The following is a 72,089-nucleotide window of genomic DNA, read 5'->3' on the forward strand; positions in this document are numbered from 1 at the left end:
GGGTTCTTGATTTTTAAAATTTGTCATTCCTCTTGAGTCTTAAATGTTTTGACCTTCATGGCATGATAAAAATCCCACCTGTTTATCCAAATCTTTACTTGAAAGTGATGATTTAAAATATTTTTTCTTGCAGTTATTTATATTGGTTAGGAGATTTTATCATGTAATTTGATATTATGAGGGGGATTGCTATCAGAATGAAAGGGGTTTTTTAATTGTATGAAGATTTTAATGTTTAAAATAGGTAGATGTTAGTAATTAAAGGAAGTATATTAAATTATTGAACATTGAATGTTATTTTATGTATACTTGTAACACTTGTGTTCCATTAAAATAAACACTTGAAGTATGATTTGCTTGGATATAAACTTGTGGAAAATTAGGGAAATCCTAAGAGGCTTCATATTTATTTAATAAAAGTGAAATTACTTATATGTGTCTCATTTGTAGCTTTTTGACTTATAATAAAGACATTAAAGATATATAATAAAATGTTATTTTTTAAAAAGCATAATTATCTATACTTTAAAAACTGGAACCAGCCTTTAATAAGGATAGATATATGCAAAAGTGTTTTTAAAATTTGCAAGAAAATCACTTGTACCCTTTTTATTCAAACATTGGATTAATTTTTAATTTTATAAATTATCTTAGATAATGCCAGTTTCAATGATATGAATTTAGAGTTGAGGGAATTATAATACAAAAAAATAAAACTAACTAGTGGTTCACTTGTGTTTGGAATGAAACTTTTGACTGAAGATATCTGAAATTTAATCTGAATAGATTAAATTGAAACAAACTCAAGTTGATAACAAGATAATGGACAAAAGTGAAAGCAAAATTCAGCTAAGAAAATGAATTATTATTCATCTATGCATTTAGGCTATAAATTATTGAGTAATATGAAGTACAAGTATGAATATGCCATATTCCAGAAAGTCAAGGACTTAAAATTATAGTAAAGGAGTTTAAATATTGCAGAAATAATTCTGATATAAAATATCACTCAATTGAAGACATATTTATTAAGTCCTAATTTTGTGCCTGGAAATATGCTAGGCATGGTTTCTGTCTTAAGGAACTGAAGCAATGTGTGTTTTCAAAAGAGAATATGTGTTTAAAATAGTGAATATTCATTCTTGTGATACTGAAAAGTTTCCACAGAAGAGTTAGAATTTGAGCCAGAACTAAAAAAGATGTGAAATATGTATGAAGGAGGTAATAAATGGAATTCAAACCAGTCTTTAAGAATACTCCAAGCAAGTTTAAGGGATATGGAAAGAAGTCTAAGTGACATTTGAGAGATAAGTAGCAGTCTAGTTCAGTAGAAGACAGAGTATGCATCAAGGATATGAGTTGAAGAGAAGCAAAGGTTAGGTAGTGATGAGGAGAGAAAGATAAACCTATAAACCTATATCTGGGGAGAGAAAGATAAACCTATAAATCAATGGAATATAGAGTCCTAAAATATGAAATGGAATAAAATGGAGAATGAAATATGAATGGAATGAAATAGAGAGTCTTGAAATATGAAATATGCCACACATGTGGCAATAGATTTTCAGCAAGAGTACTATGGTATTTCATTGGAGGAAGGATGGTCTTTTCAACAAATAGTGCTGGAAAAATGAGTATTTTTATACAAAAATAAGCAGAAGAAGAACGAATCTCTAATCATGTGTACACCACACACAAAATTTAACTCACAATAATGATAGACCTAAAGGTAAGAACTAAGTTATACAATTTGTAGAAAAAGAGAGAGGAAAAAATATCTTGTGACCTTAGATTAAGTAAGCTATCATAGGTAAAACACACAAAGGCAAAACCATTAAAAAAAGAGATTATTGGACTTTATAAAAATTAAGAATGTGTGCTCTGTGAAATACATTGTTAAGGGAAGGAACAGACAAGGCAAAGATTAAAAGAAAATGGTTGCAAATCATATATCCAATTAAAAAGTTGTTTCCAGAATAAAAGACTCTCAAAACCTAAGAAGAAAAAGTGAATTTAAAAATAGGCAAAAAATTTTAATAGACACTGCATCAAAGAAGATAAAGATGAGCCAAGTAAACAACTAAAAATATGCTCGGTATCATTTGTATTCAGGAAAATACAGATTAAAATCACAATAAAATATCACTTCACACTTATTAGAATGTCTAAAATAAGAAGGCTAACCATATCAAGTATCAACCAAGATGTACACCAACTAGAATATTCATACACTGCTTCTGGGAATATAAAATTGGAAAATAGTTGATCAATTTTATAACTTGTTAAGTGTACACTAAATTTTTCCATAACTATATATTTACACTAGAGAAATTAAACTACATGATCATAGAAATTCACATGTAGAAATGTTCATTGGAGCTTTATCTGCATTAACAAAAACAATCCAAATGTACATCAACAGGTGAATGGACAAATAATCATTTTATATACTTATGTAAAATATTTCTTTGCAGTAGAAAGGAATGACCTATTGGTATACACAATGACACGGATGAATATCACAATATTTATGGTACGTAAAAGAAACCACAGAAAAAAGAACACATACTGGACCATCTCATTTCTATATATATAGAAAATGCAAACTAATTAGTAGTGACAGGAAAATGAATCAGTTTTTTTTTTTTCCCTCTAGGGATGGGGGAATGAAAATATAGAGGCAGAGAAAAAGAATTACAAGGGGCATGAGGAAACACTTTTTAGGTGATGCTATATTCCTTAACTTGATTTTGGTGATTTCTTGGATGCATATATGTGTCAAAACTTATCAAATTATACACTTTAAGTATTTGCAGTTGATTGCAATTAAAACTCAAAAATTTGTTTTGAAAAAGATATAATTAATTAAAATATTCCTGAAATATGTTAAATGTTGAATTTACATACTCTGGCATAAAGTATCCAGGAGATATTTTCCAGAAAAGCTCATTGAATCAAACCTAGTAAATTTATGTAAAGAAAAGAAAGAATACTTTAGTTACAGTGTCAGAAAAAGAACAGATATTAGCAACAGTCTCTTGTGAGATAACCATGGAGCAGCATATATATCTTTATTTTTATGTCCAATATATTTTTATATTTTTTAATCCAACTATGATGTCATTCACATTTGGACATTGTATACACTGAATTTTTTATTTATTTTTTTTTGGTTTTGACAACAAACATTTATTTCTCACAGTTCTAGAGGCTGGGGAGGCCAAGATCAAGGGGGCAGAACTTGTCTGGTGAGAGATGTTTCCTGGAGAGGTATTCTCTGGGGGAAGAGCAGAGAAAGCAAGCTATCAGGTATCTTTTTGTAAGGACACTAATTCCATTAATGAGAGCTCCACCCTCCTGACTTAATTACTTCCTGAAGTAAAAACACATAACTTCCAAATAACATCACATTGGGCATTGGGCTTCAACATATTAATTTTCAGGGAACACAAACATTCAGTCCATAGCAGGGTCTTATTTTTTAATGTACCAATGACAGTTTTTGAGTATTGGGCCTTACTCTATTTCCCCACAAGCCCTGTGGTTTTGTTTTTTTGTTGTTGCTTTCATTTCATTTTTGTTTTTTTGTTGTTGCTTTTCATTTCATTTTCATTTCATTTTGTTGTTGCTTTTCATTTTTTTTTCACCTTTAGTGTGGTATAATTGAGAAACGTTCACAACTGTTTTCCGTAGTGGCTGCACCAATTTTTATTACCACCTAGAAGTTCACAAGGATTTCCTTTTCTCCACATTTGAGTTAACACTCATTCTTTTGTCCTTTTGAGTACAGCCATCCTAACAGGTGTGAGGTGATACCCCACTGTGGCTTTGAATTTTTTTTTTTTAACAACTTTATTGAAGTATAATTGCTTTAAAATGGTGTGTTAGTTTCTGCTAAATAACAAAGTGAATCAGCTATACATATACATATATCCCCATATCCCTTCCCTCTTTCATCTCCCTCCCTCCCACCCTCCCTAACCCACCCCTCTAGGTGGTCGCAAAGCACCGAGCTTATTTCCCTGTGCTATGCGGCTGCTTCCCACTAGCTATTTTATATTTTGTAGTATATATAAGTCCATGCCACTCTCTCAATTCTTCCCAGCTTACCCTTCACCTTCCCTGTGTCCTCAAGTCCATTCTCTAGTAGGTCTGAATCTTTATTCTCATCCTGCCCCTAAGTTCTTCATAATCATGTTTTTTTAGATTCCATATATATGTGTTAGCATATGGTATTTATTTTTTGCTTTCTGACTTACTTCACTCTGTATGGCAGACTTTAGGTCCATCCACCTCACAACAAATAACTCAATATTGTTTCTTTTTATGGATGAGTAATATTCCATTGTATATATGAGCTACATCTTCTTTATCTACTCATCTGTTGATGGACACTTAGGTTGCTTCCACATCCTGGTAATTGTAAATAGTGCTGCAGTGAACATTGTGGTACATGTGTCTTTTTGAATTATGGCTTTCTCAGGGTATATGCCCAGTAGTGGGATTGCAGGGTCGTATGGTAGTTCTATTTGTAGTTTTAAGGAACCTCCATACTGTTCTCCATAGTGGCTGTATCAATTTACATTCCCAACAACAGTGCAAGGGGGTTCCCTCTTCTCCACACTCTCTCTAGCAATTATTGCTTGTAGTTTTTTGATCAGGGCCATTCTGATTGGGGTGAGGTGGCACCTCATTGTAGTTTTGATTTGCATTTCTCTAATGATTAATGATGTTGAGCATCCTTTCATGTGTTTATTGGTAATCTGTATATCTTCTTTGGAGAAATGGTTATTTAGGTCTTCAGCCCATTTTTGGATTGGATTGTTTGTTTCTTTGATTGTGTTGCATAAGCTGCTTGTATATTTTGGAGATTAATTCTTGGTCAGTTGCTTCGTTTGCAAATATTTTCTCCCATTCTGTGAGTTGTCTTTTTGTCTTGTTTATGGTTTTCTTTGCTGTGCAAAAGATTTTACGTTTCATTAGGTCCCATTTGTTTATTTTTGTTTTTATTTCCATAGGTCAAGGAGGTGGATCAAAAAGGATTTTGCTGTGATTTATGTCATAGAGGGTTCTGCCTGAGTTTTCCTTGAAGAGTTTTATAGCATCTGGCCTTATATTTAGGTCTTTAATCCATTTTACATTTATTTTTGGTGTGAGGGAGTGTGCTAATTTCATTCTTTTACATGTAGCATCCAGTCTTCCCAGCAGCACTTATTAAAGAGGCTGTCTTTTCTCCATTGTATATTCTTGTCTCCTTTGTCAAAGATAAGGGGACCATATGTGCATGGATTTATCTCTGGGCTTTCTATCCTGTTCTATTTATCTATATTTCTGCTTTTGTGCCAGTATGAGAATGTCTTGATTACTGTAGCTTTGTAGAATGGTCTGATGTCAGGGAGCCTGATTCCTCCAGCTCTGTTATTATTGTCAAGATTGCTTTGGCTGTTTGGGGTCTTTTGTGTCTCCATACAAATTTTAAGGTATTTTGTTCTAGTTCTGTGAAAAATGCCAGTGGTAGATGGATAGCGATTGCATTGAATCTGTAGATTGCTTTATGTAGTATAGTCATTTTCACAATGTTGATTCTTCCAATCCAAGAGCATGGTATACCTCTCCATCTGTTTGTATTGTCTTTAATTTCTTTCATCACTGTCTTATACTTTTCTTCATACTGGTCTTTTGTCTCCTTAGGTAGGTTTATTCCTAGGTATTTTTTTTTCTTTTTGTTGCCATTGTAAATGGGAGTGTTTCCTTAATTTATCTTTCAGATTTCTCATCATTAGTGTATATGGATGCAAGAGATTTCTCTGTATTAATTTCATATCCAGCTACTTTACCAATGCATTGATTAATTCTAGTAGTTTTCTGGTAGAGTCTTTAGAATTCTCTATGTATAGTGACATGTTATCTGCAAACAGTGACAGCTTTATTCTTCTTTTCCAATTTGGATTCCTTTTATTTCTTTTTCTACGCTGACTACTGTGGCTAAAATTTCCAAAACAATGTTGAATAACAGTTGGGAGAGTGGGCAACCTTGTCTAATTACTGATATTAGTGGAAATGGTTTCAGTTTTTCACCATTGAAAACAATGTTTGCTGTGGGTTTGTCATATATGGCCTTTATTATGTTGAGATAAGTTCCTTCTATGCCTATTTTCTGGAGGGTTTTTATCATAAATCGGTGTTGAATTTTGTCAAAAACTTTTTCTGCATCTATTGATGTGATGATATAGTTTTTATTTTTCAGTTTGTTAATATGGTGTATCAAATTGATTGATTTGCATATATTGAAGAATCCTTGCATTCCTGGGATAAAATCCACTTGATCGTGGTGCATGGTCCTTTTAATGTGTTGTTGGATTCTGTTGACTAGTATTTTGTTGAGGACTTTTGCATCTATGTTCGTCAGGGATAGTGGTCTGTAGTTTTCTTTCTTTGTGACATCTTTGTCTGATTTTGTTTTCGGGGTGATGGTGGCCTCATCAAATGAGTTTGGGAGTGTTCTTCCCTGTGCTATGTTTTGGAAGATTTTGATAAGGATAAGTGTTAGTTCTTCTCTAAATGTTTGATAGACTTCACCTGTGAAGTCATCTGTTCCTGGACTTTTGCTTGTTGGATGGCTTTTAATCACAGTTTTAATTTCAGTGCCTGTGATTTATCTGTTTATATTTTCTGTTTCTTCCTGGTTCAGTCTTGGAAAGTTGTGCTCTTCTAAGAATTTGTCCATTTCTTCCAGGTTTTCCATGTTATTCACATATTGTTACTTGTAGTAATCTCTCATGATCCTTTGTATTTCTGCAGTGTCAGTTGTTACTTCTCCTTTTTCATTTCTAATTCTGTTGATTTGAATCTTCTCCCTTTTTTTTTGTGATGAGTTTGACTAGTGGTTTATCAGTTTTGTTTATCTTCTCAAAGACCAGATTTTAGTTTTATTGATCTTTGCCATTGTTTCCTTCATTTCTTTTTCATTTATTTTGGATCTGATCTTTATGATTCATTTCCTTCTGCCAACTTTGGGGTTTTTTCCTTCTTCTTTCTCTAATTGCTTTAGGTGTAAGGTTAGGTTGTTTATTTGAGATGTTTCTTGTATCTTAAGGTAGAATTGTATTGCTATAAACTTCCCTATTTAAACTGCTTTTGCTGCATCCCATAGGTTTTGGGTCATTGTGTTTTCATTGTCATTTGTTTATAGGTATATTTTTGATTTTCCCTTTCATTTCTTCAGTGATCTCTTGGCTATTAAGTAGTGCATTGTTAAACCTCCATGTGTTTGTATTATCACAGATATTTTTTCCTGTAATTTATAACTAGTCTCATAGCATTGTGGTCAGAAAAGACACTTGATACAATTTCAATTTTCTTAAATTTACCAAGGCTTGGGCTTCCCTGGTGGCGCAGTGGTTGAGAGTCCACCTGCTGATGCAGGGGACACGGGTTTGTGCCCTGGTCCAGGAAGATCCCACATGCTGCAGAGCGGCTAGGCCCATAAGCCATGGCCGCTGAGCCAGCATGTCCGGAGCCTGTGCTCTGCAACGAGAGAGGCCACGACAGTGAGAGGCCCACATAACGCAAAAAAAAAAAAAAAAAATTTACCAAGGCTTGATTTGTGGCTCAAGATATGATCTGTCCTGGAGAATGTTCCATGAGCACTTGAGAAGAAAGTGTATTCTGTTGTTATTTGTTGCAATGTCTTATAAATATAAATTAAGTCCATCTTGTTTAATGTATAATTTAAAGCTTGTGTTTCCTTATGTATTTTCATTTTGGATAATCTGTCCATTGGTGAAAGTGGGGTTTTTAATTCTGCTACTATGATTGTGTTACTGTTGATTTCCCCTTTTATGGCCTTTAGCATTTGCCTTATGTATTGAGGTGCTCCTATGTTGGGTGCATAAATATTTACAATTGTTTTATCTTCTTCTTGGGTTGATCCCTTCATCATTCTGTAGTGCCCTTTTTTGTCTCTTGTAATAGTCTTTATTTTAAAGTCTACTTTATCTGATATGAGTATTGCTACTCCAGCTTTCTTTTGATTTCCATTTGCATGGAATATATTTTTCCATCCCCTCACTTTCAGTCTGTATGTGTTGTTAGGTCTGAAGTGAGTCTCTTGTAGACAGCATATATACGGGTCTTGTTTTTGTATCCATTCAGCCAATTTATGTCTTTTGGTTGGAGCATTTAATCCATTTACATTTAAGGTAGTTAGTTATATGTATGTTCCTATTACTATTTTCTTAATTATTTGGGGTTTGTTATTGCCGGTCTTTTCCTCCTCTTGTGTTTCCTGCCTATAGAGGTTCCTTTAGCATTTGTTCTAAAGCTGGTTTGGTGGTGTTGAATTCTCTTAGCTTTTATTTGTCTGTAAAGTTTTTAATTTCTCTATCAAATCTGAATGAGATCCTTGCTGGGTTGAGTAATCTTGGTTGTATGTTTTCCCCTTTCATCACTTTAAATATGTCCTGCCACTCCCTCCTTGCTTGCAATTTCTGCTGAAAGATCAGCTGTTAACATTATGGGGATTCCTTTGTATGTTATTTGTTGTTTTTCCCTTGCTGCTTTTAATATTTTTTATTTAATTTTTGACAGTTTGATTAATATGTGTCTTCACATGTTTCTCCTTGGATTTATCCTGTATTGGGCTCTCTGTGCTTTCTGGACTTGATTAACTACTTCCTTTCCCATATTAAGGGAGTTTTCAACTATAATCTCTTCAAATATTTTCTCAGTCCCTTTATTTTTTTCCTCTCCTTCTTGGACCTCTACAATTCGAATGTTGGTACCTTTAATGTTGTTCCAGAGGTCTCTGCAACTGACCTCAGTTCTTTTCATTCTTTTTTCTTTATTCTGGTCTGCAGTAGTTATTTCTACTATTTTGTGTTCTAGGTCACTTATCCATTCTTCTTCCTTAGTTATTCTGTTATTGATTCCTTCTAGAGAATTTTTAATTTCATTTATTGTGTTGTTCATCATTGTTTGTTTGCTCTTCAGTTCTTCTAGGTCCTTGTTAAACTACTCTTGTATTTTCTCTATTCTATTTCCAAGATTTTGCATCATCTTTACTATCATTACTCTGAATTATTTTTCAGGTAGACTGCCTATTTCCTCTTCTTTTGTTTTGTCTGCTTGGTTTTTACTGTGCTCCTTCATCTGCTGTGTGTTTCTCTTTCTTCTCATTCTGTTTATCTTACTGTGTTTTGGGGTCTGCTTTTCACAAGCTGCCAGTTTATAGTTCTTGTTGTTTTTTGGTGCCTGAGGTCTTCTGCCAGTGTTCAGTAGTGTTTTGTAGGAGTTGTTCCACATGTGGATGCATTTCTAATGTATTTGTGGGGAGGAAGGTGATCTCCATGTCTTACTCTTCTGCCATCTTGAAGATCCTCCCCTACACAGATATTTTTATAACTCAAGGAATATCTTCTCATGAATTTCTCTTTAGGAAAATGATCAGATGTATTAATTTAAGAGGTGATTTAATGTCATCTCAAAAACCATTTAGGAGCATTAATACAACTAAATGTACAAGTAAAACTTAATCAAACAATGGAAATTAAGTTATTAATCAGAATTGTAAGTGTTGTATACCTTATCCATGTAGAAATTATGTAACTAACAAGAAATGCAAAGTTTATATGAAGAGAAGATAAGAAATCAGATAAATTCTCTGTCTATTCTGCTCCAGGTTAAGCCTTTGATTATATTTAAAGTAATTTTGGGGTAAGTGCATTTTTACAACAAACTGAAAACTAAGATTTTTTTTTCAAATTTAAATATACACAGATAGATGAGGGAAGAGAGGAGGGAAAAAACAGGATACCTACTAATTTAATTGTGGCTCACTGCTTAATAATAAGATATATTTTTAAAAAAACCACCAGACTAAGGGTTTTATAGAAAGTTAAAATAAAAATAATGGTGAGCAATACAACAAAAATGTAAGTATTTTTAAATATCATAAAATTCACATATACACACAAACAAAAGAAAATGAATCCCATAGTAAAACATACTTAAAAATATCATAAACAAATATAATAGAAAATAGTGTTAATTCATACTGAAAAGAAAATAGATGTCAGAGAAAAATCCTAAATGTATGCTGTATTCAAGAGACAGACCTAAAATAAGAGATGTATTAAGATTAACAATTTAAGGGAGAGACAAACATATGGCAAGTAAATTCAAATTAAAAGAAAGCAGGTGTTGCTAATATGACCTCAGATATTTTAGAATTTACATCCAAAGTATTAAATAAAACAGAGAAGAACCTTTATAATGCTAAAAGTTATACCTCATAATGAAGACATAAATTTTAGGAATATCTGCACACAAACATAAAAATACAGAGACAAATTCTTTTTTAAAGAAATTATAAACCATGAGAAAAAGAGAGACAGAAATACTCAGACAACAAAAAATTTACTTCTAAAATAAAATTAAAAATACAATAAACTATTTGGCCTAATCAAGTAAAAGGAGTGAGAGACCATGGTTAACTCTCCCATCGTTGGCCGTCACTAAAGCTTTACATAAACCTAATACGTGCTGTGTCTGTGCTTATGTTTTTCATTCTAGTCATCTAACAGTCTTTATGCCTCAAACACTTGAGGGTGCAAGGGGAAGGACAGGACTTTTCCCCAAATATAAATATTGTCATGGCTAACCCTGCCACTAATTGCCATTTCATATAGCTGTTCGGCATAGACTCCCAGACAATCTTGCCAAGAGTGAGCTCAGTGACTCCACAACCCTGAAACTTGAGCTGGACATACAGGCCAAAGCAAAGCTTATGCCATATCATATTGCTGTTGAATGATGGTCCCTATTCATATCAAGAAGGAGTGATACACCCCAAATACAAATGCAAGACTTCACAGCCATGAGTCAGGTTCCCTTTCTAGAGTCTGAAATACAACACATTTAGATTCTTTTGTGATGCCTTACAGTGAATGGTGGATCTGTAGACTTGCTACTGTTTCACTATTTATCAGTTTTCCTTTATGAACACTGTTCCAGTGTTTGGTGTATATGCTGCTTGCATAATTTCTTTACAATACAGAGTGAATGTTCAATAATGAAAAAATATATATATGGTAGAAGTAATGTCATACACAAAAAGAGTTTGACACAAACTTTGATCAAGTCTATGCAAATTAATATGAAATATGGGTTAAGTTGCTTAAATACTTTCTAAAAAGTAAAATTCTCAAAAATGATGACTAGAGAGAAAATTTAGAGTAATTTCTTTTTTGTTGGAATTAAGAAAAGTGTCAAGTGTCAAACCGTTTCTACATCTCTTTGACACTAGTTGACAATAATGTGGTTACAAGGTAATCCCACCTAAGCTTTTTAAAAGACAAATGATGACAGTTATCTGTAAGAAAAAGAAAAGAAAAGAAAAATGAAAACAATACAAGAACTTGCTAATATATTAATCAACAAAAGAATTCTACAATCAAATTCTTAAGTACTGTAGCAAACATCCTACATATTAACAAACATAAATTAGTAGCACATTGAAAGAATTAGACATCAGGATTGATTAGGTTTTAAGGTATACAAGCATGTTCCTGTATTAGAAAAGCTACCAATACAGGCCATTATTTTAATCTTTATTTTTTTATTTTTTTTATTTTTTTTTAAACATCTTTATTGGAGCATAATTGCTTTACAATGGTATGTTAGTTTCAGCTTCACAACAAAATGAATCAGTTATATATATACATATGTTCCCATATCTCTTCCCGCTTGCGTCACCCTCCCTCCCACCCTCCCTATCCCACCACTCCAGGCGGTCACACAGCACCGAGCTGATCTCCCTGTGCTATGCGGCTGCTTCCCACTAGCTATCTACCTTACGTTTCCATTATTTTAAAATCATCGAACAAAAGTGATATGATTATCTCTGAATATACTAAAACATATTTTAAAAAACATTATAGCTCTTGGTTTTAAATATCAGCAATAGCACAAGTAAATGGTTATGTCTTTAAAATGATCAGATCTACTCCTGCCTGGTGTCACTTCTGCCAACAGAACAAGACTGAGTGTTTTTCAGAAGCAAAGGACAGTTGTATTCTTTGAGCAAAGAATGGAATGTGAGCTCATGCTCTAAAGTACATGCTCTTCCCAGCAAGCCGTTGGCTGGGGGACTTTATAGGGTTCTTGTCAGCAGAGAAGTAGAGCAGAGTCCTTGAGGGTTGGGTACAGTTGTGTTGCATCCAGCACATCAGCACATCAGATCAAAGTGTCAGGTGCAGCATGTCTGCACACAGCCCAGCAACACCATCCTGAATTGAGGTGTTGTGTTCAGCACTTCTCCACATGGTTCGCGAAGTTAGGGTGTTCAACACAGCACTTCTGTGCTGGGAACTCTAATCCAACATGTTAGGTGCAAGACCTCTGCCTATGGGCCCCTAAAGTCAATTGAAACTAGTTTAAGTACCAAAGAAGAGGTTAGACCTTATCTTATCACCTAGATTCCATTTTATTTTTCCCAGGGACCCTGGTGGGCTTCTCAAGTGACATATTTATGTCACCAAAACACAGCATTATGTTTAATGTGGAAATGTCTCTTTAGTATATTGATATATAAAGAGTTCCTAGAAAATTATAAATTAGAAAGAGCAGCATACCAAAGAAAAGGAGCTAAAGAATAAAGAATTCACAGAATGGAATGAGTAGATGGTGATAACCCATGCAAGTTATAGAGATAACTCCAGCTCACAAATAGATAAATTATATGTGATTAGCCACAGTGAAATGGGATAAAATAATGAATATGTAATATTTAAAATTATATTTATTCATCATCACCCATTTTAACACTTCCTCCTCCTAAGCCTGGTATAGTTTTCCTAAGCCTTTATTGCCTTCTAAAATATTATATAATTTAAGATTTATAATATTTCAAGTCTGCTTTCTCAGAATGTATGGTCTATGATGACAAAGTTTTTTTTGTTTTTTTTGTTGTTGTTGTTTTTAATAGATCCTTATTGGAGTATAAGTGCTTCACAATACTGTGTTAATTGCCTGCTTTGCTTACTAATATGATGCAATTGTTCAAAAAAATGTTTGCAAATTTAACTGATTAATAATTAGGATGCAAACAAAAATTTCATGATGACAAGGGAGTCTATTTTCGTTAAGGTAAATGAAACTCTAGTGGGTTACATCGATGTGAATTCTTTTACAAAGTTACTTCACAAAAAAATTATGATCTATTCTATAAGATGCAAATAGATGACCTAACAATAATAACTTTACCTTTAAATTTTCTTACATGAGTCTCTGAAAAGGCATTTTGAAAATAAAACATATTAATTGCATATTGTTAAGTAGACAAGTGTTAGTCACAAGTTCTCTCTTGTGCAAGTTGAATTACCACACACGGAGAGAAAATTAAGGCATCATTCTTGCTGGTTTGAAACCGTCACATATTTATATTATATTTCTCTACCCCTTCACCTCTAATTAGTTTAAATAGCTGCACTTTTCATCTTCAAACATAACTTTGTTTCTCTTTTTAAAATTTCTATTACTAGAATTATTAATACGTTTTATTGTTTCACACTTTGATTCATATAATTTTATATCCACTCTCTTTTCAGTTTTCTCTTTATTAAATAGCAAATGTTTATGTGCTAACAAAAAATAGCACTTTGTCTTGGAACTGTGGTATCCACATATTAAAAAAATAATCTTTTTCTAAATGAGATTCACAGAGAAATAGTCATATTTTATTTTCTACATTAATGCCTATAGAAAAGGTGTGTTTTCTTCAGATGTGGTAGTATACTCAACTTTAGATAATGTTATTCATAAGAAAATTGTAGTAGTTTTATTTTTCTGCCATCCTAAAAATATTTTATAAAAAAGAGATTTACCTTTAAGAAATTTTTCCATATATCGTTACTCAAAAACAATTGCATACCACTATTTTTCCCTATGCCACTTCATATTTCAGCTAATACATAGTGTCTTTTAATTTTAAAAAAGCTACAATTTGTGTGTGTTCCAAATTAATAAATGTTTTCAATTGTATTAAGAAAGAAATATTTTAATATTTTTGATAAAAGGTAAAATGTTTATAGGAATGCAAACAAGGCATTGATGTATTAGATATTACTTTATGTTTATTTAGCTAAATAGGAAGTAGTCATCATGGTAAAAGCCATTAAAATTAAATTTTATTTTGATTTTGCATAGTGATAATCAGGAAATTAAGAGAGATGATAAGATGAGGTTAATTTTTAAATTACTATTTTGGATAAATCAAAAGACTCATAACGTTAATAGCATTTGAGAAGCAGATAACATAAATATAATTGTGGTTGTAGAGATTGATGGGTATATTTTAATTAATCCACATAAGTTCTTTATTTTATATTTCTGTGTAAGTCTCAACAGAGGATAACAACAGCATTTTACAAAATGTTAGTGAAAATCCACTCAGCAGATAACAGATGAAACCATTAATATTTTAAAATTAAAACTTAGAACAATCACTCTCTACCAAAACCTTTCTATGACAGAGAAGAAACAGGAAATATGATTTATGCATTAGAAAGGCAAATGTAAATCAAATACTGACTTTCTGACATAGTATGCTGCTCAAACTTGACTTTATAATTTAAATAAAATCAATTGTTTGGAGGATATTTTTTAAACCATTATGTGTCAACTCATCCTCAGTATATTTAAATTTTGCATATCCAATGTTATTGGATATGCAAAATCCAATAAGAGTTTACCTGATTATTTGGTTATGGAATAAGCAAATTTGGTATTATCCATTGTCTTTTTTACCCACTTCTGTCAAATACTTTATTGTATTTAATTAATTGTTTTACAGAAGGTATCTGCTTTTTAAGAAATACTAACATAAACATACTGGGGAGATTTGAAACAAATATGAAGTCGAAATTAATAATGATCCAGAATTACTCCAATACCATAGAAATTCAAATTCAGATCACTTTGTTCCATCCTGACAAATAACCAGTTTAGGGATGGTCTCTGAATGAATGGTTTTATGAACCATAAACTCTTAAGTGTGACATTTTACATTAATTCATAAGCACACAAATAATACAAGCTTTTCAAAGTATATGATCATCATCATCATTACTATCATCTAGATATGTTAGCATCAACTGAGGTTTGGAAATTAAAATGTAACATGAATGGGACACTATTTTTATAACAAAGAATTACATTCACCTCTGTCTCAAATGTTGCAATTTTAAAGAAAGAGAAAACTTGTGCTTAGCTATTAGACTTAAACTAAAATATCCAAACCATAACACTAGTCTACTATGTGCTTTAAAGTTAATGTATTAAATACAATTCAGGCTAAGAGATTCCAAGATATATTAACATAAATAAGACAGAAATTTCTTTCTCTGTCTTTTAATTATTCAAATGAGCTGATGGTTCAGACTGGTGGTTTGTTTTAGCTCCACTATATTTTTCAAAGGCCCAGGATTCTTTCCACCCCCTCTTTCCTCCTTCCCTCTCTCCCTCCTTTTTATTTCCTCCTTCCCTAATTCCATCCTTCCTTTCTTCCTTCCTTTATTCTTTCCTTGTTTTCCTTCACCACTCACTCTTTAAAAACTAGGATATTTTTCTCACTTGACTACCAAAGCAAGGCCAGCTACAAGATTTTGTTCCTGCTTACAACAAGAAAGATAGAACCATTTCTTCTTAGCTAGTGATGTTTACATTGTACATATCATTTCTGCTTATCTTTCATCAGTAATAACTGTTTAATATGAACATATTTAGATATTAAGAGGACTTGGAAATTTATTTTCCATCAAATAAGCATGTGCCTAGTTAACACTATACAACTATGGAAGAAAGACAAAATGTATTTTGGAGGCAGTGGCAGTTCACCACATTTAATTAAAAAAGAAAATATATTATTATTTTTTCTTTTATTTTAAGGATATATTATGATGATGGTAACAAACTTTAGTTGATTAAATTTAATTTTAATAACTCATAAATTCTGAACTTATTTATCAGTGTTTTGTCTATAGAGGATAAATATGTGAAATATGTATATTTATATTTATCAAAGTAGTGTGTATGTATTAGATAATACAGAAAACATCAAAGAGATTGCTGTTTAAATATTTCAAAACTAATGTCTGCTTAACTGGTGGAAATTCGTTTCTTCTCACAACATTAGATTTTTCAGCTATAATCATTTATTATAAATGTCAAATTTTCATGAACACTGGCTTACATATTCATTCATTTTTCTACATTTAGTAAAAAAGGTGGTATTTTACATTTTATGTGTAATGTTGCCCTCATATGAATAAAATACTTCACATTGTAATTCTGTTTTATTCCCTCAATGTAATTAATATACCATTATACCAGTGATATATATATGTGTGTGTATATATATATATATACACACACATATGTATATATATATAATAAAGTGATTAATAACCCTATTTAAAAAATCATTCAATAAGAATTCTGCTTCCAGAAATTTTGAACAAACTTTTTCTGGAACTACTTACCTGATGAGACCATCTACCAGAATTGAATAATATGTAGAAAACATCTATTTGAATCCATCAAATGCTATCAACTCAACAAGAATTATAGAGCCAAAAGCCCTGGAAAGAAGGAAAACCCATTCCAAATGTCAGCATCACATTTGGCAATGCCTTTTCTCCTAAGTCATTGCAAAATCTGTGGTTATGAGGATGCAACATGGAGCAAAAAACAGTAACAGAAAGGCTGAAAGGAACAGTAGAACTTTCAGGCATATCATAATGTTGGATGACAAAAACTGAATTTCAGGGGCCAGGAAGGGAAAAAGCTTAAGTAGTCACCTCAGGATCTCAGTTTGGACTGTATCATAGAGGTTAGAGTAGATGACAAATAAAACAGGTCCCCCATTGACCACAGTCTAGTTTAAAATATGCTTAAAATATGCTCAAATTATGCTGAATTCAATTGGAGTAAACTATTCTGTTCCTTTTCTAACTTTTATTTAGAAGTCTTTCTTGAGGAATAGAGCATCATACAGAGCTTCAAATTATTCCTTCATACTTCTTCATATTCAATATCTCACAGTAAATCAGAAGTAATAAGGATATTAAAAAGATAACTAAAACCAACATAAAAACAGAGACTGTAAAAACAAACTCAGGAGGTACTGATATTGCCATTATCAAATGTCAGTACATTATAAAACTTAGTTATACTTTGCTTAGTATGTTTAAAAATAAAAAAAAAAATTTGGTAAGAATAAGAATTTAAAAATAAAGCCTCATGACAATTCTAGAAATGAAATTTGAAAACTGAAATTAAGTACTTTGTCTTTAGTTTCAAAAGCAAACTAGAAACAGCTCAAGAGAAAGTTAGTGAGCTGGGAATAGGTTAGTAAAAACTAGTTAATTGAGTCATAGAACAGTTAAAGGACAGAAAATGTAGGAAATTATGTAAGAGATAATTTTTCAAAAGTGAAGGAGCCAATCTATTTGTATCTAGAGTCCCAGTATGAGAGAATAGAGATAATGAAATAAAACCAAAATTTTAAAGGTTAATGGATAGGCATTTCCAAAATTGTTAAAATAATTTATAACAGAAATTCAGGATAATCATAAAGACTACCCATAAGGATTTCTTACTAAAACTTAAAAATCAAAGTTATAGAGAACATTTTAAAATCAGTCAGAGGGAGGAAATTTGGGGTTATAAAACAGAAATCTCCAATAGAATTTAGAGTACCTAAAATATCTTAAAAGAACTGAAAGATCATATATATATATATATATATATATATTTATTTATTTATATACATATATATTTTTATATATGTATATAAATATATAAATTTAGAATTTTATATCCTATAGTAGTATATTTAATAATGAAAGTGAGAGAAGTATATTTCTTGGTAAGTATAGGAGCTTGTGGTAGGTCCATGCTCCTACTGCAACAATTAGCAAACAAGATTTATTTTTAAAGTTATATTTTTTAAAGACAGTGAAAGAATGAAGATTACATAAACTAAAATTATAGAAAAGATGAGTCTTTTCTAGGCCAGCAAATAATCATTAGGTATTTCTTTCCTGGGAGAACTTTCTAATTCTGGGCATAGAAAAAATATTCAGGATTTTCCCAGTCAGAGAGATTTTACTGATAGATGGAGATATCAGTGGAGCTTTTGACAGTCACAGGGGCAGGCATGATAGATGAGAAACTAGAGAATGCTAAAGCACATGGGCATTTTTCCCACAGAATTTATGCTGACATACAGGATTATGTATAAACCTGGGGAAACTGAGCTAGAAAGCTTGAAGAATTATAGTAAATATTCTGCAGTCTCTTGATACATAAGAAAGTAAAAGAGAAGAAAAAACCTGACTCCACGTTGGAACTATTCCTTTAGCTCTAACCTTTGTGCTCTGTTACCTGTGCTTAGTCATGCTGGTTCTGCAACTTTGCCTCCTCAAACACAAAAAAAGAATGTTGCCTATAGCCTGAAATATACATAGTAGCCTTTTTCAAGGCTATGCCTCCCAGGCTTGACCTTTAAGGGCGTAACCCTTTTCATTTCTATAGAGATAAAATGTTGCAGAACAGAAAATAACATTTGTCTTGAATGTTTACAGGAACATCATGACCAGGACTTCATGGACAGCTGCAAGAACAAAAGGTTATTAAATCCCCTCTAGAGTCTGGCTGGCACCTAGAAGTGTAACCACTAGCAACTCCCCTTCCCCTTTTAGTATAAAAGAAGCCTGAATTTTAACTCGGGTAAGATGGTTCTTTGGGACACTGGTTTGACATCTTCAGATCTGATGTCTTTCTATATAAAGTTGGTATTCCTTGACCAAAACCTTGTCCCTCCATTTATTGGTCTGAACTATGGGCAAGCAGTAGGAGCTTGGACTCAGTATCACTATTAGAGGAAGGGGATCTCTTCACACCTTGTTTCCTCCTTAGACATTTGCAAATTTTTGAACTTCACACAATGGGAGGTTAAAGTTTAAACTTAAAATCTCTGATGTGTAAATGTATGCTCCTGAACTATTTGGTACTGATCTGTAAGGCACACAGTCTTGGAAGGTAAATGCTAAGGAAGAGACAAATAAGAGATGAACTGAATCTTACTAAAATTGCAACCTGACCCCAATCTAGCTCAGTCACCACATTGATTAATTTAGTTACCCAAGTAAGACCACAGTTGGAGATTTTTGTGCAAGTGAGTAAGTGCTTTTCCTTTCTAATGAGGAAGTGCTTTTGGTAGAAATCTATACCAGAATGCACAAAGGATGATAGAGTAGAAGAGGTAAAAAGATAGTTTTAGGAGAGTCTGCTCTCAGCCTGTTGCCAAAGAGAGCTCTATAACATAAATTGTATCACAATGATTATCCCAAATACAAGAGGCTTACCTGTAGTATCATCGAAGAAATTTGCCAATTTTCTCATGCTAAGCTATTATGACCTGGGAAAGGTGATCATAATGTCTGGGACATTGCTGGAAGAACATCTACAGTTCATAATGTTTCAGGTAATTACATTGAAAACACCAAATACCTGGTAAGAAATCAACTAAATATTTGCAGAACATCTACAAAAAAAATGCAGAAATGAATAAATAATTATTATATAAATATAAAAAATAGAAATTTAAACATGTTCAAACAAACAGCAAAAGTAAGAATGTGTCAGCAGCAAACCCACTAGTTATTTATCTTTAGTTAGAAGAAAAATATTCTCAAATGGAAATATGGAGATACAGAAGAAATAAGAATGTAATAACAATAATAAATTTGGGTAAATTTAAATAAATATAAGATGTAATAAAAGGATATTAATAATTTCCTATGACATGAACATTTACATATGCTCAAAATATGTGACAAATTATTAGAAAATCATGAGGACAGTAACTATAGATAACATTCAAATGTGTTACATGAAGAGTGGAAAATGTTCTAATTTATATTGAGCTTTAAGGTCAAGGATAAAAGAAGAAATTTTTAGGAATCCCACTAAGATAATCAAAAACTATAAGAGTATTGTGGTTATAGAGGGTGAAAAAGGAATAATAAAATATATCATATATTAAATAAACAGTAAGATACTAGATTTTAAGCCAAAATATACCAACAATTACATTAAATGTAAATGGGATAAATATTCTAATTAAAAACAGATGGTCACATTGGATTTAAACACTAATGTTTATAAGGAATGACTGCTTTATATATAAGGATATAGAAAGTGCAGATAAATCTGTCAAAGAGGTCCTGTTAAACGTAGAAACGTTGGAGCAATTTTTCACTGAGAGGTACAGTAGTTTGTTTTCTATGTCATAGTAAGTCAGTCTCTTAATGAGAAGACAAAAATTTCAATTTGAGTGACAGCAGTAATGGATTCTTTTTTTTTTCATCTTTATTGGAGTATAATTGCTTTACAATGGTGTGTTAGTTTCTGCTTTATAACAAAGTGAATCAGTTATACATATAAATATGTTCCCATATCTCTTCCCTCTTGGTCTCCCTCCCTCCAACCCTCCCTAACCCAACCCTCCAGGCAGTCACAAAACACCAAGCTGATCTACCTGTGTTTTGTGGCTGCTTCCCACTAGCTATCCACCTAACATTTCATAGGGTATATATGTCAATGTCTCTCTATCGCTTTGTCACGGCTTACCCTTACCCCTCCCCATATCCTCAACTCCATTCTCTAGTAGGTCTCTGTCTTTATTCCTGTCTTACCCCTAGGTTTTTCATGACATTTATTTTTCTTAAATTCCATATATATGTGTTAGCATATGGTATTTATCTTTCTCTTTCGGACTTACTTCACTCTGTATGACAGACTCTAGGTCTATCCACCTCATTAAAAATAGATCAATTTTGTTTCTTTTTATAGCTGAAAAATATTCCATTGTATGTATGTGCCACATCTTCTGTATCCATTCATCTGATGATGAACACTTAGGTTGTTTCCATCTCCGGGTTATTGTAAATAGAGCTGCAAAGAATATTTTGGTACATGACTCTTTTTGAATTACGGTTTTCTCAGGGTATATGCCCAGTACTGGAATTGCTAGGTCATATGGTAGTTCTATTTGTACTTTTTTAAGGAACCTCCATACAGTTCTCCATAGTGGCTAAACCAATTCACATTCCCACCAGCAGTGCAAGAGTGTTCCCTTTTCTCCACACCCTCTCCAGCATTTATTGTTTCTAGATATTTTGATGATGGCCAATCTGACTGGTGTGAGATGATATCTCATTGTAGTTTTGATTTGCATTTCTCTAATGATTAATGATGTTGAGCATTCTTTCATGTGTTTGTTGGCAGTCTGTATATGTACTTTGGAGAAATGTCTATTTAGGTCTTCTGACATTTTTGGATTGAGTTGTTGTTTTTTTTTGTTATTGAGCTGCATGAGCTTCTTGTAAATTTTGGAGATTAATCCTTTGTCAGTTGCTTCATTGCAAGTATTTTCTCCCATTCTGAGTGTTTTCTTTTGGTCTTGTTTATGGTTTCCTTTGCTGTGCAAAAGCTTTGAAGTTTCATTAGGTCCCATTTGTTTATTTTTGTTTTTATTTCCATTTCTGTAGGAGGTGGGTCAAAAACGATCTTGCTGTGATTTATGCCATAGAGTGCTCTGCCTATGTTTTCCTCTAAGAGTTTGATAGTTTCTGGCCTTACATTTAGGTCTTTCATCCATTTTGAGCTTATTTTTGTGTATGGTGTTAGGGAGTGGTATAATCTCATACTTTTACACCTACCTTTCCAGGTTTCCCAGCACCACTTATTGAAGAGGTTGTCCTTTCTCCACTGTACATTCCTGACTCCTTTATCAAAGGTAAGTTGACCATATGTGCGTGGGTTTATCTCTGGGCTTTCTATCCTGTTCCACTGATCTACCTTTCTGTTTTTGTGGCAGTACCACACTGTCTTGATTACTGTAGCTTTGTAGCATAGTCTGAAGTCAGGGAGCCTGACTCCTCCAGCTCCGTTTTTCGTTCTCAAGATTGCTTTGGCTATTCGGGGTCTTTTGTGTTTCCATACAAATTGTGAAATTTTTTGTTCAAGTTCTGTGAAAAATGCCAGTGGTAGTTTGATAGGGATTGCATTGAATCTGTAGATTGCTTTGGGTAGTAGAGTCATTTTCACAATGTAGATTCTTCCAATCCAAGAACATGGTATATCTCTCCATCTATTTGTATCATCTTTAATTTCTTTCATCAGTGTCTTATAACTTTCTGCATACAGGTGTTTTTTCTCCTTAGGTAGGTTTATTCCTAGATATTTTATTCTTTTTGTTGCAATGGGAAAAGGGAGTGTTTTCTTGATTTCACTTTCAGATTTTTCATCATTAGTGTATAGGAATGCCAGAGATTTCTGTGCATTAATTTTGTATCCTGCTACTTTACCAAATACACTGATTAGCTCTACTAGTTTTCTGGTAGCATTTTTAGGATTCTCTATGTATAGTATCATGTCATCAGCAAACAGTGACAGCTTTACTGCTTCTTTTCCATTTTGGATTCCTTTTATTTCCTTTTCTTCTCTGAATGCTGTGGCTAAAACTTCCAAAAGTTTGTTGAATAAGAGTGCTGTTGTCTTCTTCCTGTTCTTAGTGGAAATGTTTTCAGTATTTCACCATTAAAGACAATGTTGGCTGTGGGTTTTTCATATATGGCCTTTATTATGTTGAGGAAAGTTCCCTCTTTGCCTACTTTCTGCAGGGTTGTTATCATAAATGCATGTTGAATTTTGTCAAAACTTTGTCTGCATCTATTGAGATGATCATATGGTTTTTCTCCTTCAATTAGTTAATATGGTTTATCACATTGATAGATTTGCACATATTGAAGAATCCTTGCATTCCTGGAATAAACCCCAATTTATCATGGTGTATGCTCCTTTTAATGTGCTGTTGGATTCTGTTTGCTAATATTTTGTTGAGGATTTTTGAATCTATGTTCATCAGTGATATGGGGCTGTAGTTTTCTTTCTTTGTGACATCCTTGTCTGGTTTTGGGTGATGGTGGCCTCGTAGAATGAGATTGGGAGTGTTCTTCCCTCTGCTATATTTTGGAAGAGTTTGAGAAAGATAGGTGTTAGCTTTTCTCTAAATGTTTGATAGAATTCGCCTGTGAAGCCATCTGGTCCTGGGTTTCTGTTTGTTGGAAGATTTTCAATCACAGTTTCAATTTCAGTGCTTGTGATTGGTCTGTTCATATTTTCTATTTCTTCCTGATTCAGTCTCAGGAGGTTGTGCATTTCTAAGAAATTGACCATTTCTTCCAGGTTGTACATTTTTATTGGCATAGAGTTGCTTGTAGTAATCTCTCATGATCTTTTGTATTTCTGCAGTGTCAGTTGTTACTTGTCCTTTTTCATTTCTAATTCTATTGATTTGAGTTTTCGCCCTATTTTTCTTGACTCTGGCTAATGGTTTATCAATTTTGTTTATCTTCTCAAAGAACCAGCGTTTAGTTTAATTGATCTTTGCTACTATTTCCTTCATTTTTTTTCATTTATTTCTGATCTGATTTTTATGATTTCTTTCCTTCTGCTAACTTTGAAGGTTTTTTTGTTCTTCCCTCTCTAATTGCTTTAGGTGCAAGGTTAGGTTGTTTATTTGAGATGTTTCCTGTTTCTTAAGGTAAGATTGTATTGCTATAAACTTCCCTCTTAGAACTGCTTTTGCTGCATCTCATAGGTTTTGGGTCATCGTGTCTCCATTGTCATTTGTTTCTAGGTATTTTGTGATTTCTTCTTTGATTTCTTCAGTGATCACTTTGTTATTAAGTAGTGTATTATTTAGCCTCCATGTATTTGTATTTTTTACAGATCTTTTCCTGTAATTGATATCTAGTCTCATAGCATTGTGGTTGGAAAAAGATACTTGATACAATTTCAATTTCTTAAATTTACAAAAGCTTGATTTGTGACCCAAGATATGATCTATCCAGGAGAATGTTCCATAAGCACTTGAAAAGAAAGTGTATTCTGTTGTTTTTGGATGGAATGTCCTATAAATGTCAATTAAGTCCATCTTGTTTAATGCATCATTTAAAGCTTCTGTTTCCTTATTTATTTTCATTTTTGGATGATCTGTCCATTGGTGAAAGTGAGGTGCTAAAGTACCCTAATATGAATGTGTTGCTGTCGATTTCCCCTTTTATGACTGTTAGTATTTGCCTTATGTTTTGAGGTGTTCCTATGTTGGGTACATAAATATTTACAATTGTTATATCTTCTTCTTGGATCGATCCCTTGATCATTATGTAGTGTCCTTCTTTGTCTCTTCTAATAGTCTTTATTTTAAAGTCTATTTTGTCTGATATGAGAATTGCTACTCCAGCTTTATTTTGGTTTCCATTTGCATGGAATATCATTTTCCATCCCCTTACTTTCAGTCTGTATGTGTCTCTAGGTCTGAAGTGTGTCTCTTGTAGACAGCATATATACGGGTCTTGTTTTTGTATCCATTCAGCCAATCTGTGTCTTTTGGTGGGAGCATTTAGTCCATTTACATGTAAGGTAATTATCAATGTTTATGTTCCCAGTCCCATTTTCCTAATTGTTTTTTGTTCGTTATTGTAGGTCTTTTCCTCCTCTTGTGTTTCTTGTCTAGAGAAGTTCCTTTAGCATTTGTTGTAAAGCTGGTTTTGTGGTGCTGAACTCTCAGCTATTGCTTGTCTGTAAGGTTTTTAATTTCTCCATCAAATCTGAATGAGATCCTTGCTGGGTAGAGTAATCTTTTTTGCAGGTGTTTCTCCTTCATCACATTAAATATGTCCTGCCAGTGTCTTCTGGCTTGCGGAGTTTCTGCTGAAAGATCAGCTGTTAACGTTATGGTTATTCCCTTGTGTGTTATTTTTCCCTTGTTGCTTTTACCATGTTTTCTTTATATTTAACTTTTGATAGTTTGATTAATATATGTCTTTGCCTGTTTCTCCTTTGATTTATCCTGATTGGGACTGTCTGCTTCCTGGACTTAACTATTTCCTTTCGCATATTAGGGAAGTTTTCAACTATAATCTCTTCAAATATTTTCTCAGTTCCTTTCTTTTTCTCTTCTTCTTCTGGAACCCCTATAATTCGAATATTGGTGCATTTAATGTTGTCCCAGAGGTCTCTGAGACTGTCCTCAGTTATTTTCATTCTCTTTTTCTTTATTCTGCTCTGCAGTAGTTATTTCCACTATTTTATCTTCCATGTCACTTATCCATTCTTCTGTCTCAGTTATTCTGCTATTGATCCCATCTAGAGTATTTTTCATTTCATTTATTGTGTTGTTCATCATTGTTTGTTTCATCTTTAGTTTTTCTGGGTCCTTGTTAAATGTTTCTTGCATTTTGTCTATTGTATTTCTAAGATTTTCGATCATCTTTACTATCATTATTCTGAATTCTTTTTCAGGTAGACTGCCTATTTCCTCTTCATTTGTTAGGCTGGTGGGTTTTTATCTTGCTCCTTCATCAGCTGTGTTTTTTTCTGTCTTCTCATTTTGCTTATCTTACGTGTTTGGGGTTTCCTTTTTGTAGGTTGCAGTTTCATAGTTCCCGCTGTTTTTGGTGTCTTTCCTCAGTGGCTAAGATTGGTTCAGTGGGTTGTGTATGCTTCCTGGTGGAGGGGACTAGTGCCTGTGTTCTGGTGGATGAGGCTGGATCTTGTCTCTCTGGTGGGCTGGTCCACATCTGGTGGTTTTTTGGGGGTGTCTGTGGACTTATTATGATTTTAGGCAACCTGTCTGCTAATGGGTGAGGTTGTGTTCCTGTTTTGCTAGTTGTTTGGCATGGGGGACCACCACTGTAGATTGTTGGTCGTTGAGGGAAGCTTGGTGCTGGTGTTGAGATGGAGATCTCTGGGAGATTTTTGCTGTTTGATATTATGTGCAGCTGGTAGGTCTCTTGTGGACCAGTGTCCTGAAGTTGGCTCTCCCACCTCAGAGACACAGCACTGACTCCTGTCTGCAGCACCAAGAGCCTTTCATCCACACGGCTCAGAATAAAAGTGAGAAAAAGTAGAAAGAAAGGATTAATAGAAGTAGAAAGAAAGAAGGAAAGAAAGAAAGAAGGAAAGAAAGAAAGAAAGAAAGAAAGAAAGAAAGAAAGAAAGAAAGAAAGAAAGAAAGAAAGAAAGAAAGAAAGAAAGAAAGAAAGAAAGAAAGAAAAAGAAAGAAAAAAAGGAGGGAGGGAGGGAGGGAGGAAGGATGGAAGGAAGGAAGGGAAAAAAGGAAGAAAGAAAGAAGATAAAGTTAAATAAAATAAAGTAATATAAAATATAATAAATTATTAAAATAAAAAATAATTATTAAGAAAAAAAGAGAAACAAAATCAGACAGAGAGAACCCTAGGACAAATGGTGGAAGCAAAGCTATACAGAAAATATCTCACACAAAAGCTTACACATACACACTCACAAAAAGAGGAAAAGGGGAAAAAATCATAAATCTTGCTCTCAAAGTCCACCTCCTCAATTTGGGATGATTCGTTGTCTATTCATGTATTCCACAGATGCAGGTACATCAAATTGATTGTGGAGCTTTAATCCACTGCTTCTGAGGCTGCTGGGAGAGATTTCCCTTTCTCTTCTTTGTTTGCACAGTTTCCAGGGACTCAGCTTTGGATTTGGCCCTGCCTCTGCGTGTAGGTCACCGGAGGGTGTCTGTTTTTCACTCAGACAGGACGGGGTTAAAGGATCAGCTGCTTCGGGGAATCTGGCTCACTGAGGCCTGGGGGGAAGGAGGGGCACAGAGTGTGGGGTGAGCCTGCAGCGGCAGAGGCCGGTGTGATGTTGCACCAGCCTGAGGCACACTCTGCGTTCTCCCGGGGAAGTTGTCCCTGGATCCCGGGACCCTTGCAGTGGCGGGCTGCACAGGCTCCCTGGAAGGGGGATGTGTATAGTGACCTGTGCTCGCACACAGGCTTCTTGGTGGTGGCAGCAACAGTGTTATCATCTCATGCCCGTGTCTGTGGTCCGCGCTTTTATCTGCAGCTCCCACCTGTCTCTGTAGCTCCTTTAAGCAGCACCCTTAATCCTCTCTCCTTGCACACCAGGAAACAAAGAGGGAACAAAATGTCTCTTGCCTCTTCGGTAGGTCCAGACTTTTCCCCGGACTCCCTCCTGGCTAGCTATGGTGCACTCACCCTCTGCAGGCTGTGTTCATGCTGCCAATCCCAGTCCTCTCCCTGTGCTCCTACCGAAGCCCGAACCTCAGCTCCCAGCCCTGCCTGCCCCGGCGGGTGAGCAGACAAGCCTCTCGGGCTGGTGAGTGTTGGTCAGCACCGATCCTCTGTGTGGTAATCTCCCCACTTTGCCCTCTGCACCCCTGTTGCTGTCCTCTCCTCCGCAGCTCCGAAGTTCCCCCTCCACCACCCACGGTCTCTGCCCGCAAAGGGGCTTCCTAGTGTGTGGAAACATTTCCTCCTTCACAGCTCCCTCTCACTCGTGCAGGTCCCATCCTTATCCTTTTGTCTCTGTTTATTCTTTTTTCTTTTGCCGTACCCAGGTACGTGGGGAGTTTCTTGCCTTTTGGGATGTCTGAGGTCTTCTGCCAGCGTTCAGCAGGTGTTCTGTAGGAGTTGTTCCATGTGTAGATGTATTTCTGGTGTATCTGTGGGGAGGAAGGTGATCTCCGTGTTTTACTCTTCTGCTATCTTCCCCTCGTCTCCTAATTTTCCATTTCAGACTTTTAATAATTGAAAGAGGGTGTCCCCAGCTCAGAAATCAATCTACCGTGGCTGTGCAGCAGTGTGAGCGTCCTCAACATGGTAATCTGCTAGTGTCGGAGGGTCTCCTGCAGAGGCAAGGGTGGCTCTGTCTCACCGTGAGGACAGGGACACTGGCAGCAGAAGTTCCTGGAAGTATTCCTTGGCCTGAGCCCTCCCAGAGTCCACCATTAGCCCCACACCAGTAATGGATTCTTAATCTGTCCTTTCACTGAATTTAACTGTGGAAAGTGCTTCTTTACATAGAATTACATGAATTGGATCTTTTTCCAAATAATATTAATGATAATGCATTGAGTGTTTTCTCTGATGAATGAAGAAAATCATCAAGTATCATGCTATCTGCACTACAGTTTGGCTTTCTAAGAAATTCTGGTATTTTATCTCCACATTAAAAAAAATAACAGCAATATAATTCTGGCTCTAAATAATAGAATCAGGCTTTTTGAGGCCAGATTTAATTTTTAAATTGAAATCAATTTTATTCTAACTAATATGTTTCAACAAATCACTTGAAAACAGAAAATGATATCTATTGGCTTTCTCACATTTTGGAGAAAATAAGAACCATATCTAATCTAGATGCTATTTGGAAAACTGCTCAAAGTATCAAGGAAACAAACAAACAAAAAAAAACCCACAAAAGTTTAATGTTATGATCACTTTCTATATACTATTACTAATAGTACACCCCCTAATGGTAAAAGCTGGGACAAAATTATCTACTTTATGCCAAATTAGATTAAAACTCTTTGTATTCAATCAATATGATTTGAAAGACTGGAGAAAATGGAAGGAAAGAATGGTCGCTTATGGCCACATTTCTTTTTTTTTCCAAAATGCTATGCATAAAAACAAAACCAGTAGAATTTATAATAGTTAAAACCTAGTGATATTTTAGTGAATGAATTTTAAACTATGAGTGTCTAATTCCAAAACCCATGTTTTCTTCCATCTACCACCATTTCCTTTCCACATCCCCCAATATGGACTCTCTATTTTTAATTTGTAGGAGGGCAACATAAATCAATTTGATTCATTAGAATATGTCTCCATTCTCAAGAGGCAAAAGAATTTTAGATACATTGTAAACCATGTTGTACAAGGAAAAGCAAAATATACAACTGAGACATGTATTTAAGTCTCACAGGTGCCATTTATAAGTTCTTAATCAATTTTCAAGACTGATTTCCTCATCTCCATAATGGGTAAAATAATTTCTCCACCAGAGGATTCTTGTGAAAATTAAACAGTGCAAGGCATCTATAAAGAACTTAGCCCAGAATAGATAAGTATATGGTAAGCATTACCTCCCTTATTGCTTCCCTTATAGTTATTTTTTTGCTTCTCTTTTTACCCAAACACAGCTTTCTTGCATAAGTTCTTTACTTACTTAAAGTATTTTCTTGACTTTTATTTGAAATTTGAATTACCTATGCTTATTTTAGCATTATTTCTTGTCTAGCTTTATGGTCACATGGGTACCTGTGACCCAGTATTTTTACCCTGATTCTCTTGGGACTAACCAGTGTGAAGCTAAACCTGAATGCAAATTCTTGAATGCAAGGTCATGATATAATCTTGATATTAATTTTATTCCTTAAATCTACACTTTACCAATGTTATTCATCAAATTAAAAACAAAAACAAAAACGAACCCATGGATATTTAACAGGATATGTCTGATTTCCAAATTCTTTATTAAAACAAAGTGGACAGGGCTTCCCTTGTGGCACAGTGGTTGAGAGTCTGCCTGCCGATGCAGGGGATACGGGTTCATTCCCCGGTCTGGGAAGATCCCACATGCCGCGGAGCAGCTGGGCCCGTGAGCCATGGCCGCTGAGCCTGCGCATCCAGAGCCTGTGCTCCGACTGCAACGGGAGAGGCCATAACAGTAAGAGGCCTGCGTACCGCAAAAAAAAACAAAAACAAAAACAAAGTGGACAGTGATGACAATGAAGGGAGATAATAATTGTACACCTTTTTCAGGTTTTGGGGAATGCCATTAAGGGATTTTTTGTTTCTATAGGCTACAAAATAGATGGAAGGTGGACAATATAAAAAAAAACTTGAAGTCTACATTTCACTGTTTATGTTATGATAAAATAATCATGTTGAACTCAATCTATCATTTCCATTCTAGTGTTTAATGAAAAATACAAATCCTCTGGCCTTTAGCGTTTTAATCATACCCATATTCCTTGAGTTCAATTATCTATTTTTCTCTGAAAGTGGATAACAATAATGGAATACCATTTAAAAAAAAAAAACTGGAAAAGTAGAACATTGTGAACTTTAAATGTTTTTAAGTTCAAGATTGAGTCAGAAAACAATAGATGCCTGATGAATTGCATTTCTAATGTTTCTTTTAAATTACTCATATTATTAAGTTATGTCTGCTTAGTACTTTGGAAAAGAGAGATTTTTGTCCTACAAAAATCTTAAGTTTTCGAAAACAAAATTACATTCATCTACATAATCATCTCTCTAGGTCTTTAGCAATTACTTTTATCTGAGGTACACATTATGTCTCTGTAAAAAAAGTATTCATTTTTTTTAATTCAAAACTTCCTTGATCGCAAATGCTAGAGTTTGTTTATGATGGTTCAGTACTTGGAGCTGACATATCACTTTCAATATGATTGTCCTTCTGAGTAATACTTTCCTACTTCCTAAATAGCTAGAACTTTTTTAAAATTTTAGAGCAATAAAACAATATGTGCTGAGACTACTGGTTACAAAGCAGCTTTTGAATTCCACATGTGACACATTTATGTATTTGTTGTTATTAGTCTTTTAAATTCTACTAGATGAGACATAGTAGCCTTTAGGTAAAATAACATTTGAATAAGCTAGCTTGTTAAATAGAAGAAAAGTATATATTATTACTTGTATGGCAAAAGGAATAATATGATTAAAATAGTGAAATGATGCAATTTTGAAATAATCCTTGATGAAATAATTTGTGCTAGTTAGAGATATTACATTTGATAGATATTGTGACAAAATAAGAAATAATAAATATGAAAATTTACAATGCAGAAATATTCTGGGATATGTAAGTTAGACAGTCACTGATTCAGATGATCATTTGTTGTGGTGTATTTTTATTTGGAAAAGGTGGATAGTTTTCCTTGTAGAACAATTGAAAAAGCAACTCTACTGATTCTGTTTAAACAATTGAACTGCTAGTTGAAGCAAATATTTGAGCATTTCTTCATGTGCTTTTTGACCATTGGTATGTCTTCTTTGGAGAAATGTCTACTTAGATCTTCTTCCCATTTTTTGATTTTTTTTTGATATTGAGCTGCATGAACTGTTTGTATATTTTGGAGATTAATCCCTTGTTGTTTGCATCGTTTGCCACAGCTAACATCATATTCAAAAACGAAAAGCTGAAAGCCTTTCCTCTAAGATCGGGAATAACACAAGGATGTCCACTTTTATTCAACATAGTTTTGGAAGTCTTAGCCACGGAAATCAGAGAAGAAAAAGAAATAAAGGGAATCCAAGCTGGAAAAGAGGATGTAAAGCTGTCACTGTTTTCAGATGACATGATACTATACATAGAAAATCCTAAATGTGCTACCAGAAAAGTACTAGGTCTCATCAATTAATTCTATAATGTTGCAGGATACAAAATTAATACACAGAAGTCTGTGGCATTTCTATACACTAACAATGAATGATCAGAAACAGAAATTAAGAAAACAATAATTTACCATCACATAAAAAAAGAATAAAATACCTAAGAATAAACCTACCTGAGGAAGCAAAAGACCTGTACCCCAAAACCTCAAAATGCTGGTGAAAGAAATTGAAGATGACACAAACAGATGGAGAAATATACCATGTTCTGGGATTGGAAGAATCAATATTGTCAAAATGACTATACTACCCAAGGCAATATACAGATTCAATGCAACCCCTATGAAATAACAATGGCATTTTAACAGTATGGAAGTGGCACAAAAACAGACATATAGATCAATGGAACAGGATAGAAAGTCCAGAAGTAAACCCAAGCACCTTTGGTTAATTAATCTATGACCAAGGAAGCAAGAATATACAATGGAGAAAAGACAGTCTCTTCAATAAGTGGTGCTGGGGAAACTGGACAGCTACATTTTAGGACATTCTCTAACACTGTACACAAAGATAAACTCAAAATGGATTAAAAATGTAAATATAACACTGGATACTATAAACGTCTTAGAGGAAAACATAGGTAGAACAGTCTGGGTTAATCACAGCAGTATCTTTTTGGATCCACGTTCTAGAGTAATAGAAATAAAAAAAATAAACAAATGGGACCTGATTAAACTTAAAAGATTTTGCACAATGAAGGAAACCATAAACAACAAAAAAGTACAGCCCACAGAGTGGGAGAAAGCATTTGCAAATAATACAACCTTCATTTAAAGTTTCTGTTTCATTCCTGTCATCAAAACTGTGGTGTGCTTCTAATTTATCCACTGCCAAAGTTGCTGTATCACAGTAAAGGTTTTCATTCCACGCTTAAACTGCCACAAGAGGCAGGGATTTAGCATTGGATCAACCAATCTTACCTTTTAAATCTCAAAGAAATATGTAGAAACATCAACAACTTAACATTTTTTTTTTGTTTTCTGCAGATTTTGTGAAATCTCTCTAGAGCTATTATTGCTTTACCAAATACTTAAAATAAATAAATGTATTAGTATATTTCTTTTCATCACCTATCCAGATAAATTGGTAACCAGAAACAGAACTATAACAAATAACATATCTTATTATGTGAGAGTCTTTACTTTTTCATTGGGATCATAAATCACAATTTTCTTCAGAGGAAGTTATTAACTGGCAGCAGAGTGAAGTCTCACTATCAGTTACAGACCATAAAGTAATATTTTTAACCTACCTTGATGTACTCTAATATAAATATATCAATTTACTCATTTATTAATTATTCATTTGATTGTTATTTATTGAAATCTACATTCAACAAGTTTTTGTTTTCTGAATACAATGGCAATATAAACATTACTTTGTATGCAACAAAAACAGTTCTAAAAACCTTAAGTAAAAATATACCTAAAAAGGCAAATAATGCCTTGTATAATTAGTTGCAATAGAGGCACTCAGATCTCTTTGATGTGTCTTTTATCCATACCATTTTTTGTATTTTTGTTCAATTTCCTTAAACCCATTTTCTCTATATGAGAAGTTATTCAGCTAGCAGTTGCAGGAGATTTTCATGTTTAAGTATCACTATAAGTAGAAGTTAAATTTGCAAATTGCAGAATGGACTCCGACTAGTTTAGCAGTAAATATAAATATCAAGAACAGTTCAGTTAATCTCCATAAGAGCCCTTCAGTTGAGCTTTGAAGCAGCCAGGTAGTGGCCAATCAAGGTGCCATTTCCTCCACTGCTGGTCATAGATACCAAAGCTTGCAAAGCTGATGTAAAGAATGAAGATCAGTATTTCTGCCCTACCTACCACTGCTCTGCTACACTAAGGGCTAGAAAATAGCTTCTCTCTGACAGAAGCATCCTCAAAGTGTTTGTTTCTGATTTACATCTCCTACGGATGAGTCTGGATGACAAACCCCTAAACATATTTCTGTGACCTAATGCAAGGAAGGCTGGGGAAGTGAATTCCTAACTACAGCTTTTGGGAAAATATTTTTATTAGGCAAGAAATTATCCTAACACAAGATTCTAAACAAAGCATAAACTACATATTTATGGCCCTTCAAATGGTGAATGCTGATTATATCACCTATGCAATCAATCTATCTCTGTGGCAAGAGAGTATTTGTGATTGACAGTCCTCAACACAACATGGTTTGTTCTAGTAGAAATTCTCCAAATGGCAAGATGCTATTGTTACATAAATATCAGATATATAGATGTGAATATTTGCCAACTGAGGAAAAAAATGTGTATACACACTCACACACATATACATATATGATATACAAGTTTATTATTTTGTTCTTTCTTATTATCTATGTATAGATAATTATTAAATTATGTATTTTTTCTGGTGTAAGATGAGCTATATTTAGGACAAGTAAGTTAAGAAAAAGGAAAACAGAGAGCTCTAAATTCCCTGTCATTATTAAATATTATTTAAAACAGAGTTCTTGGCTTTTGAAGTTTACAGTAATGAAAAACTTATAATCACCACATTCAGGGAGCTTTCACTTAATTTTTTTTTTTTTTGGCTGCAGTTCACGGCATGCAGAATTTCCCTGACCATGGGTTGAACCCACACCCCCTATGGTGGAAAAGCAGAGCCTAACCACTGGACAACCAGGGAAGTCCTACTTAACTCTTCTTGATAATATTTGCTGTCAAGAGAAAACATAGCTATTTTGGCAGTGTAAGTAATATCTGTCAATGACAATATTACAGAATTTCTTTATAAAAAATTTTACCAAAATATGAAAAATGTTCTCCTTTTTCTGTACTGATAATTATTGCATATTCAAAATATCCTTTGTTGACATAAATTCTGCAAAATAAGAGCCACCTTGACCACTGAGATTCCACTGTTTTAAATGACTTTAAGAAATTCTAATGAAGGTAGGATCCTGCTTTAAGTAAGGCTTAGAAGACTCACTAAGTTTTGCAAAGATGTTGATTGAAGGACTAATGAACTCCTTAGCATCAAAGTTCCTCAATTAGAGTCTTTCTGAACACTTCATGAGGATGTTGTAGACGTAAAGCAGATATCAGTTGGTGAGATTCAGATCGTTTCCGAATCTTAGACTGACAAAATTTAACTACCTCATAGAGATGATATGAAAGCTCTTTGAAAAATGGCATGATAATTTACAAATTTAGATGCATTTGGTTATTGTTATTGTGATGCACAGCTGTAGACTAATAGTTTTATTGTGGCCTTAGAGACTTCTGTGCAAGTTCCAAGATATATATTTGTTTTTCATCAGTAGTTATTGTCCTTTACTACACTATATAGAAATAGTAACATCTTGACAATAGTAAAGCCAGCAGCGTAAATTTGGCTTTTGTCTTCTGAACCTAGAACCTTTAATTACAAAGAAATTCTGAAACTTCAACCATGAATTAAAGTTCAACTATGAATACTTCAACTATGCAAAGTTTTAACATTAAAATTTTACTTTCCAGATCTACTGACATTACAAAATTAAGCTACTATCCCTTAAAGAAGTATTTTTAGTAGTTCATGGGTACTTCCTTTATTACTTGGATAAACAAGTATTAAAGAACTAAAGTTTAATAATTACATAAAATCCTGCTGGACTGAACACTAAAAATCTCTGATTGAAAGCTCAATGTGATTAGAATAGATTTTTTTTTTAATTCTCCACTAATTTTTAGAGATTTAAAGTAATAATAACAGGGTCTTCCCTGGTGGTCCAGTGGTTAAGAATTGGTTTTGCAATGCAGGGGATGCCGGCTCGATCCCTTGTCAGGGAACTAAGATCCCACATGCCACGGTGCAACTAGGCCTGTGCACCACAACTACTGAGCCCATGTGCCACAACTAGAGAGGCTGCATGCCACAAATACAGAGCCCATGCACAACAACTACTGAGCTTGCATGGTCTGGAGCCTGTGAACAACAACTAGAGAGAGGCCTGCACACCACAGCAAAGAGTCTGTGTGCCAAAACTAAGACCTGACACAGCCAAAAAATGAATAAATAGAAATAAAAAAAAAAGAAAACTAAAATTGTAAAAAATAAAGATAATAATAACAACAATCAAAAAAATTTCCATACATACCATCATTTTAACCATTGTCAGAGATCTTTGTTTTCAGGTAGATGCAGGCTTTTAACTGGTATTGTAATATTTCTGAAAAAATATCTTCAACACTTTTTTACTGCAGGCTTGCTGGTAATGAATTCTCTCAATTTGTGTTTTTCTGGAACAGTCTTTATTTCTTATTCATTTTTGAAATATATTTTCCTATGGGTTAGCCTTGTGAGTGTATGTATGTCTGTGTTTCATTTTGTGTATTTCAATATTATGTCTCATATTTTTTAAATGAGAAATATGCTATATTTCTTATCTGTTTTTCTCTGTGGAACATTCCGTTTTTATTGACTGCAGCAAAGCTATTCATTTTACATGGATTTTTAGCTGCTTGAATATAATACATCTTCATGTGCTTTGGGGGGATATTTATTCTATCTGGTATCTCTGAGCTTCTTGAATTGTATTTTGAGGATTTTCATCACTATTGGAAAATCAGAACTGTTATTTCTTCCCATATGTCTTCTGCCTTCTTTTTAAATTTCCTTTTCTTTCTTTTGTTTTGTTTCTTTTTTGTTTTCTGTTTTTAGGCAGTTTTTTTACATCTTTATTGGAGTATAATTGCTTTACAATGGTGTGTTAGTTTCTGCTTTATAACAGAGTGAATCAGCTATACATATACATATATCCCCATATCTCCTCCCTCTTGCATCTCCCTCCCTCCCACCCTCCATATCCCACCTCTCTAGGTGGTCACAAAACACTAAGCTGATCTTCCCGTGCTATGTGGCTGCTTCCCATTAGCTATCTGTTTTACGTTTGGTAGTGTACATATTTCAAAGCCATTCTCTCACTTCATCCCAGGTTACCCTTCTCCCTCCCAGTGTCCTTAGGTCCATTCTCTACATCTGCATCTTTATTCCTGTCCTGCCCCTAGGTTTCTCAGAACCATATATATATTTCGATTCCATATATATGTGTTAAGATACAGTATTTGTTTTTCTCTTTCTGACTTACTTCACTCTGTATGACACACTCTATGTCCATCCACCTCACTACAAACAATTCAATTTCGTTTCTTTTTCTGCCTCAGTAATATTTCATTGTATATATGTGCCACATCTTCTTTATCCATTCATCTCTCAATGGACACTTAGTTTGCTTCCATGTCATGGCTATTGTAAATACAGTTGCAATGAGCATTGAGGTACATGACTCTTTTTGAGTTGTGGTCTTCTCAGGGTATATGTCCAGTAGTGGGATTGTTGGGTCATATGGTAGTTCTATTTTTAGTTTTTTAAGGAACCTCCATACTGTTCTCCATAGTGGTTGTATCAATTTAAATTCCCACCAAGAGTTCAAGAGGGTTCCCTTTTCTCCACACCCTCTCCAGCATTTATTGTTTGTAGATTTTTTGATGATGGCCATTCTGACTGGTGTGAGATGATATCTCATTGTAGTTTTTATTTGCATTTCTCTAATGATTAATGATGTTGAGCATTCTTTCATGTATTTGTGGGCAATCTTTGGAGAAATGTCAATTAAGGTCTTCTGCCCATTTTTGGATTGTGTTTTTGTTTTTATGATATTGCATTGCATGAGCTGCTTGTAAATTTTGGAGATTAATCCTTTGTCAGTTGCTTCATTTGCAAATATTTCCCCCCATTCTGAGTGTTGTCTTTTGGTCTTGTTTATGGTTTCCTTTGCTGTGCAAAAGCTTTTAAGTTTCATTAGGTCCCATTTGTTTATTTTTATTTCCATTTCTGTAGGAGGTGGGTCAAAAAGGCTCTTGCTGTGATTTATGTCATAGAGTGTTCTGCCCATGTTTTCCTCTAAGAATTTCATAATGTCTGGCTTTGCATTTAGGTCTTTAATACATTTTGAGGTTTTTTTGTGTGTATGGTGTTAGGGAGTGTTCTAATTTCATTCTTTTACATGTAGCTGTCCACTTTTTCCAGTGCCACTTATTGAAGAGGCTGTCTTTCCCCATTGTATATTCTTGCCTCCTTTATCAAAGATAAGGTGACCATAAGTGTGTGGGTTTATCTCTGGGCTTTCTAGCCTGTTCCATTGATATATATTTCTGTTTTTGTGCCAGTAGCATACTGTCTGGATTGCTGTAGCTTTGCAGTATAGTCTGAAGTCCAGGAGCCTGATTCTTCCAGCTTATTTTTTCTTTCTCAAGATTGCTTTGGCTATTGTGGGTCTTTTGTGTTTCCATTAAAATTGTGAAATATTTTGTACTAGTTCTGTGAAAAATGCCAGTGGTAGTTTGATAGGGATTGCATTGACTCTGTAGATTGCTTTCGGTAATAGAGTCATTTTCACAATGTTGATTCTTCTAATCCAAGAACATGGTATATCTCTCCATCTGTTTGTATCAGCTTTAATTTGTTCATCAGTGCATAGGTCCATTTGTTCATCCGTCCATAGGTCCAGTGCATACAGGTCTTTTGTCTCATTAGGGAGGTTTATTCCTAGGTATTTTAAAATTTTGGCTGCAATGGTAAATGGGACTGTTTCCATAATTTCACTTTCAGATATTTCATCAGTAGTGTATAGGGATGCCAGAGATTTCTGTGCATTAATTTTGTATCCTGCTACTTTACCACATTCATTGTTTAGCTCTAGTAGTTTTCTGGTAGCATCTTAGGATTCTCTATGTATAGTATGATGTCATCTGCAAACAGTGACAACTTTACTTCTTCTTTTCTGATTTAGATTCCTTTTATTTCTTTTTCTTCTCTGATTGCTGTCACTAAAACTTCCAAAACAATGTTCAATAATAGTGGTGAGAGTGCGCAGTCTTGTCTTGTTCCTGATCTTAGTTGAAATGGTTTCAGTTTCTCACAATTGAGGATGATGTTGGCTGTGAGTTTGTCACATATGGCCTTTATTATATCGAGGTAAGTTCCCTCTATGCCTGGAGAGGTTTTATTATAAGTGGGTGTTGAATTTTGTCAAAAGCTTTTTCTGCATCTATTGAGATGATCATGTTTTTTATTCTTCAATTTGTTAATATGGTGCATCACATTGATTGATTTGCATATATTGAAGAATCCTTGCATTCCTGGGATAAACCCCACTTGATCATGGTGTCTGATCCTTTTAATGTGCTGTTGGATTCTGTTTGCTAGTATTTTGTTGAGGATGTTTGCATCTATGTTCATCAGTGATATTGTCCTGTAGTTTTCTTTCTTTGTGACATCTTTGTTTGGTTTTGGTATCAGGGTGATGGTGGCCTCATAGAATGAGTTTGGGAGTGTTCCTCCCTCTCCTATATTTCAAAGAGTTTGAGAAAAAGTTAGCAGAAGGAAAGAAATCATAAATATCAGATCAGAAATAAATGAAAAATAAATGAAGAAAACAATAGCAAAGATCAATAAAGGTAAAAGATGGTTCTTTGAGAAGATAAACAAAATTTATAAACCATAGCCAGACTCATCAAGAAAAAAAAGGGAGAACACCCAAATCAGTAGAATTAGAAATGAAAAAGAAGTAATAACTGAAACTGCAGAAATACAAAGGATCATGGGAGATTACCTCAAGCAACTCTATGCCAATAAAATGGACAACCTGGAAGAAATGGACAATTTCCTAGAAAAGCACAACCTTCAAAGACTGAAGCAGGAAGAAATAGAAAATATAAACAGACCAATCACAAGAACTTAAATTGAAACTGTGATTAAAAATCTTCCAACAAACAAAAATCCAGGACCAGACGGCTCCACAATTGAATTCTATCAAAAATTTAGAGAACAGCTAACATCTATCTTTTTTTTTTAATTAATAAATCTTTATTGGAGTATAATTGCTTCTCAATAATGTGTTTTCTGTTGCACAACAAAGTGAATCAGCCATATGCGTACACATGTCCCCATATCCTCTCCATCAGCCAACTATTTTACATTCAGTAGTGTATATATGTCAATGCTACTCTCACTTCCCCCCAGCTGATGACCTTATGGGGATTCCCTCATATGTTATTTTTTGTTTTTCCCTTGCTGCTTTTAATATGTTTTCTTTGAATTTAACTTTTGTTAGTTTGATTAATATATATCTTGGTGTGTTTTTCCTAGGGTTTATTCTGTATAAGAGTCTCTGTGCTTCCTGGGCTTGGATGACTATTTCCTTTCCCATGTTAGGGTAGTTTTTAAGTATAATCTCTTCAAATATTTTTCAGATCCTTTCCTTTTCTCTTCTTCTTCTGGGACACCTACAGTTCAAATGGTGGTGTGTTTAGTGTTGTCTCAGAGGTCTCTGTGATTGTCTTCAATTCTTTTCATTCTTTATTCTGCTCTTTGGCAGTTATTTCCACCATTTTGTCTTCCAGCTTAATTATTCGTTCTGCCTCAGTTATTCCATTATTGATTCCTTCTAGTGTATTTTTCATTTCAGTTATTGTGTTGTTCATCTCTGTTCTTTAGTTCTTCTAGATCTTTGTTAAATATTTCTTGTATTTTCTCAATCCATGCCTCCATCATATTTCTGAGATTCCAGATCATCTTTACTATCATTACTCTGCATTCTTTTTCAGGTAGATTGCCTATTTCCTCTTCATTTATTTGGTCTTGTAGGTTTTTATCTTGCTCCTTCATCTGTGACGTATATTTTTGCCGTTTCTTTTCTTTTTTTTAAATGGGTGAGTTTGTGTCCCTGTCTTACTGGTTGTTTGTCCTGAGGCTTCCAACACTGGAGTTTTTAGGCTATTGCGAAGAGCTGGGTCTTGGTGCTGAGATGAGTAACTGTGTGAGACCTCACTCTGATGAATATTCCCTGGGCTCTGAGGTTCTCTGTTAGTCCAGTGGTTCACATTTGGAGCTCCCACTGCAGGAACTTTGGCCTGACCCCAGGCTCATGAACCAACATTCTGCAAGCCATGCGGGGTGGCCAAAAAAAAAAAAAAAGTACAATAACAATGTAAAAAATAAAATTAGACTAGGAAACTAACAGACATGTTAGAAAGAATATACAAATAAAAATATAGATGAATCAACAGCCAGAAAGTACGTCAGTACCACAATAATTAAAAAGAGGAGGAAGGAAAATAAAAGAAAAAAGAAATGGAAAAGGCCTTGGCTGTGGAGGCCAGGGCCTAAGCAAGGGCGAGGTTTGGGAAGTCATGGTCACAGAGTGAATGCTCAGGACCCACAGGGCTGAAAAAGTCCCTGGGGGATGTGGGGGTTGGGGCTTAGGCTCAAGGAACAGAAGGGGCCCAGTCATGCCCCTACCACTGGTCTCAGAGAGCAGGGAACTTCACCTGGGAGCACAGCAGGCTTCCTGAGCTCAAGTGTGTGGGGCAAACACCCTCTACTCCTCTCACGCTCCTCCTGGGTGACCCCTCCTGCCTGTCTATCCTGATCTCCATGGCCTGCCTCCTATGCCCCCAGGACCCACATGGCCTGAATATGGCTTTGGAGGGGAATACCTACTTGGGAGCTCAGCAGGCTCCCCGGCCCAAGTGGGTGAGACAATCACACTCCGCTCCTCTACCACTCTTCCCAGAGAGTCACTCCCACCTACCTCTCCTGAGCTCCCTTGCCTCAGGGGCGCTGATCCTGTCTGGCCTCCACTCTCCTCCCCCACCAGTCCCCCTATGTCTTACCAGTTCACTTTGGGGTTCCTCCCATCTCCTTTGGCATCAGAGTCCCACAGCAGCGGTCGGCAGGTGCCCTAATTGTGGGAAGACACTAACTTCATGGTTTCCCACACTGCCATCGTGACTCCACCTCGTTTTTGTGGGGTTTTTTTAATTTCTTATTTTTATTTGATCTTTTCTTCTTCCCTGTTTATGTTCTCCTCTTGGGATTCCAGTTTCATATATGATAGACCATTTGACATCTTTATATCATTACCTGTTGGAATCTGCTCTCTCTCTCTCTCTTTTTGTTTTTTATCTCTCATTCCTTTTTTTGTTCCAATTTGAGTAATTTTTATTGTTCTATCATTAAGTTCACTTAGTTTTTCCACACTGTGTCAAGTCTACTGAGGAACTCCTTCAAAGACTTCTTTATCTCTGTTACCAAGTTTTGTTTGTTTTGATTTTAGGATATGTCCTTTGAACCCTTTCATATAGTTTCTTTTTGTTTTATTTCTCTGGATTTAATTTCTCTGTTACTTTCTGAAACATGCAGGTGTTTCTTTCTTTTTCTTTTTTTTTCACACACACACACACACACACACACACACACACACACTGTATTTTATTTTTACAAGAGATAAATACACTGACACCAAGCATAGTAAATGGATGATCACAACAAAGAAACAATGATTGCAATTACCAAACACAAAACACACTCATACTATGTCATAATATTGACATTCAGTCCAGTAATCCTCCATTGTAACAGCTCCTTTACTTTGCAGTGAAAATTGATTTGTATACTTTTTGCCTCTGAGTCCTTGTAGGATTTTTTTTTTCAAACAGAAAGTCACAAACATTATAAACATCCTCATCAGTTGATTCAGCCCCATGTAATTAATTTTTTTTTCATCTTGATCTTTTGTTAGCACTTTTATGAATTCATCAGTTTTCCATTAGAGTTCTGAAAATGCTTATTCATTCAGTTCAGCAGTATAGTCAGTTACCAGAAACCTGTACTTGTCAGTCTTTTCCATGAATTCCTTGAAGATTAAACTCTTTTATAGGAATATTTTTGGAAGCATCAGAGTACACCCAGAACTGTCTGTAAATGACAAAAGACTTAAAAAAGACCATGGTTAATGATTTGATGAAAGTTCATAATAATGCAATTGACAAGGAAATTTAGTTATTTCTGAGATATACATTTTAAAGTAATAACTAGAATTATGACTTAAAACATTATACCAGAACATGTAAGATTTTAAGGAATTTCATGTAATGTCTGAAACATTTAAATTAACGTACAAATAACCCAAAGAAAATTTAGTATTAGTTGTTTTTGTTTTGTTTGTTTGTATTTTATACTGAAGGTTCTTATTAGTCATCAATTTTATACACATCAGTGTATACAATCCCAATTGCCCAATTCAGCACACCACCAATCCCAATTGCCCAATTGCCCAATTCAGCACACCACCTTCCCCACCTCATCGCATATAGTTTCAATCCCAATTGCCCAATTCAGCACACCACCTTCCCCACCTCATCACATATAGTTTCTTTCTTCTGAAGTTCCCCACCTGTTTTGTTAGGTGTAAACTTTTCCCACTAGATTCTATACACATGTGTTAGCCCACTTTCAGCCTTTAGAAAATTGTCAAACACATTAACTGGCTTCTTCTTACCTGTTTGTAGGGAGACTTCCATTTTCTTCTCGGCCAAGGATGAGCCAGTGTTCATGCCCCCTCTTGCCTTGGATTTGTTACCGAAAATTTGGTCTCTCTGTACACTAGTGCCAAATCAAATCCTGGAGACAGAGTTTTGGGTGAAGTAGAAAAGGATAGCTTTATTGCTTTGCCAGGCAAAGGGGAACACACCAGGCTTCTGCCTCAAAAACTATGTGTCTTAACCCCAGAGGATTTGATGAATGGTTTTATAACAGTCATTCAAACGTGGGGTCTCTGACAAGATTAGGGTGTGAGCAGGGCTTGCACTCCCTTAATCTCAGGTGTTTGTCTCCTAATCTTGATGAGCTTCTCTAGTCCCATAATCTTACCTCTGGTGGTTTCTTGGCTGCTCCTCCCTTGATTAGCAGCTCTTCATATCACCCTTTGAACTCAGGGAATGTCATGGAGGCTGGAGTCTTGCCCAAAAGAAATGGGGGACAGAAGGGCTTCTGTTCACAGGACAGAAGTTTCAGATTTCCTTAGATTTCAAGGTAGTTTGTTGTCTCCTGAACACCCTAGTGAACTCAAGAAAAATCATGAGTTTTTAAATTATCAAACTTATTCTTAGGTTGTTAGAAAAATCTCTTTACAGCTTTCTATTTCCTGGAGTGAAGCCAGAAGTCTCTTTCCCTAAATATTTTAATATGCCTTCTAGTTTATAAAGCCTAAGATTAAACATTGTCTCTATCCTCTCAAATATTACAGGGACCTAAATATATTGGCTTCTGACATTTACATTTGCTCATGAGAAGTCTGTTTTATTTTTATCTTTTTTAGCTGTTTCCTTTTAAAATTTCTACTTTCTTTGGTGTTCTACTGTTTTACTATGATGTTAGGTTTCAGTTTTGACTGTTATGCTGTATACATGGGAATCAAATGTGGGGTTTTAATCTATATCTTTCATTAAATCACAACTTATTATTATTCTTTTGACAGTTGACTAGATGTTTTCTAGTGTTCTTTCAATGCTGTGGATACTTTTTTAGGTTCAAAATTCCAGGTTAATAACTTTATATACATAAAGGGGGGCTATAAAAAGTTTCATGTTTTTATTAATCCAAAAGCCAAAGGTTCTATCTCTCTTGGACATCAAAAATTCCAACATGCAGCTCTGAGGGCTAATTGTGATTTTAGCTAAAAATTATTACTGCTTTACACTTAATATTTTTATTTCAGTTTTTGATTTGGGAGAATTCAGGTTTGTCTTAGTCAACTGTATATTAAAAGTGATTTAACCTTAATTTTATATTTTTCTCTGATTTTTTAAACAGGAGAGGTTGTTGGTCTTTTCAGTTAAGTAAATTTTCCAAACAGTAATCCTTTTTGATAAATTATTAATGTATGCAATTATGACTTTGATTTCTACTTTTCCCAGAAGTTACCTTTGAGAATATATGTGTTTGTGTTTTCTATATTTACATATTTTTACATGTTTGGTTCTTAATAGTATTTTTTTAGTTGTACATATTTATTTCATCTTTCAATTTATTTCCAGAAAATTTGTGGGTTTTACTATTTTTGCTTTGAGTTTTTATTGGAGATGTAAGTATAGAAAGTGTTTGGAGTTATCTTTAGTTACCCAAAAGAAATGTGTTTTCTTTAGGGATTCAGTTATAATAATGCAATTTATTAAGATAATGGGCCCTGCTTTTGAGGTCCCTGGATTGAATTCTTGTCTCACAACTTTGTGCTGTATGAAGATTTGCTTAGCTCTCTTATGCCTCAGTTTAGGGGTATTAACTTTGAATTAATTTTTATTGCTGCCATAACAAATTATCACAAATTTAATTTAGTGACTTAACCAACACAAACATATTACCTTATAATTCTGTAGGTCAGAAGTTGGACATGAATATAGTTGGCTAAAATTAAGGTACTGGTAGGGCTGCCTTCCTTTCTGGAGGCTTGTGAGGATTCATTTCCTTGTCCATTTGGTTTATTGGAAGAATTTAGTTCCAGTTGTAGGACTGAGGCCTCTCTTTCTTACTGGTTGTAAATTCAAGGCTATTCCCAGTTTGTAGATGTACCTACATTGCTTGGTTCATGACCCTCTTCTTCCGTCTTCAAAGCCAGCAAGGGCAAGTCTCTTCCTTCTAATGCCATATCTCTTTAATTATTCTTCCATTTTTTCTGACTGCAGCCAAGAAAGGTTTCTGCTTTTATGTATTCATGTGATTAGATGATAACTACCCTAATAATCTAGGATAATCTCACTATTTCAAGATCTGTACCAAAAATCACATCTGCAAAACTCCTTTGCCATGTAAGGCAAGTTAGTCCAGTTTCTAGGAATTAAGATGTGAGTATCTTTAGAGTACCATTGTTCTGCCTACTACAATCACTTTGTATGCTGATTCTCAGTTTTTAAAATTTTTTTTTCAGAAACTTAGGTACATATTGGCTCTTCAGTTCTGTCTCCCAGTTCCTTAAGCTCATTTTCATTCTCTTTAATTCTATATCTTTTGGCAACACTCCTGCTACCACAAGGTGCTCTTGGAGTCCTGAAGAACTTGGCATATGGTCTTCACCAACTCACCAACTCCTGCACAGAAACTATCATAATATTCTTCATTTAAATGGTCCATTTTTATTCCAAAGGATTCACCTCAAGTACCACCTCATCCAAAAGGTCTTCAAACATGCTGATATATGTGTCATGGTCACATGTATTGTACCTTGTTTAATTAATTGGTTTTCTATAATTATTTAGCCATCCTAGAGTAATATAAGTTTTGAAAACCAGAACCACTGTCCTAAATATCTCAATGTTTACAAGCATGTCAACACCATCACAGGCACTGAATGATAGCTTGATGATTGAATGAATGAATGCATTGGACAAATCAATAAATAAATCATCACACTCAGTGAATTTAATGGGACTCTAGAGTAAAAATAATGATAATTAAAATATGGCCAAAGTATTCTTAGCTTAGGTTGATTTTTAATTACTTTGTTCCAAAGTTTGGACCTTTCCAAAAAAAGCATCTGTTATACGACATGATGATTTTACTTAATAAATGAGTTTTCAGGAAATAATCTGATGAATTTTCATTAATACCCAATAGAACTCTAAAATCATATTAAATGTGATTGTAAATTCTGTGTTTTGTTTGTTTGTTTTTTAATAAACCTTCAGTAACAAATTAGGGAATAAACCATAAAAAGAGAGCTTCAGGGCTTCCCTGGTGGCGCAATGGTTGAGTCCGCCTGCCGATGCAGGGGACACGGGTTTGTGCTCCGGTCCGTGAGGATCCCGCCTGCCGTGGAGCGGCTGGGCCCGTGAGCCATGGCCGCTGAGCCTGCATCCGGAGCCTGTGTTCCGCAACGGGAGAGGCCACAACAGTGAGAGGCCCGCATATCGCAAAAAAATTAAATTAAATTAAATTTAAAAAAAAAGAGAGAGAGCTTCAAAATGAAGAGAATCATAGAAAAGATAAATTTTTAGTTAGGAAAAAAAACAGGTTGGGTTATTTATACATATATGTTAAATACATCACTAATACTCATCCTTAATTTATAAATTCACACCTTTCAAAATGATAACCGTATAAATGACAACTGCATGCAGACAGAACTTTGGACTAGATATTCTTTCATTCTATCATCACTCTGCCAGTATATAGCTGAATGGTTGAATCAAGTTACATAGTCTAACTTAGTTATTTCATCCATACATTAAGAGGCTTCTCCTAGTTAACAGCTATATTCTCTGTAATAGTAGAATTCTTTAATTTCTGCAAGGAGTGATTTTTTTTAATATATCATATTTTATTAAAATGGCACTTTGATGTATTAAATGAGGAACAAGAGTATGATTTATCTTTAAAGTAATGTGTCAAACCATGACATTTCTAATGAATAAAAAGGAAACACTGTTCTGTCATATCCTGTTGCTTGAAATTATATATGACTATATAAATAATAAGGATAAATATATATATATATAATTTATCTAGACCATACTTTTATATCCAAATGATTAAAACATCCCAATTTTATGAAATTACAGCTAGCAAAAAAATATAAAATATGGTGATCATTCACTTTAGGAGATAAAGACATTTTTAACCCTCAAAGTTTAGCATGCATTTAAATATTTTATAGAAAAGTCAATAATTAGGAAATTTGTCTAACCATTAATTAAGGAAATTTTAATTTGCAGACATGTCTTACTGCTATTTTTAATATTGCACAAACACATTTCTGTTATGTATTATTTTCAGTAACCAAAGTTATAATAATCTATGTTTACTTGATTTTAATTTTTAAGAGTTACTTTGAATGACTTTATTTTCTAATATGAGCTTTTATGGGATGATTTGAAACTTATATTTAATAACCCTTCATTTTGCACTTACTCACAGAAGTATTAACTCTTTCTTGATATGATATTCTATTTGTTTCTTTCTATTCTAGAAATTCTGAAAACTCTGGGCCTTATCTACTGAAATAAGGCCTAATCAGTTAAGCCTTATTGATCCTACCTCTTACCCTAATCTTGGGGGCATCTCTCCCATAGTTTCTCTACATTTTTTTAAATTTTCAATTTGGAAAGGTTTTTCTCCTTTTTATGCAGGGCAAGAATTATACCAAATATTTGAAAAAAGACAAATGAGACAGAGTTCATCTCTTTTCTTCCAAAAGTAATAGACACTAAGGTCGGAAATGGTGCAAACGCTAAATAGGAAAAATCCCACTATACTGAAATCTGCAGGGCACTTTGCATTATTTTAGAGTTCTTAAAAATATTACCTAAGTGTCCAGCAATGTGTTGATTTCAACTGATATATTTATTGCACTGGATTAAATAAAGTATTCAGGTTTGGATTTTGTTTGCATTAAAAGAGATGATTTCAGTGACAGTTTTTCTTTAATGGTGTTTGCTCTTGGTAAAGGTTTTAAGTGGATTAAGGTAGTTAAAGGTCTTGGTGGAAGTGGTATGACCCTAGACTCTCAAATCAGAATGCCTGGGTTTGAATCCAGACTTTGAAACAAGAACAATCGCACCTCACTTAGCTTGGTGTGAGGATTAAATTAGTTCAGAAATTAAGCACTTAAGAACGGTGCCTAGCATAGAAGATATTGTTTTTTGTTGTTAATATTCTTTTTATTTATTTATTTATTTATTTTTGGCTGTGGTGGGTCTTCGTTGCTGTGTGCGGGCTTTCTCTAGTTGTGGTGAGTGGGGGGCTACTCTTTGTTGTGGTATGCAGACTTCTCATTGTGGTGGCTTCTCTTGTTGTGGAGCATGGGCTCTAGGTGTGTGGGCTTCAGTAGTTGTGGCACGTGGGCTCAGTAGTTGTGGCTCATGGGCTCTAGAGCTCAGGCTCAGTAGCTGTGGCGCATGGGCTTAGCTGCTCCGTGGCATGTGGAATCTTCCCAGACCAGGGCTCAAACCTGTGGCCCCTGCATAGGCAGGTGGATTCTTAACCACTGCACCGCCAGGGAAGTCCATTGTTAATGTTCTTAAACATACCAGTGACATGTTAAAAATGTCTCACCACTGTCCTAAAATGTTTATATAAGTATATCTAAGCACACTACTCAAACTCAGAAATAAACATTCTGTCACTTATTTTCATAGAACATATAAATGGTGGTAGGTGATACTCCACTTAGTGAGGGGAAGAAAGGAAAGACTGTTGATTAAACTAGGAAAGAGGGGCTGAAAAGAGGGGCTTATAAATATGGAAAAACTGTATACTGGGGGAGGGCAAGAAAAGCATGAAGATGTGAATTACAAAAGTTAAACTTCCAATTACTGATTTAGAAAAGATGAAGACTGTCACAAAGCAATGTTCACTCTTTGTTGTAAGATAACTCTTCATAGAACTTTTATGTTTAAAATTTTCTTCACAGATTTGTATTTTGTCATTTTCTCAATATTCCTTTCTTTTTTCTTTTGAGTAGTTGGTGCAGTCAAAAATAAAGATCAAAAAATCAACTATGATGGCAACGCAGAGTAATAATTGCCAAAATATTTACTCTTAAACCAATCATGTTGACTTAAGTATCTCTACTTTAAGAATAAAATACTATTATATGGTAAAAATGAAGGTACATTTTTCCATAATTACTTTAAACAATATATTTTCTTGAAATGCTCTTACCTCTCTGAATTGTACTCAAATTGTGCTCATTTGACCACTGAGAAATTTGAATGTAGAAAGAAGCATTACTCTTTTTTCCCATACCTTAAGGTGGATTTGCTGTGATAAATAAATGAATAAAAACTGTAACATCAAAATCCACTCCATGGAAAGTAATGTCATTAGATCATTTTCACAGTTCTTTTTACTGTGCTAAATGAGCTGAAACTTTTTGAACAGAAAAGTATGTTCAAAAATAATAAGGCAGAACTAGGAAGCTTCATCCACTGCTTGTTGCCTCTACAGTGAGATGTCTTCACTGTGTTTTTTCGTGTCATTATCAGATAGTTGGATTTGCTCTCACTTCAGCATCAGAAGGAGCCAGTTGGAACTAATTTGCCATATCAGTTTTATGGACTTAACTGCCTTGTTCAGTATAATGTACCAAGATGGAAACTCCCTCAGTTTTACCTATTCTTTCTATTTGAATTTTGTACAATATTTGAATTACTTCATTGTTGATTTTTTTTAAAGAGCATGTAATAAGAATAGTCTAAAGTTCTACATGAGCAGTTGGCATACGTTTCAACTTCACAACTGTTGAAGAATAAACTCTGGGTATCTGAAGCATCATGTTTAAGTTTTGTCTCCATGATACCAATATAGTAATAGATTTGCCAATTCAACCAAAGGATCATCAAGTTTTGTTTTGTTTTGGTTTTAAGTATTTACTTGCTTTGCTAAGTTAGGTAAAATAGAAGAATGCTTTCATTGCCTCTGTAATATTGTCTTGATTTTAATATAAGACTAAAAATATGTATTAATTATGTTTTCTCTGGAATTGAACAGTCAGCAACCAACCTTAAAGTACATGATCATACTGAAATGCTTGAAACTACCATACCTTACTGTAGAGAACATGTTGTGATCGTGCAGTACACTAAATGCATGTTTGAATGCATTGAATTACTTGATTCTCCCATAATCACTGTAAGGCAGTACAGCAAGAATTATCTCCACTACAGAAAACTGAGGCTCAGACTTGTTGTGACTTGACTTTACAGTGCATCAGAATAATCTAGAGAATAAAAATAAAAATACAAATGCCTGTCCAATCCTAAGATCAACTGAATGAGAATCTCTGTAGAAAAGTCCTGGGTTTGTACCTTTAAATTATCTCCCTAATCAATTTTCCAGTAAGATTGCCAACCACTCTTTATATTGTGTGGCTCTAGACTAAGCATTCTGCAATAAAGCGATGGGGACACTAGGGGGGGGCAACTGTGAACTTCGTAGTGCATGAGTAAAGGGAATCACGCTCAACTTTTAGGAAGGATACTTCAATTAGACATCAGCACTTGAGGACACAGTCCACTCTGCTTGCATCCCTGGCAAATATCCTTTAACAATTTTTCCTTTACTGGGACTTTTGAAAAAGTAGAAAGGGAATGAGGAGGGGAAAGGGTCACTTCTGGGAAGTGGCACCAATATCCCCAAATCTCTCTCTCTCTCTCTCTCTTTTTCTTTTTTGGTTTAGTGAAAAAGTGTAGAACCTCTGAAACACTTTACTTAAACAATACAAAACCTGTCACAGTCAGAAAAGAGTGTCAAAGAATGACGGTATCCCTGGACCTGGTAGCCCTTAAATACTGAAAATGTGAGTGAAGGTGGAAACTTCTTCCCCTCCAGCCTTAAGCACACGGTTTCTTTTTATCTCTTATGGTGTATTCTGTTTTGTTTGGAGACAGAGATCATTTAGGTAATCTCTAAAGAAACTTTGAGAAATACGATTCAATAGTCTGAGGTAATATTCAGTATTTCCAGATTGATTCAAGTCTGGATAAAATGTCAGACTTTTAAAAGAATTGTGTACATTCATTTTGATGAAATATAATATAAAAAACACAAAATACACTAATCTCAGATGTCCTAGAGATGACATGTCCTTTTTTCCTGCTTATTTTTCTAGCCTTTATGCCTTGGAATTATAACTCAAAGCTTTATTGTAAAATCTCCATCACCACGTTCCAATGCTTGAGAGATTGCATTTTGTATAAAGATTCCATTTTGGGGGTCTAACTTTGATTTCACATAAATGAGCACAGAGCATTACCTCTGCAATTGGAGATTTACAAGATAGGAGGTAATGCATGCCTGGCTATCTGAATTCAAAATCTAAAACAGCCAGATAATAGCCATCTTAATCACCTCACTTTGGCTCACAGCATTTTCTTTTTCCTTTTACATGAAACTTTTATATTTTTCCATCAAAGATTTAAGTGGATATTTGAATATTGTCTTTCAACTATGCCTTAGGCTAGGGAAGATTGTCTTATTTCAGATAGGAAGTGGAAAACCTAGATCCATTTGATGCAAGTATGTTCAGAGTCAATGTAGTTAGACTTTATGTTTTCATAAATAATCTGTTCTGACTTAGAGTTCACTATCACAAGATATTTCACAAGCATAAATAAATTTGCAACAATAGAGTTTTGGCATGGAGAGTTTCTCTGAATACATAACATAAAGATTCATGAGTAGTGAGGGCATACTTTTTTAAGAAAATACAGAAAGATAATATTATTGCTACTTTTTAAGTAGTTCATGGAAGAAGCCAGAGACTTGTGATCTCCAGAAGTACAGGAATTTTATCTGTTAATTGTTGTACCCTTAGCATATAAGAGATAATAAATATTGATGAAAAAGTAATTGATTGAATGATTGTGCTCTTGGGGATATTATATAGTTCATCTCCAAATGAATTTTTTATCTATTTTGAAGCATTATGAGTGCTAAATGAGTTAGAATATACCTGGGAACACACCATTCAAAATGTGCTATTATGTATATTATTATGAATATTAGTAGCAGTTCTATTAGAGAATAGCAGAATAAGCTAGTTACTGTTTGAATGCACCTGTACTTTCAAGATGAATCAAAAAACTATTTTTATACAGGACATTAACCTTAGTAAAATAAGTGTAAATCCCTGATATTTAAAAAAGATAGCTAGTTTTCCAAATTGCTAATTATACTTTGTGACATCAATCTGATAAAAAACTTTATAAGAATGTGAAGTATATTGTTCTATTTCATAGGCAGATAACCTTCAATATGGAATTGAAATCTTACTTTTGACTAGATGTAGGGTATTTTCATCTTTTCTGCATTGTCATTCTGTAGATGGGCAAGAAGAACATTTTGCATTCTGAGAATGTGGAGTACCATCTCCTATTTTACCCTGAAAGACCAAGCTAAACCTACCTCATACTATGGATGTTGGATTTTTTTTCTTATATATTTTTGATACTGAGAATGAATATCTCAGTGGGCATTTAAAGGTGCATATTATAGATAAATGTAAAATTATCCATATAAAGGCAAATATTTTGGATACAAGATAACAAATGCATTTAATTTGGATGTACTAAAAATGTTATGTTAATAGCCACAGTTTAACATTTAAATTTAGCCTACTTTTCAGGTGTATCCGAAAGACTGCACTGAGTGAATATTTCCCTTGGTGTGGAATGATTCCAGCTGGTAAAAACAGTCAATATAATATGTTAAGTTTAAGTTCTCCCAGGCACCTAAGAGGGACTCATGATTGGTTTACAGCAGGGATCCCCAACCCCCAGGCTGCAGACTGCAACCAGTCCATGGCCCTTTAGGTACTGGGCCGCACAGCAGGAGGTGGGCGGCAGTCAAGGGAACGAAGTTTTATCTGCCTCTCCCCATCCTTCCTATCACTAGCATTACTAGCTGAAGCACCCCTTGCCCCCCACCCTCGTCCGTGAAAAAATTGTCTTCCACGAAACTGGTCCGTGGTGTCAAAAAGGTTGGGGACAACTTGTTGAGGGGCAATAAACAGCCCCCAAGGACTTTCTTTTTTGAACTATGTTATTTGCTTTTTTAAAAAATTTTCTTCTGCTTTGCTATAAATTTGTAATTGCAGGCTAAAGAGTTACTGTTTTATAAGGTTTCTTTATTTAAGTTTAAGATTTAGGAATCCTGAGAGAGATTAGTAAGTCTTACTTATATGGACACAATGTCACCTGAGTTTAGCCAAAGTTTTTCAGATACAAGAAATCACTGCAAACTCAGTGTCAGTTTATGTTAACAGTGTTGAATCTACCCAAATGTGAGGTATCAGAGTTTTTTATTTGCATTAAAATTTTTTGCGTTTATATGTATTCCCTTAACAATTGGATAAACCATCATTATAGAAAAAAGATGGATGCACCCTGGAATCCATTGCTATAAATTTGAGATAGGAATAAGTTCATTTGTGGCAAGCAATTCCTTAATATCTTATAATTTATACAGCCTAAAATCAGCAATGAAAGAGAATTAGAAGTTAGCAAACATAATATTTGGACTTTTTTCTAATTAATGGATTAGTTACACAAATACTTACCTCTTGCTTAGTAAAGCTAGGACTTCATGCTAGGATATGGTAAAGTAGAGGTATAAATTAGAGGTATACTGAATAAGTATTTGGACCAAAAGCTAAATGCTCAAAGGATAAAAATCAGTATTTATCTGAAGTTCAAACTCATCATCATAGAGAGATATTTGCACAAATTTGAAATTTTATTTGAAACATATTTTAAAATAATTAAAACTTTGGTAGAAATATCTAAATTATTGACATTATAGTGCAAGAATAAGAATGACTTATAATGTTAAATGTTAGATTGATCCTTCCTTTACTGTAGATTATTATTATGGTACTGTACATTTTCAGTTCTAAATAGATGCTCACAATCCTGTGATCTGTTAAGGAGCAAGATATTTTTTGATACCTCTGAAAGAAAAAAAAACAAGAAAGAACTTTATTTTTTTTTCTTATAAGACTGATGACCTAAATGGAATTAAATAGCTAAATATGAATTGTAGTCTCAGAAGGGGACAAGATGGCAGAGTAGAAAGATCCTGGGCTAACATCCTCCCATGACACACTGAAACTACCACTGCACATAGAGTAACTATCTCTGAGAATGTCCTGAGATAACAAAAAATATTTTCTACAACTAAATATTAAAAGAAAATGCCACATTGAATTGGGTAGGAAGGACAGAGATATGGTCTGGCCAAACCACTTCTGGCCAGACTTTCTCTGAGTAATGATGTGCTGGCAAACACCAGGTTTTGGTTTTGCTGTTGTTGTTGTTTTGTTTTCGTTTTTTGGCTTACCTTCTACCTACCTGACCTACCTGACCGAGCATCATTTCTGCTTCACCCCAACTAACTAATTAGCACCACTTACTACACCTTGGGTTCTTCTGTGGGGCTGCCCTAGTTAGTGCATCTCTAAAGCATATTCATACCCTACTATAACTGGTAGGCAGCCTCAGCTGGCACCAGGCCACACTAGAGTGGCTCCTGCCACTTGGCATGGAAAAGGCTTTCTATAAGTCTTCAAATGATTGTGCTGTTTGAGGCACTTTGACTAAGAAAGCAAACTCATATATGTAATATGTATGGTTTTCTTCAGATGGAATGGTCAAATATAATTGCCTTGCCACAACATAACAAGGTGGTATTCTCAAGTAATTGTGCTGAAGGCTCAGTGTTGATCTATGCTTCTGGAAAATTGCAGGCACAGTGGTAGCGGTAAGTAGAGAATCTCTGGAGAGGTAGCCCATGCAGCTGGGTATCTGCATAGCCTTCATCTTTGTTACCATAGATTCTCTATTCATGAGACTACACAAACGCTGAGCTTGCTTAGATATAGATCAAATAATATTCACATAACCACCTAGTTGTTGAGTGGCAACGTTCTGATGGGTTATCTCCAGTACAAATTCACATGAGACACAAAATTTCTAATTATTTGAGTCCATAAATCCATCTACATACCTTGTACCCAGATCTCTTTGTCATTTAACTTCTAATTTTTACTGTCAGGACCCAGAAAAACTTGCCCAGGCATTTGCCATTTCCAGAGAATTAGTGAATATCTCATACTTGCAGTAAATCCTTCCTCCATATGGAGTAGATAACTAAGGGTGTGGCTTGTAGTTCTGCTCACCAGGAGGATTACTCCTTGGGAGAAGAGTTGTAATGCACTTGGAATTAATTTCTGGTTCATGTCTCAGTAGGCTTTTCTTCCTTGATGAAATAAGTTCTAAATCTATTATAGTGCTTTTTTTTTGGAGTTTCTGAGGCTCTAGCAATAGCTGGAAAATGTTGTTTCTTCAGTAATCTGGATTCCTAGCTCCTAAGATCATGAATTACTAATAACTACTTATTTAGAGATCTGAGTCTCAGCTTTATATGATCAATTTCTCCACACTGCTTAGTACTATTATTCCCAACATTGTACCTTTGTACCCTCAGGTATAAGTGTGTTATCTACTTCCATGCTTTCTACTTTTGTATAACCTCAGTGTTTTCTTTTTGCCTGTTCAATCTTCTTAATACTTGTTTAACATGTTTCAAAGTTCTTTCTATAAAGTTTTTCTCTGTAGGAAATACTGGTCTGATTTATCTTCTGACAGGGGCTGACCAGTAAACTAATTAACTCCAGGAGTAAGCTCAGGAAACAGGCAATCAATAAGGAATTTGAAATGGATTTAAATATCTTGCTAATGGGAAATGGGATTCTAGCAATCCTCAGCATGTGGGAACATCACCATTAATCAAATTATCACCTGTAGTTGACTGTGATTAAGTGCTTATAAGCAAATGCCCTCAGGGACCAAGTTGCTGCTCACTCAACTGCTATGGAAATAATGATAATTACAAGGATTATGAGAAGGGAAAGCTTTTTTTAAGTACCCTGGAGTGCTTACATAATGAAAATGACAAGCTCAGGTTTTTAACTTCTCAGCTCAAATCGTGACATGAAACTAGAGACCTCCTCAGGTGGCCTTAAAAGCATCTCTTATTTACTATAGGTCCAGGTCAAGGATGGTGAAAATTCGATGCAAAATATAATCACATTGTTTGTACAATTACGATGTCATTTGAGTTAACAATCTCACAACATTTATCATGTGAGATTTAGGACATTTTTGTGAAAAAGTGAGGCCCTCATAATTGGAATGGGGATATTCTTATGATCTCAGATAAAGATGGAGCAGTGCTTGTACTTTCCCATTTGGTAATACTGAGACCTAAATCTGGCATAGGTCTTGGAGGCAATGAGAGTGTTGGAGGGGATATGTCTTGTGAAAAAAGAAACTTACTCCATGACTTTTTTCCTTTGGAAAAGATGAAAAGGTTTTTTTGCTTATTCTGACATTTCAGGATATTTTCAAACTAGTTTAACCAATGTTCTTTCTCCCTGCAGACCCCTGCTTTCAAATGAGAAAATCTATAAAAAATTTATATGAAGTGCATTTTATAAGGTTGTTAGGCTTATAATCAGATGCTGAGGCTGATTATCAGCATAAGGTTTTTTGTCCCTGCTGGGAAGAAGACTTATTTGAAAGATTTATGAAAAAGCAAAGTGTCACATAAAGTACAGAATTATAAACATGTCCCATGCTACTAAGGTGGTCACTGCTTCATGAGATATGAAAAGACATGACCCATTGCTTGATCATATAAGATGCCTCTTGTACAGAAAGGCCATGTCTCAGAATTCTCTACTGAAGAAAGAAAAGGAAAATAATTAATTTTCCAGTTCTCTCTTCTCTGTTATTTCCACTGATCATAATTTGTTTCAGAGAGAGCCAATTTCTTCCACACTTACAGATTGCATTTCCCTTTAGGAAGTTGCTAGGGAAGCCAGATTTGACACATTTTAACATATTGCTACATCTAAATATAAAACATATGGGAGGAGCTAAAGTTTCTTGGGTCTGTTTGGATCAACCCCAGGCACAATGGGTATTACGAAAATCATGCAAGAGCTATATCAGTGGAACCTGTAGCAGACTTTCTTGCTAGATGTGGCTTCAATAACTCTAGTGACTGCAATGAAAAAGGTGGTAACCGGTGACTGGGAAGACAGGTAAGGTTGAGAGAATCTATGTAATGCATACAATGCATCAGATAAAAAGATTTATGAGATTTTTTATATAAAATGAAATAAATATATTTCTAAAAAAATTGTCATACTCTTATGGCTTATTCAGGAGTATACATTTACCATGACTGTAAAACTGTTGAATGTGTGGTACCAGATTTATGACATTATTACTAATATCTACCTAAAAGTAAAAATTTAAATGTGGAATTCACATTTGAGATTACTCTGTGAGTTATTAGGGAAAGCCATTGAGTTTTCATATGACGGGCGAGGTAAATGCTGTTCTACATAAAATTATTTCAATGATAAATTCTAAAATATTACAAAGTGGACCAAATTATGTAATTAGGATTTAATCCAGCCTGACAAATGCATAATTTTATAAGCAATTGTGGCCTAACTTCATAAAAAGTAAAATGTTATCGATAGCAGATTTTCATGGGATGATTCTGAACAACTAAATTACAAAGTCCACTGAAAAATAATCTACTAGAGATATAATTGCTGTGGTTCCATCACTCAAATAAATACCAGAGAAGCAAATTAAAGTTATATGATAAAAGAACTTTGGGATTGATTTGATAGTATAGTCATAATGACTAGAGAGAAATAATTTGAGTAGTGATCCAATAGCATTATTAACATGTTCTAGAAAATGTGGACCTAAGAAGCAGGAAAAAAATCAGAAAAGGACAGTATTCAGGGTTAGTATTCAGTATGTGAATTCTCTAAATTTTCCACTAATCTGTTTCTGATAATGAGTGACTTAGAAAACTTGTAGAGATATTAACAATAAAAGAGTTCACAAGATTGTTATGACAGAAATTTATTCTTTAGGAGGGAAGAGAGAAAAACAAACTGAATTTCTGTGGACTATGGAAAATTTTCAACAAACCATAAAGTGACCTGTTACTGAGTATAACTTTTAAAATTAAGCTAGTCATTCACAGACATAATTCTAATAAATGTTTCACTCATTAAAGAATACAGTAGAACCCCAAATTACAATTCTCATTAATCCTATTTCAAAAAAAAAAGAGATTTAATAAGTATTTTCAAACAAGCAGGTGTTAAAGTAATCAAATAGGACACCAATCCAAGTTCCAGTCAAGATTTTATTCACTGAGATAGTACAAGCAAGAGGAAAAAAGAGGCTCTGGCTCCTCACAGTTCTGTTTTTTTCCCATGGAATGGTACCAGGTGAGGTCAAGTGGATGCAATGCAGACAGGGGTAATCATCTCAGGGCCAAGGATCCCTGAATAAAGGGCTTTTATCTCTTTATGGTCCCATGGGCTGAGGGAAAGGGTGAGGGAGAGGCTAGGAATGGAAAGGTATTGAGTCAAAGTAGAGAATAATGCATCAGTGAAACCCTTGTTACCTGGGATAGGAGTGCATATATATGTCTGAAAATGGCTTGTTTGAGGGCAGAAGACTGAGTCCTTGACTGCAACTCTCTTCAAAAACTGCAATGCACTGTCTGTATACTACATCTGATGTGAGGAGGGCAGCTTCTCACCATGAGATCTGCCAAGTAAATCTTATTAGTGCCTAGGTTCAGACTTGAAATATCACACATAGGCGTGACAGAACTCCTCAGGTATGAGTAGTCTACCATACCCTTCTCTTCTAAGGTAAACCCTCAATAATCTTGGTCATAAAGAGTAATATTAATCACATTCCATTTTTGTTCACAATATGTTCCAAAGTACACTTGTGGAGAAATTTTCTTCAATAATATAAATAAGCTCCCATTATCAAACAAAGGGCACCATGGCATTCATTCCCTGGGATATATTAGGATCCAGCATATGAGAGAAAATTCAGGAGAAAACAAATAATTATTTTATGTCACAATAAAGTTATAAAAAGTATCTGCTTGCTTTAATTATAATTGGATATGTTATTCAATGATTTATTGACAACATGATTAATTTGATCTTCTAAAATTCACTTTCAAGAGATGAGAAGTGAACTGTCTTGACCTGACTGAATAAAAATCTAAGTAAACAAGAAACATTAGCTACTGTCTTTAAAGGAGGAAGAGGCCCTAATTCGTGGAGTTAAAGTTAGCAATACTAATACAAGATTATTCCTTCCTAAAGGCAAAGTGGTAAGTATCAAACTGGAATTCAAATTCCAATTATTTTTTCAGTCACTTAAATTTCTCTGAGTGAATGGCTTTTGTATATTCTTCAATTACTTAGGTCACCTAGAGGTTTTCTGCTGAAACAAAAATGTATGCTTAGAGAAATACATCAAAATGCCTGAATAAGGATGTCTGAAAGTTTACTCATCCATGAAAGCAATGAGAAAAAATGGTAAAAATTAACTTTTTCAGAACTCTGAAAATTAGTAAAATAATACAGACTTTACAGAATTAGTTAAGAAAAGTCCCTAAAAAAAGCAAACAATAGTAACAACAACAACAGCAACCAAGAACAAACAAATTCAGTACTGGGATGGTTGGTTCTGATTAATAGAATTGGCACACTAGATTATTTAAAATGTCCAGCTTTCAAAAATACATTATGAAAAACAAAAGTAAATACTAAAGTGTGACAAATAAACAGAAAAAATGAGCCTACAGAAACTGTCACTGAGGAAACTCAGATATTGTACCTACTAGACAAGGACAGTAATCAGCTACTATAAATATGTACAAAATGTAAAGAATATTATGTTCACAAAATAAAGAAAAAACTGACAATGATTGACTCTTTAAATAGAGAATGACAATAAAGAGGTCACATTTTTAAAAAGAAAAAAAAACAAATTCTTGAGCTAAAAATTGTAATAATAAAATGACAAATTCACTACAGGGACTCAACCTCACATTTAAGCACAAAGAAGAGGGAAAAGCACAAAGAAGAAGCAAAACTGAAGATAAATCAATTGGGATTATGCTTTCTAAGTAACAGAAATAATAAAGAAGGAAGAAAAATGAAGAAATTCTCAGAATTGTGGGACACTATCAAGCATTCCCACACACATGGAAATACCAGAGAAGTGAGAGAGAAAGCCTAGGAAATATTTGAAAAATAATGGCAGAAACTCCCTCAAATTGAAAGCTTAATTAACTCCAGGTGGGATAAAATAAAAATGATCTATGCCTAGATGTGTGATAATCAAACTGTCAAAAGCCAGGGACAAAGAGGGAACCTAGAAAGGACCATGAGAAATATGATGTATTACATAAGAATGATCTTCAGTAAGATAAACAGCTCATTTCTCATCAGAAACCACAGAGACCATAGGTCAGTAAAATGACATATTCAAAGTGTGAATGAAAAGATAGTTAACCAAGAATTCTACATCCAGAAAAATGGCCCTTCAAGAATGAAGAAGAAATTCATACCATTCACAGGTAAGGAAAAATTGAGATGTCACTAGTTTACCTGTCCTATAAGTAATACTAAAAGAAATTCTTCAAGTTTAAAAGAAAGAACTCTAAATAGTAAGTTGGATCCATGAAGAAAGAAAGGGCAATAGGAAAGAACTACAGAGGTAAGTATAACAGAATATATAAATGTATTTTTCTTCTTCTGGCTGATTAAAATGACAACTGAATAAAACAAATATAAACCTGTATTGATTGGCACACAAAGTACAAAGACATAATTTGTATGACAAGAACTATACAAAGGAAGAAGGAGGGAAAGGACCTTTATGCAAGCATAATTTTTGGAGATTACTGAAATTAAATTGGTGTATTAGTTTCCCATTTAGGCTGTAACAAATTACCACAAACTTAGTGACTTAAAACACATACATTACCTTACTGTTAAGCAAGTCAGAATTCTCACTGTACTAAAATCAAGATATCAGCAACTTTGCATTCTTTCTGGAGGTTTTAAGAGAATTTTTTTTTTTTGCCTTTTCCAATTTCCAGAGTCTCCACATTCCTTGGCCCAAGGTTCCCTGCCATCTTCAAAGCCATCACTAACTAGTTGACTCTTTCTCATGATGCATCACTCTGAAAAGACATTTCTGCCTTTTCTTTTCTTTTACATTATGAGGAACCTTCTGACTACATTGAGCCCTACTGAATAATCAAGGATAATATACCCATCTTAAGGTCGGTTGATTAGCAACTTTTATTCCATCAGCAAACTTAAGTTCCCTTTGTCATGTAACAGCATATACACAGGTTGTCAGGATTACAGTACAGACATCTAGGGGGTGGCATTATTCTGCCTTTCATAGTTGATATTAATATGAATCTAGATTTTTATAATATAAAGTGTTCACTGCAATTATCAGGGCAACTGCTAAGAAAAAAAAAATTAATATGGCAAAAGAGATGACAAGGGAATTTAAATGGCACAGCAGGAAATAACTACTTAACACAAAAGAAGGCAGTGAGAGGAACAATAAAAGCAACAACAAATACATACAGAAAAGAATAGCAAAAAGACAGATGTAAATCCTAACTTTTAAAAATAAATTTATGTGTTATTAGATTAACTACTCCAAATATAAGGCAGAGATTACCAGAATGGATTAAAAATAAAAGAAGAAAAAGAAGATCAAATCATGTGCTGTCAAAAAGAGAAAATCTTTTCTTTCAAAGATAGAAATAGACTGAAAGTGAAATAATGGAAACTATACATATATCATTTATTCAGTTCCCTAAAGAGAGCTAGAGTGGCTATTGTAATACCAAACAAAATACACTTTAAGATGAAAACTGTTATTACAAAGAAAGAAGGACAGTTTACAAAGATAAAAGGGTATATTCATGCAGAAAACATAACAGTTTTGGACATAAATTCACCTAACAACAAAGCAACGAAATATTTGGAGCAAAAATTAACAAAAATTAAGGGATATGTAGACACATAACAAATAATAATTGGAAATTTCAGTATCCCACTTTTAATAATGGATAGAAAACTAGATAAAAGATCATCAAGGAAGTAGAAGACTTGAGCAAGAATATAAATTGGTTATACTTAATAGCATCTACTGTTCATTCCACCAAACAACAGGTGAATGCACACTCTTTTCAAAAGTGTACATGGAACTCTTCCATAATAGAGCATATGTTAGACCATATAACAAATCTCAAAAAATTTAAAAGAATTGAAATCATTCAAAGTATATTCTCTAACTACAATTGAGGGAAACTAGAAATCAATACCATAAGAATATTTAGGGAGCTTGTAAATGTGTGAAAATTAAACACAAAATAATCAATGAGTCAAGGAAGAAAACACAGGAAAATTAGAAATTACTTTCAGATGAATAAAAATGAAAATGCATCATAGCAAAATTTATGAGATGCCATTTTCCAAGCCTCATTCCCAGGTAGATTTTAAAAATAAAGAAAAATATAAAACAAATTAACAATACAACAACAACAGCAACAACAAAATCCTCCCGTATCTAACTGAATTATGTGCTGAGATTATTTATTGGTGAATCACTCCTGGTTTCAGTATAGTTTCCTACCACAGTATTTTGAGTTCTCTTGTCTTAACAAATTTTAACTTCTTGGAATATTAATGCAGAGCCAATGGATATGTTTGGTGATATATATGGAAAGAATATATGAAAACCTAAACATATGACCCCGTATATTTATAGTTACTGCTTATCAGAACACAATTATGGGCTTTATAATCAAACATTTGAGTTCTCATACAGGCAATGTTAAGACTTGTTCTCTTAATGTGAAATTTATATGACAATAGTAATTAGATATGCAGGTATTTGTGAGGATTACATGAAAAAATGTGTATAACTGGACTTAAATAATAAAAATTATTACTTATCAATTTGATTAGTTATTAATTAATAATTACTAAAAATCAAAGTTATTACTGTAATCTGAAACTTTGTTTTTCAAACTTTATATAGAAATATTGGTTCATTTGGCTCAATTTTTTGCCAAGGTATGACTAAACAGTTCTAGAATAAAAGCAAGGATATAGCCAGTATAAGTGCTTTCTATTGAGACATGATTATCAGATCCCCAGACAGTGTGAGGAAGGACCAATGCAAATTCCCAGAGAAGAAAAGGAGACGTCACATCTGTGAATGCTTCATCTTCCTATTTTCCGCTATTTTGAAAGCTTTATCTCCTAAGAGAGCAATTTAATACAAATTATGCTATGGATTTCTTTCAGATTCTGAAGTATTCTGATCATTTCCCTCAGCTACATAGAGGTAGAATTCCAAAGTGATTTATCTGTGGCAATATATGACTCTAATTGAATATTTCAAGATTCTTCTATCTACACCTAGTTTTAGTGGTGAGGGATAAAAATGACAGGTACATAACAAACACCTTAGATTCAAATATTTCCCCAGGTCTTTCCCAGTCTTTTGGAATTTTAAGATGGAATAAAACATAATTGCCTAGGACTAAAATCAAGACCTGCTGGCAAAATGGAAAAAACAAAACAAAACAAAAACCTTGGTTTTCAGTTGCTTTACTTAGTAGATAGATTGCATTTTCTTCAATATTTTGGCTTTTATTTCCATAATTTTACACCTTTGCATATCCACAGAACTTATACCAGGTGAGTATAAACTCTAGGCTGTATTATGTCATTAGAATGTATGTAAACTAAGAACTCAGCTTAGATTAATCTTATAAAATTATATAGAACATCTTTAACTGTAACAGTATCTTACATAGAACTAGTAAAATGAAATATTTTAGGAATGATTGATGTATTAGAAAGCTTTGTAGCAGGACAGAGTTTTTTTTTGGGTTTTTTTGTTTGTTTGTTTGCTTTTTTGCGGTATGCAGGCCTCTCACTGTTGTGGTCTCTCCCATTGCGGAGCACAGGCTCCAGATGCGCAGGCTCAGCGGTCATGGCTCACGGGCCCAGCCTCTCTGCGGCGTGTGGGATCTTCCCGGATTGGGGCACGAACCCGTGTCCCCTGCATCAGCAGGCGGACTCTCAACCACTGTGCCACCAGGGAAGTCCAGGACAGAGTTTTTAAATAAATGTCAATAATGTTCACCAAATGCTTTGTGTTAAATGAGAGGTTACCTGTTTATTTTCTTTATTTCTCTCATGGCTATTATTTTAGTCAGCTGATGGGTGACTGGGCTCATTGTATATTGGAAGTATAGTCATCTTTTGATTCCCACTTATCGATCTTATTGCATGTATTATAGCCATTTGGTTTCTTAGGAAAAACTCTCCAAAATATTGACAAAATATCTTAAATTCTTCTAAATAATTGTGAATATTAATTTACATTTTTTGTAATGATAGCATGATTTGCATTAAACATTTTGTTTTAGAAGTTGTGCTGAGAATTTTTAATCATTTCTCATTGTCCATTAGTATAGAATTCAATAGCACAAAAAATTCTCAATACCCTTAATTATCAATTTAAAACATCATCTTTAAAAATTCTCTTCACAATTTTATTTATTCTCTATTTGACCCTTGTTTTCTTTATGGTTGCTTTTATGTGTAGAAGTAGTTAGCTATTAGACTATTCTCACATTCAGTAGAGTAACTAAAATGCATAGCTATTTTCCTGAAGAATTTTATTTTAGTGTGATCATGAAAATATAGTTCCCTGTTACAACTTCATTAAGTAAGAGTTATAACTATTAAATATGCTCCATTTGATAAAATAAAGTACAAGATTCTAATCATATAGTTATTTAATTTATTTGTGATTTCACTGGACAGAATAGTATTATCTAAGTAATGTCTCCACTGATGTTTATTTTCTTTGTGGGAATAGATAGAAGAAAAAGAAAAGTGCATGATACAGCACTATAGTGACTACTGTTTCAACTACAGCGTGTGATTTTAAACTTAGGTTCAATTGGATCTAGTTTTACTTGCCTATAAGCCATCACTTCAATTAGTATTATTTGTGTGACAGTTAAAAGGAAGCAATTATTTTTAACTCTATTAATAAATAGCCTCATTTTTGAAAAAGAAAATGAGCTCCTGCAATGAAAGCTATTCTAAGATAATTTTAATGCCCTTACATTTACCACTTTTATCTTCAAAAATAGTTTCTCAATAATAAAGATGACTTTAATTGGTATAGTGTAGAATTCACATTGTGCTTTTATATGGGTTTTCTAATTGGAAATTTCAAAAAACAACTTCAAATATGTCAGGAAGATAATTTCTATTATACACATGTAGAAAATACAATCTGTCTTAATAAAACAAGTACATTTGGACACTGATAGTAAATGCCTGAACCTGATCTAGTGTCTTGTTTTCATAAATCCTTTGGTATGAACAAATATTTATGCTATGTGATAACTATACATAACAAACCACATTTGAATAATATTTTGATAGTAAAAGTATAAATGAGTAGATAAAAATAATTAAAATGTTAATTCTAACTATATTAATGGTAAAAATAAAACAATAAAAATAACAATAAAATCTTATTCTGTATTTATTATGTATCAGTACTTTGCTATTCCCATTACATTTTTATTTCTTATAGAAACCCTCCACATAAGGTAAGAATATCTCCATTTATAGGGAAGAAACAGCAGTTCTGGCAATTACTTAACCTTCTCAAGATTACAAAATATCCCCATTAATTAGATTAAACAATACAAATAGTCCAACATTAAAGACCACAAGAGAGCTTATACCTTATGACTAGGTCAGCCTCAAATAGGTTTGGGCAATCATCTAACAATGAAGTGTGACCCCTTAACTTGGGAAAGGAGTCCATATCATGAAAGATGATCGTCTTCATTCCAGATCCCTGACACATTTTTTTTTCCTGATTAAATTTCTGCCACCCATTTCTCTAACCTCTTACCCAGTTAAAGAAGTTAGACTTTCAGTGAAAGAGAATAAGTTAGAAGCCAACCTTAAGTCAGCCTCCTCTGTAAAGCAAAAAATAAAGTTTTGTATGTGTGTGTGTGTAGAACTGATTTAGAGTTTATGATAATCTATGTGAACTTTAGAGTGGACTATACCTACAAAATATTGGTCATAACTGTTTCTATATTCTAACAACAGCAATAGCATGTGTACACCTGTGCATTAGAAACATTTAGAAAATGTGTTTATTATCCGGTCAGTGTTTTCCAAATATAATTATACTTACAGTGCTTTATTTTTTTCCAAAAATATTTACTCATGTTGCCCTTTTTACTGTAACATTTCATTTATAATTTTGCCTATGGCAAGAGGCTAATCATATAAGATAAATATTTGAATAAAATATGTTCAATCTTTAAAACAAAGAACCTATGAACACTAAATAAAAGGTCATATAAATTATTTGTGAAGAATATTTTTATTTAGCACTTTATTTTTATTAGCCTTTTACTAATTATTTTAGGGTATAGTATTTGGGTCCCTTTCAATTATGTCAAGAGAATGTTGTTTTCAGATTTTCAAAGCACATGACTCTGCTTGATCTGATAGACTCCATTTTGTCATTGGAGATACACTTTCTTGTTTCCAGCATTTATAATCATTCCATTGCCAATAACTTTTTAATGTGAAAGTATATATATATATATATATATATATATATATATATATATATATATATATATATAGTACTTTAGGGATTGAATAAGATTTATCCATATAAAGCACTTAGGTTAATGCCTATAACTTGGTAAGGACTCACTTGATGTTATTGTAGTTGTCATTATTATGCCAACCTCCAGCTCAAATTACTCTGTTTTCCCCTGTTAAATAAGTAATTTCAAATACTTGAGGTATAATAATTACTTTCAAATCTGGCTATCCATCAGTATCATCTAACTAGCTTTTAACAAGCAAAGAATCCTGGGTTGTCATTCTTGGGGATAGATTAAGATTGTGTTCAATCTCAAAGCGAAACTGAGCAGGACTCTATGGAACCCTCCCAAATACAAAAGCCTTTCCATGTTCCCTGCTTCTTATTTGTAAGAAAAAGGATTCAGCCTCCTAAACCGTCCTCCAGTTCCAAATAGCAGATTCAAATAGTTACTAATTAGGGGAATAAGGGAATGCAGAAACAAAGGAAAGACAGTCAAGTCACAATGCTGAAGTGATGGGTAAGGGTTCCTGGATCCTACTCTACGGATATACATAAAATCTGATACATACTTCTGAGTTCTTCTACAGAGACTAAGGCCCCCACCTAGGTGGAGGATGGTAACTTCAGGGTGAGCATAAGCATGTGTACCCCAGACTGGTCAGAATCAGAAGGGTGATGACTGAGATTCCTGGAACACAGCCCTGTTACCTCAACACCAACCAATCTGAAGAATGTTACACAAGCAAAACCCACCCGCCAAATTTGCCTTTAAAAACCTCAAACTTTCCCCTGAAACCCATTGGGGAGTTTGGGTTTTCTGAGCATGAGCCATCTCTTCTCCTGGCTTGACCCTGACAGTAAACATTTTTCTGCTCCAAACTCCGATATTTTGGTTTGTTTGGCCTCACTGTTCATCAGGCACATGAACTAGAGTTAAACGACAAAAGGTTGGATATTTAAAAACATGAACTTAAGTTTATTTTGAAGGAGCTGGGCCTCTATTTTTATGGAGCTGCCTTTGTTTTCCATTAGTTTATTTGGATTATCTTATTGAAGGATGTAATCTTATTAATATAAGAAATATATCAGTTAATTAATCAATGGTGATAGAATTCTAGTGTCTGGCTTTCATTGACCAATATGTTTGATAATTGTAAGTATATATGACCATTGTTACATTTTCAATATTATTCTATTTAATGATTGTTTAAAATTAAGATAAAGTTGTATTTTTATTATTTTATACTATCAAAAGAATTTCATTAATAATAAAAATTAATTATTTTGACATTATAATAGCTGAATTATTGGATTTTCTTATGTTTTCTGTTTTTATGTTGCTGTTTTTAACATTAATCTCTCTCCAAACCATTTTTATATGTAGTTCTGCTTCTCTTTATTTTTGTTCTTTTTTGGAAATATGAACATTATAGTTGAATTTACATTTAAATCTTATTAATCTAAGAATGGCATTTATTGTCCATTTATGTATAATAGAAAAAAAATGTTATTAAGTATCTTTTTAAAATATTTATGCTATTTACCAGATTAAAACATCCTCTCTTATTGCTCAGTTACTATATATTCTGAAGAAAAATTAGAATTGATGAAAACTGTCATAATTATTTTTATATTTTATTTTGTAAAATAAGGTATAATACACCATAACCATGAGCAACAAATATATATGTCTCCAAAAACATCACCCTCCCATGCAACCAGAATTTTCCCTAATTAATATAAACTTTGCTTTTAATCTCACACCTAGGGAGGGATATACAATTAAAAACTAAAAATAAGAAGTCACTGAAGACCATAGGAATACATAAATATATATATAAATTAAATTAAAAAATTTTTGCTTATCAAATGAATAAACACAACACACATTTTGTCTTCTCAAGTTACTTTCCTTCAGGTTACTTTTCTTCTTTTCTCCTTCCCGTGAGCTTAAACTCTTCATTTGTGTAATCTGTATTGTAGTAAGTCACGTCTGCCACAGCTATGGAAATTGAGCACGTAAAACAGGTTGTATCCATGAAGCCTGTGCTGATAATCCCCAAAGAAAGCTTTTTCTTCCTTTTGAATTTATTTTTATTGAAATATAATTGACATGTGACATTATGTAAGTTTAATGTGTACAATATGTTGATTTGATACAGTTATATATTGCAATATACTAAAAACTCTATCATGTCACATAATTATCATTTCTTTTTTAGTGATGAGAAAAATAAGATCTGGTCTCTTAGCAACTTTGAAGTTTATAATACAGTATTGTTGTCTATATTTACTATGCTGTGCATTAGATCTCTAGAAATTATTTATCTACTAGTTCCAATTTTGTGTCCTTAAACAACATATCTCCTGTTTTTCAACCCCCTTAATTGCCATACAGCTCCGTATTTTTATGAGTTCAGCTTTTTCAGATTCCACATATAAGTGATATCATACAGCATTTGTCTTTCTCTGACATCTCACTTAGAATAATGTTGTAAGTTTCATTCTTGTCACAAATGGCAAGATTTCCTTTACAGTGGAATAATATATGATATTATATATATATATATAATATATATAATATATATCTCACAACTTCATTATCCATTCATCTGTTGATGGACACTTAAGTTATTGGTTATTGTGAGTAATTCTACAAGAAGCATGGGAGCATATATATAGTCTTTGATATCCTATTTTCATTTCCTTTGGATAAATATCATAAGTGGAATTACTAGGTCATCTGTTTGTTCTAATTTTAATTTTTTGAGGAAACTCCATACTGTTTTCCATAGTGGTTAAATGCATGAGACTACTATGCACAATTATATGCTAACAAATTGGATAACCTAGAGAAAAACAGATAAATTCCTAGAAATACACAACCTACCAAGACTGTATCAGGAAGAAATAGAAAATCTGAATAGGCCAGTAATGAGTAAGTTATTAAATTAGTAATCAAAAATCTTCCAACACAGAAAACCCCAGGACCAGATGGCTTTACTGATGAATTCTACCAAATATTTAAAGAAGAATTAACACCAATCCTTTTTAAACTTTTCCAAAACATTGAAAAAGAGGAAATACTTCCAAACTCAGTTTACAAGGCCAGCATTACTCTGATACCAAAGCCAGATAAGAATGCTACAAGAAAAAAAACAAAGAGTATAGATAAATATCCCTAATGAATATATATGAAAAATTCTCAACAAAATATTAGGAAAACAAAATTCAACAACACATTTAAAGTATTATATACCATGATCTCTAGTGGAATTAATCCCTCTGATGCGAGGATGTTTTAACATACACAAGTTAGTAAATGGGATACAACACATTAATAGAATGAAAGATAAAAATCACATGATCATCTGAATAGATGCAGAAAAGCATTTGACAAAATATAACATTTTTTAATGATAAAATTCCTCAACAAACTGAGTACAGAGGAAACCTATGTCAACATAATAAAGGTCATGTATGAAAAACCCACAACTAATATCATACTCAATGGTGAAAAATTGAAAGCTTTTTCTTTAAGATCAGGAACAACACTTGGGTGACCACTCTCACCACTCTTATTTAACATAGTACTAGAAGGTTTAGCTAGGGCAATTAGGCAAAACAAAAAAAAAAAAATAAAACTTATTCAAATCAGAAAGGAAGGAGTAAAACTGTTGTTTTTACAGATGACAGGACCTTATATATAGAAAATTCTAAAGACTCAACCAAAACTTTGGAACTAATCAATGAATTCAGTAAAGATATAAAATTAACATATAGAAATCAGTTGCATTTCTATACAATCACAACAAAACATCTGAAAAAGAAATTAAAAAAAAAAACTAATTCACAATAGCATCAAAACCAAAATACTTGGAATAAATTTAATCAAAGAAGTGAAAGAGCTGTACAATAAAATCTATAAGACTTTGATGAAAGAAATGGAAGAAAACAGATGCTAAGATAGTGCATGTTTATGGATTGGAAGAATTAATATTGTTAAAATGTCCATACCACTCAAAACCATTTATAGATTCACTGCAATCCCTATCAAAATTCCAATGGAATTTTTCTTAGAAATCCTAATTTTTTTATGGAATCACAAAAGGCCCTGAATAACCAAAGCCATACTGAAAAAGAGGACCAAACCAGAGGCATCACACTTCCTGATTTCAAACTACATTACAAAGCTATAGTAATTATAACAGTATGTTACTGGTTTAAAAATAGATACATACATCCTTGAAACAGAACAGAGAGCCCAGAAATAAGCCTTGACATATACAGTCAACTAGTATTTGACAAGGGAGTCAAATAACATTCAATAGGGATAATCTTTTCTACAAATGATGTTGAGAAAAAAAAAAGATAAACACATGCAGAAAAATGAAATTGGACCCCTATCTTACACAACTCATAAAAATTAGAGACTTAAACATAAGACTTGATACCATGAAATTCCTAGAAGAAAATGTAGGGTAGAAGTTCCTTGACATTCATTTGAGGTAATGATTTTTTTTAAATTTAACACAAAAAACACAGGAAACGCAAGGAAAAATAAACAAGTAGGACTCCATCAAATTAAAAAAAATTCTGCATAGAAAAAGAAACAATAAAGTGAAAAGGCAAGCTATGGAATGGAGAAAATATTTGCAAACCATGTTCTGTTAAGGGATTAATATCCAAAATATGTAAAGAATTTATACAACAATATAAAAAAATAATTAAAATGAGCAGAGGAAGTAAATAGACATTTTTTTCAAAGATGACATACAAATAGCTAACAGGCACAAGAAAGATGCTCAACATCATTAATCATCAGGGAAATGCAAATCGAAGCCACAATATCACCTCATACCTATTAGAATTGCTGTCATCAGAAAGACTGAGATAACAAGTGTTGGTGTTGATGTGGAGATAAGAGAAAATGGTTTTTCTTATTAAAATTTGAGAAGGCTTCAGATGAGTTGCCTTTTGAGAGCCTGATAGCTAGCATGATGACATATCAAAGTAGGAAATGCTTCCTCTCTCTAGGAATCTTGGGTAAAAATTTATGATAAAAACCTGTTTACCTGGTCATTATATTGGTTGGATGGGGGATACCTGGTCAAATAAGATCATTTAAGAAAAATTGTCATAAAATTTGAACTGTGGACACATTTTTATTTAATATTATATATAATGCCTGCCAGTTACAACCTCCTTGATTCTGGTCTTGGTTGTGGTTTACCTAGGTTGAACATGTAATTGCTCCTAAAGGAGGACAATTATGAATGTAAAAGAAGTGTTAATCAAATTTACAGTAGGAGAAATGGCATAAATCAGGACTGTTGTCAGCAAAACTAAATGTAGGGACACATAAATGGTAAGACACCACAATATTTCTTACAGTGTTAATGTTTTTTAAATAAGAGATTGCTAACTTACAGAAAGAAAAGGCTTTCTCAAAATATTTTGTATCCGCCTTAGTTACAGGCTCAGAGAAGCATGAATTTAAGAAATATTTATGAATAAATTGATGAATAAATGAAAGAATGAATATTCTCAGTTTGTCTCTAAACCTTCCTTTCTTCAAAATTACCATAAAAAATGTTTAAGGGAAATGAGAAGATTTACAGAGAAAGTAGAACACCATAATTATAACTCAAAAGATATTAGAGGAAAAATAGAAAATGCTTTGTAATTTACACCTACATTAACTATGAATGTTAACAGATTAGGTGTTC

This window comes from Grampus griseus, assembly GCF_964374135.1.
Source record: "Grampus griseus genome assembly, chromosome: 18".
Taxonomy (NCBI): Eukaryota; Metazoa; Chordata; class Mammalia; order Artiodactyla; family Delphinidae; genus Grampus; species Grampus griseus.